Source organism: Rattus rattus, chromosome 11 (assembly GCF_011064425.1).
Source record: "Rattus rattus isolate New Zealand chromosome 11, Rrattus_CSIRO_v1, whole genome shotgun sequence".
Classification (NCBI taxonomy): domain Eukaryota; kingdom Metazoa; phylum Chordata; class Mammalia; order Rodentia; family Muridae; genus Rattus; species Rattus rattus.
Window position 1 is genome coordinate 93,060,335 of NC_046164.1, and position 72,089 is coordinate 93,132,423.

General features: G+C 43.8%; 1 protein-coding gene and 1 pseudogene across 1 annotated transcript; one reads left to right on the plus strand and one right to left on the minus strand.

Moving 5' to 3' along the window:
* Window positions 1–8,993: 8,993 nt before the first annotated feature.
* Window positions 8,994–40,785, plus strand: Papolg (poly(A) polymerase gamma). Its single transcript, XM_032916261.1, has 22 exons — window positions 8,994–9,243; window positions 12,399–12,560; window positions 14,828–14,894; window positions 18,256–18,337; window positions 18,564–18,673; window positions 19,842–19,895; window positions 21,671–21,782; window positions 24,144–24,233; window positions 26,623–26,761; window positions 28,595–28,667; window positions 29,221–29,341; window positions 29,669–29,753; window positions 30,577–30,630; window positions 33,071–33,190; window positions 33,593–33,702; window positions 35,571–35,692; window positions 35,917–36,086; window positions 36,457–36,545; window positions 36,625–36,845; window positions 37,353–37,418; window positions 37,580–37,636; window positions 39,420–40,785. Exons 1-22 carry the CDS (start codon window positions 9,227–9,229, stop codon window positions 39,516–39,518), a joined length of 2,220 nt encoding a protein of 739 aa, XP_032772152.1. The 5' UTR covers window positions 8,994–9,226; the 3' UTR covers window positions 39,519–40,785.
* Window positions 40,786–43,833: 3,048 nt separating this feature from the next.
* Window positions 43,834–44,387, minus strand: LOC116912553 (annotated as a pseudogene).
* Window positions 44,388–72,089: the final 27,702 nt, after the last annotated feature.

Consider the following 72,089-nt stretch of genomic DNA (forward strand, 5'->3'; position numbering starts at 1 on the left):
GGATATGCTAAAGCTGATAAAAGAGAAAGCAGGGAATAGGAGTGCTTGAAACACACTGCAATGGCCGCTCTCGGCTGTCAGCTTGACTACATCTGGGATGAACTGCGATTCAGAAACGGAGGGCACACCTGGGACGGGGATCCTGAGGCTGGAAGACACAAGCTTTTGATCCAGATCTTGAGTGGGGTGACACATGCTCTTAATCCAGACCGACACACACCTTTAACCCAAATCTTGAGGCACACCTTTAATCTGGACCGGACCTTCTGCTGGAGGCCTGTGTAAGGACAATAGCTGAAGGAAGCCCATCCGTCGAAACCTACGTTTTCAGGATTCCCGTTCATACAGAAGACCAGCTAAAACACCTCGTAGGGCTGAACAACGACTCGATCCTTAACCTTTCCATTCTCAGCTGGTACAGTTGGACTGCAGCCTGTAAGTCATTCTAATAAATTCCATATACATATGTATATATGTATATGGAAAATATATGGGGGCTGGAGAGATGGCTCAGTGGTTAAGAGCACTGACTGCTCTTCCAGAGGTCATGAGTTCAAATCCCAGCAACCACATGGTGGCTCACAACCATCTGTAACGAGATCTGATGCCCTCTTCTGGTGTGTCTGAAGACAGTGACAGTGTACTCATATAAAATGAATAAATAAAATCTTAAAAAAAAAAAAAGAAAATATATATATGGAAGATATATATATGGAAAATATATATATATTTGGGAAATTCAACTGTGTTTTTGACTACAGTCAATATATATATAATGGAATGTGTATGTATATATGTATATATATATATGTATATATATATATGTATACACATTCATTCCATAAAATTCCGTGACTCTCTACAGTTACTATAAAGAATTGAAGCATATAACAACTCAGGCAGTCTACGGTTTTATAAAATTCTTTCTCTGGGTTTTAAAGTTATAATCTAGGAGAGGGACAAGTCTTTTGAGACAGTCAACTAGTCCACATATTACCTGAGAGGGAGAAGTCCATAAGTAAAATTCTGAACATTTAAGATTCCTGCCTTTTTGTTCTACTCGTCACGATCCGATTGAAAACGTCTTTCAGTGGATGAGAGTCCTGGAAGCTCTTGCAGAGGGCCCAGGATTGAATCTCAGTTTCCCACATGATGGCTCACGGCCGCCTATAATTCCAATTCCAGGGGATCTGAAGCTGTCATTCAGGTGATCCACACACATGTATGCAGGCCAAACGGGCGTACGCATAAAAAAGTGTTTGTTTGTTTACTTACCTGTTTGTTTTTCAAGACAGAGTTTCTCTGAATAGCCCTGGTTGTCCTGGAACTCATTCTATAGACCGAATTGGCCCCAGAATTCAGAAATCCACTCCTCCCTGCCTCCCAAGTGCTGGGATTAAAGATGCGCCCCTCTACCTCCTGGCTTACACATTTTTTTAAAAATGAGCTAATGTTTTCTGTCTTTGAACTATATGCAAATGTATGCAACACATTTTCTTTCCTTTGTATCTTGCTCAATGCTATTTGGGAAATTCAACTGTGCTTTTGACTACAGTTAAAAAATAATTAATTTTTTTTATTGCTACTAATGTTCAATTATATGACTATGCCCCAGGATTTGTGTGTGTGTGTGTGTGTGTGTGTGTGTGTGTGTGTGTGTGTGTGTGTGTGTGTGTTTTAAAAAGTAATTTTATCCTTCCTATTTTGGACTTGTATCTAGTCTGGGGAGATTGTGGAGAATACCGCTGTGTGACTTTTGGCATTTATGAGCATCCAGTCTTTAGGCCACATCGGTGGTGGTGGTGGTGAAGTGGCTGGCTTGGGGGTGTGGTGGTGAAGTGGCTGGCTTGAGGGTGTGTTTAATTGGGTGTCGACAGTTCCCATTCCCTAATCCGTTATGGATGAAGTTAACACTCACATGATTCAATCATTTCTTAGCATTACCACTAGCTGAGAACCCAGTTAACAAGACATAAACCCTACTGAGGGAAATACTTCATAACCAAACTAACTACAGGTTTCCCAAAATGTCTGGGAAAAATCAGCTTGAAGAAACAAACATGTCCTTTCAGTGTGTGGTTACTTGGTTTTCTTGTTTCTGGACCTGTGGAAGGAGGCTATGAGAGAGGAAAAGTGTTCACCTCAAGACAGCTAGAGCACAGAGAAAGCAAGAGGCAACAAGGTGAGGTCAGGGCAAAGATGAATTTTTTCCAGGCATGCCCACAGGAACTTACTTTCTCCAGTGAGGTCTCAGCTCACACAGTTTCTACCATCTCTCAATAATCAGTCCAATTTTGAGACCCTTATTGGGTTAATCCACTGATGGGATTAAAGCCCTCTCTGGGCCTGCTGCTCTCCCAGCACCCTCATATGTTTAATGAACCAGAAGCTCATCAAATCTGAAGAGTTTTTATAATGCATGGTCTCCTATCCTAGCCCCTTTCCAGAGGTTGTTAGATGTGGCTGAGATATCCAACACCTCACCCTCTAATCACCTGGTCTACCCAGTAAGGATGCCTGATAGCACCCCAAGTCACCTATTTAGCATAAAATCATGTATTATATCTGAAATGAGGCATCGCTACTAACAAAAGATAATGCCTACCACTCAGGAAAGTTTGGAATATTTTAGGAGTTCTATGGTAGAAACGATAGAAAAGGCAAATACATTTTGTATTATTCCAGATCATGTCCATTTGGCTTTCTTCAATCTAGAATAGTTGTCTTGTCTTGACATTTATTAAAAATGGAGTCAGTTATGAAAAAGAACATCCTTGATGTACTAGTCTTATATTCTCTTACACTTAAATCTAGGTTGTGCATTTTCAGAATGAAGAAACATTATGTTTTTCTTGGTGCATGATATCATAAGACACATATGTCAGCTTTTCCCTTTACACTTGAGGCCAAATATTTTTTCCAGACCTTGCTATCCTAGCTTCCGACTCTCATTGCCCCGTCTCAGCCTCTCAAGTGGCAGGATTATAAGGTATATGTCACTATACTTGGCTAGTAAGATTAATTTTAATGATTTAGTTAAGGCGGCAGGATCATTCAGGAGTCTCAGCTACAAAGATATTTGTCTTGGATATGTTCTGAGGTTGGTTTTACCTTTTAGGCAAAGTCTAATTCTATGTGCCAGGCTAGGTCTGAAACTGTTGTGATCTCCTGTGGGGATTACAGGCATGATGTGCTGTCGTGACTCATCTTGTTTGTCCACTTGACTATATCCACTAAAAAGTAAAACACAAACGAGTAGGCGCTCCTGTGAGGGAATTTCTTATCCAATCATTTGAAGACTGAAGACCCATTCTAAATGTGGGCAGTGCTTCCCACAGCAATGCAGATAAAAGGAGAAGCAAACTTCACACTTTGCCTCCTTGCTCTCTTGCTACCGACTTCCCTCACAGATATTAGAAGCAAGCTCTCTGAGATTCCAATGGAGTCTGGAGACTGACTCTCCAAGCATCCTAGGTCTTGAGCACCAAATCTGGATGGCAGATACACCCAGCTCTGTGGCCTCTTCAGTGTGAAACAGACGTCATTGGACTGCCCAGATTGCATCCTGTAAGCCAATATAGTAAATCTCCATTTATTACCCTTCCATTTATTCTACATTCCTGTTTCTTTAGAGCCCTCTGACTAACACAGAGGCACTACGCCTAGTGAAGGCCCTTTAATGCCACGTTAATGATAGTTTTCCTTACCAAACTTAGTAGTATGCTTTAAGTTTCATTTTTGGTTATTAATCCCATGTAGAAATTAGATTGGTTATAATATACTAACATGGTAGGATAGATGTTTTAATTATTATTTTAGTTATTGTTTAAGCATTTTGATTATTTTAAAATATTTGCATTCTTTTTATTCCTTTCTGTTTCAAGTCTTAGATGTTTTATTTTGTTTTCTGGTCTCTTGTACTTGCTGGGTTACTATTAAATACTCATGACAACAGTAGATGTCCTTGTCTCATTCCCAGCTTTACAGAGGAAGGTTTTGATAATTTACCATTTAATATATTCTCTACAGATTTATTTTTTAGAATTGATTTTAGTGGAAAATATTTTTGTGCCTGGATATTGGCTATTTTCAGTATCATGGCTGCATGTCAATCATTCTGAACACTTCCTATTCTGAGTCTACTTTTATTACTACAGATACTAATTATATTTATAAACTCTTCAATATTGATCCAATCTTGGACTTCTCGGGTAAGCGTTGTTCAGTCATGTATAACTGCTAGAGGAGTTGTCTTACCTCTTGCCTTGGAAGCTTCTAGGCTCTGTACAAGCTGGTCTTCTGCAAGGCCAAATCTTGAAGGCTTCAGCTTCCAGACTCTGTCTGCTAACCCAGGCCTAGAATTTTTCAACCTTCTAGATTAACTCTTGAATACACTTAATTTTTCTAGCTCTTTCTGAACTCTGGCTGGCTGATTCAGCTCAGCTGTTCCGGTTCAAACTCCTCTCCAAGCTGACTGATTCAAATTGGCTTCTCTTGGCTTCTGACTGGATTGTCCTGCTTGGAAAAAAACTGCCCCTGAAATCCACAAACTGAACTGCACTGACTGCACAATCTGAACAGAACTGCACAAACCCGGCTGAACTCAACTCCACTTCTCTCTCTGCACTGCTCTTAAGTAGCCTCTCTTTCCCGTGTGTTCTCATGAGAGCTGGGTATATCCTATCTCTGACTCATTCTGTCAAATCTTTCTCTGATTTGTCACTTTGTCTGCCCCTCAGTTAGATGTCAATGTTTGGGATTAAAGGTGTCATTGTTTGGGATTAAGGCTGTGTGCTGGGGGTGGTGGTGTCAATATTCCAACCAGAATATTAAAGGTATGTACTAAGGTTGTGTCAGTATTTCATCCAGTCCACATAGACCAAGGTGTGGCCTTTGTCAGAGTTGGTATGGCCTTGTTAGACTAAGTGGGTACTGAGAACAGAGTTTGAGATCACAGATGCTTAATTAAGCCTCACCCAAGTGGGCATAGCAATAGTCTTTGTAAAACCCTTTAGAAATGTCTGATTTGTTCAAAATGTAAAGTCTGACAAAGGTGTATTTTCACAATAGCTTTTGTTGGATCCGGTGTGGCAACTGAAGCTCTTTGGAGGCTTGTCTTCCTAATATAGATTATATTAGAAAAAGCAACTGTACACCTGATCGGCTCAGGAAATCAGAGTGCTGGAACTGCCAGAGACAATGCCGTCAAGAAGGAGGCTGGTTGACATTTTAAATCCCCTTTTAATCTCCAACTAAAGACAAACAAAAAGCAAAATCAACATGATTGTAAACCAAGTACTGTGTCCTGCACTGGCCTGCTGAGATCAGAGTAAGTTGATCAGAGCTGGTGAGTTTGCTTAGAACCGAGGGCCAAGGCCACCTCAGGAAGCACACAGCCAGGGTCTATTAGGCTACCTGTTTCAGGAACAGGTGAATCCCATAATTAACCTTGGCTTCTATTTGACAAGAAGCAAGACTTCTACCTCCCTACCCTTTGGGTTTATATGTTAATCCCCTGAGCTCTGGAGGGGATCTGCTTTTTAAGTGATGGAAAGACAAAGACGTTTTCAGTTTTTCCAAACACACGGAGGGGAAAACAAACAGCTGAGAGGGGATGCTGAGTTCCCTAAATGAAGGCTGCTTAGATGACTGGAAAGCTTATGATTGCTACCTTGCTTGGTTTGGTGCCTCTCACATCTCAACACACAGAGCAAAGCCTCTGCTAATGAAACGAGGTTTTGTTTTGGATTTTGGTTTTTGGTTTTTGTTTCTTTTAAATGCTGTCATGTATTCTGCTCTGGCCTTAAATATAATGGAAATAAGGAAGACATAGAACTCCTGGTCCTCCTTACTCCTTTTCCCAAGTATTAGAATTACAGGCATGTACCATTATGACTAAACGCTAGCAAGATTTTTTTAAATCAAGAAACATTACTCAGAGATGCCTGGAACCTACCTCACAAGCACAGACCAGGAAAACCCAGAGATTTGACATTGGAAATCTTTTAAACAGCAGACTTTTGAGGGCTGCCAAGATGACAGAGCAGGTGAGTGTTTGACCTGAGTTCTATTCCTGGGACCCACACAAAGGTGGCAGGAGAGGTTCCACTCCACAAAATTATCCTCTGACCCCCACACACAGACACACACAAATAATAAAGATTTTTCCTTTTAGTTTTTCATATTTGCATCATTTTCTATAAATGTATTTTTTTTTAAATCAATATAGGCTAGAGGAGTGTTTTAAAGCATGGAGGGGGGGCTGGGGATTTAGCTCAGTGGTAGAGCGCTTACCTAGGAAGCGCAAGGCCCTGGGTTCGGTCCCCAGCTCCGAAAAAAAGAACAAAAAAAAAAAATAAATAAATAAAGCATGGAGGGGTCAGAAAGGAATTCCTAGCTGTGACTTCTGGCAGCTTACAACCACCTGAAACTCCAGGGTGCCCTTTGTTCTCTTCTCCATGGGCTCCTGCCACATACAGGTGTATATCCATCCTCACACAGACGCACATGGATACACATAAACCGAGCAGAACACAATAGGCTCGTCAGTTGTTCCAACTGTGTGTCTCGTTTTACATGTTCTAGGCACAGGAAAGTAAATGGACTCCTGTCCTCCTTCCTCTGTACCAGCTTGACTTTTTAAAAAGTGGCAAATTGTGTGAACACAGTCATCCCTTGGTATTGAGGAGCTGGTTTGAGGACCTCTTACTGGTTCCAACACTAACACAAAGAGGTGTTCAAGTCCCCTCTATAAAACGGCATCGTATTTGCATATAACCTATAAACATCATCCCACATACCTATAGATTAATTATAAAGCTAAATGCAATGTACAATGCTATGTAAATAGGGAATAATGCCAAAAAACTAACATAATACATATAACCTATGAATATTCCCCTCCTGTACATTTCGAATAATGTCTAGATTATTTATAATACCCCAAACAATAGAAATGGCTCAGGGGAGCAGGACGCAGTTGCATACACTTTTCGTCCCAGCACTTAGAAGGGAAAAACCGGCAAATCTCTGTGAGTTTGAGGCCAATCTGGTCTACATAATGAGCTCTGGACTACAGAGTGAGACATGTCTTTTGAAAAAACTACTTTCGAGAATGACAAGAAAAAGGTGTGTACATGTTCAGTGTGGATAGAATTTTGATCTTGAACAATCAAAATACAAGGTTGGTTGAATCTGAGGTATGGTTTGCGGATCTGGAAAATCGACTAGCACTCTACCAGCAATGGGGACTTTACATTAGAAACCAGAGACACACGCTAAAATTCAGTGCTGAATGGACTGGGTAGTAAAATAAAACTAAACCCCAGAAGGTGATCTTTCCTCTTGGAGGAGACGGCGTGTCGGGTGAAAGCCGAAGACACTGGAAGGCATCCTCCAAAAATCACAGTGAAGGGTAAGGGTGAAAGTGAGACAAGGGGCTTCCGAGAACTGCAAGGCTTGTGTGTCCCTCCTCCTGATACTGACAATGGTGCCTGAGGGTAGTAATATTATGGTTGCATTGCAAAGCATTCTTATTAGGTATGCATATTAACATATTCTAAAAGATTAAAATTGGGTCTGTGAATAAGGCCCTGCAGATAAAGATGTTTGCTGCCAAACCCGAGGAACTGATTTTGATCCCTGAGACTCAAATGATGAAAAGGGAGAACAGACTCCTAGAAGTTATCCTCTGACTTCCCCTGCAGGCTGAATGTAAATGTAAATGTAGAACTTTTCTTAAAGAAAAAGTTCAAGGTTAACCTAAGATTTTATTTGAACATTCTAGAGGTCACAACACTGGCAAATAACAAACTCGGGTCTACTTTGAATGAAATCCCGTTCTAGCTCCTACTCTATACCTCTTGGACTCGATTTATTTCCTTCTCCTACCATAATCTCTGCTGACAAATCCTGCTAACATAGAGAATCCCGTCTTTTAGGAAGCTATTAGTGGCATTCCATCATGTTTAGATGTTCTTCTTTTAGTCCCCCAATGACAACTGGACCCCATCCGTGTTTAAATAGTCTGTATATATATGTTCTCATTCACTAGACAATAAACTCTTGAGGGTACGAATCTAGTTCTACAGTGTATGATACATACTTCTGCAGCAGACCATCACTCATATCTGAAGTTTTTCTCCACCTTTCAATGGGGAAACTCTGAACTTACTGAGCTCAAACAACAGACCTGCTTTTATGCATCAGAAAGAACATGCAGCAGAAACAAACTGATGGACCAGATTTTCAATAAATACTTTGAGTGAATAAATGAATAATTCAGTAAGTAACCTCCTTTCCTGTGACCGAGTTACATTCCCTAAACAAGTGTGCTAGACTTCGTCGGGGGCAGGGAAAGACATGATTTGAAATTACTTTTATCCTTTAACCTTTAAATATTGGTCACTTTCTCTCTCATTTTCACCGTCATAATTGCACAGGACATGATTTTCACTATTAGAAAATGTTTGATTGGGTGGGGGGAGAGAAGGGATAAACCTACAACTAACTGGTAGCAGTTATGTTCAGCTAAACGCCACAAAGTCACAAATCGGGGCTTGGAGATGGCACTGCGAGGAAGAAGGATTCGAGTTAGGCTGATTTATTTATAAGCTTTCTTCCCTGGAATGGTTGTGTTAAAGTCGCACCTTCTTGGGTGTGACGCTAAGCGAGGAAAACCTTCTCAATGTGTACTGATTACGTCTATGACTTTAAGATGTGGTATAACGGGAAGAGTTAAAAACGGTGTTAGGGAAAGCGGTGGTCTTTTCTAGATGCTTTTATTGCAGACACAAGGGGAAATTGACAAATTACCTTCCCAGAGGTTTGCCTGAATTGACAATCCCACAGACGGCGGGCGACCTGACACACTCTGACAGATGCGTTTGCTGCAAGCGTGCCACTTGAGGTGGGCGGGCCCCAGGAGCTCAAGGCTGGGGGGTGTGGCCGAGGGCGGGCCCAGGGTTCCAGGGGCGGGGCCGCGGAGGGCGAGAGGCAGCCTGGGAAGCAGCGCCATATTGGCGGCGGCCGAGCTGTATTGTCATAAATAGAGCCGGTTTTTGTGGTGTTTTCACTACTCGGTTGAATGCCTCGGCTGTAGAGAGTGGGGAAGTGAGCGAGCAAGCGAGCTATAAGCGAGCGAAAGGAAGTGGACAGAGGAAGGAAGAGAGGGCAAGAACAGGACCCCAAAGCGAAAGACACTGGCTGGAGAGAGACGCAGGAAGCGATGAAAGAGATGTCTGCGTAAGTGGGGGCGGCGGTTGAGGGCGAGGTGGAGAGAGGTGTGCTGAGGTGGGCAGCCCCGCGGCTTCCAGCCCCTGCGCCTCGCACCCTGCGCAGCCGGCGGGGACCTCTGCTTTCCGCTGCCCGCCACTCCGCAAGGGCACCTCCCCTACCCGCGGCTCACCTGGCCGCCCTGCGGGGTTCGGGAGTCGCCGTCAGCTCCCCGCCGCCCGCCTTTGAGGACGCCCCCAGACTAGGATGAGGGGGAAAGGCGCGTGTGGCTGAAGAGAAAAACGGTCGGTCACTCTCCTGCCTCCGCCGTGTCTGAGCCGGTCTGCTCGTGTCTGCATTGGCGCAAATACCATCCCCCTGCCTCCCCTCCTCCCGGCCGGACCCGCTGTCTTTCAGGTCTTTCGGAGAGGGACTGACCTAGCGGAGCCCGTGGTTTGCGGTTGCTCTATGAGAAAGGCTAATCCCCCTACCCCATTCCTTCCCACCGACCCCACAGTATCTACCGGGCTGTATCTATCCCCTGCTCACACTTTCCTAAGTCAGAAGCAGTTTCTGTACTTGCCAAGAATTTATTAGATTTCTTACCTTTCACGTTATCCGGAAATAATTTAAACGTACAAAAAGATGCACAGAAAAACAAAAACACTACGTAGTCACCACCCATTTTTTTTTTTTTACAAAGACTAACATGGGGTGTGTTCTTACCATTTTAATCTTTCTTCTTTCTTTAAAAGAAGTCAAGCATTCCAATACATCTGAAGCCTCGCCTATCCTTTCTCCGGTTCCATTCACGGGGCTCTTCCAAGGCCCCAGAGTACTGAATTTGGTGTTTCTTGTTGCTGCATTTTTAATGTTGATACTACATATTCCTGTGTTCATAACCCATTGTACCTGTTTTAAACTTTATAGGCTATTATCAACTGCTACTCTCCAGACTGGTTCTTTAGAACATGTTCTTTCTCACCTTTTCTATGTTAATATTTTCATTTCTAATTATTTTCTATTAACTAGTGTATTCCATTTATAAACACAGCCCAGTGTAGTACTTTTAATGACTATTTTGGGTTATTTAAAAGTATTTTTTTTTAATAGAATGCCAGTGAACATTCTACTTACCTATCTTTGTACCTGCAGTACATTTCTGTAAGGTATTTTTCCTTGTAAGTGGAATTCATAGCACTTTTTGAAACCTACTTCTCAAGAGTTCCTGTTAGGATTGATTATGGGAAAATCTGTCTATGCCATGTATTTATCCCACACAGACCTGCCAGACAACCTTATCTCTTTAAGATAGATGGATGGATGGGTGGGTGGGTGGATGGATGGATGGAAGGAAGGAAGGAAGGAAGGATGGGAAGGATAGATGGATGGATGGAGAAATACAACTTGAAATAATTGAAGTTTTGTTTGTTCTGCAGCGAGATAAAAATGGGAGAGAAATTAAAGTTGTTTTTTAATACTCCCCTATATTTCATTAAGTCATTTCAAAGGTATATAGGCTGTTTGTTGAGATGAGGGTTCACATGGCCCAGACTGACCATGAGCTTGCTTCTGCCTCTACCTCCAGACTTCCAGGGTTAGACCTTGGGCCACCAAACCTGTCTTAGCTATCTTATCTTCTGTGTTATCATTTCTTTCTCCCTATCCCATAAAACCTCCAGCTGAAAAACACGTTTTAGTTTGTGGACTGACTAGTAATAAGCTGCTGTTGTTTTGTTAGTTCTGTTTGGTTCAGGGGTGGAACTCAGGGCCTTACACATGAAACAGTCTGTCACTGAGGAATGTCTCCAACCCCAAGCCAATTTTTAAGCAGTTAAAATGCAAAAAGAATTAACCATTGTTGTATTTTTGTGATGTTTAAAATTTAAATTGATACACTTGTACATAATGTATACAATGATTAGTTTAAAGTAACTGGCTTGTCTATTGAATTTACTGATTACTTATATAAATATATACACTGTAATTATTTATCACAGTTGCCTTACTGTGTTATAGAACATTTGAATTAATCATAAAGCCAGGCTCAGTGATAACACAAGGCCAGCCTGTTAAGTTCCAGGACAGAGTTACATAGTGAGACCCTGTCTCAAGAAGAAAGAAGGAAATCCTAGTGTCCAATTACACCTTTCTCTGGAGAGAAGGTGTTGCTGTGTAGCCCAGGCTTGGAGCTCAGATCCTTCTACTTTAGCCTCCTGAATGAAGGAATAGAGAGGCACGGGCCACTATGCCAGTCCCATTTAACCTCCCTCTTTTCTTCCTCTGTTACTACTTTCAAGAGCTAATTTACTCATTAAAAGACTGCTTTTTTATTTTGAGATTATACTCTTACTGTTTTGAACAGTTCTTTATGCAAATATAAAGAGAGGTGGTTAGGTTGAGAGTATATACTCATTTTTACTTTTGCAACGAAATTTACCCCACATCCTTTAGTCATAGATGTAGTTAGAAATTCTGTGGTGCTTTATTCAAGATTGTAATTTTATACTGGCTAAAGGCAATTAAGGGTCACTTATCTCCTTCAGAATTTGGTGTTGAATGTAAGGAATGTGACAGTTACTCAGTGTGAAAGTGGTATGAGTACCAGGCTAAAATGAAGAGAATACTAAGTACAGTCACAACAGGCTGCAGCTGTAAACTCTGGTTCCAGGAAAAGATGGCTGGGAGTGTAGGTTTCCCAAGGACGAACTGAGGTTTCTTTTTAAGGCTAGATTATCTCCTAAGGACCTTGTGATGGGATGTTTTGTTCCCTTACTGAAGGAAGACCATTGTCTGACTGATAGTGTCTTTCAAGTGTTTGACTGCTTTTCAAAGATTCCATAGCCTAGATGGTACTTGACTCAGCCTGGGGGAGGGAGGTGGCTAGTAGGAGGAGCCCTGGCTTAGAGCCCATTCAAGCTTTTCGCGTTTGAACTGAGTGGTCTTGACGCCAATACATACTGCTCTGGGCTTGAAAAGATGTCCTGACCATGGAAGCTGGAAGCTGTATGAAAAACACTTCATAAAGACAGAATACCCACCTTTCCTCTTTTCTTTTCTTTTTTAATGACTTCTTTGGTAATGTTCCACAAACTTTTAAGGTGGCTTAAATAACTTAAGAGGTTCAGTGTGTCCATATGACATGATACTTTACATTTTTTCACTGTTTCTTTTTTCTTGAATAGAAACACTATGCTGGACAGCCAGCGTCAACAAAAGCATTATGGAATTACCTCTCCAATTAGTTTGGCGTGTCCTAAAGAAATTGATCATATTTATACACAGAAATTAATTGATGCCATGAAACCATTTGGAGTATTTGAAGATGAGGAAGAATTGAACCACAGGTATGTCATGGAAACTCTAAAATATTTTTACAGTATACTATTTAATCATTAACTCATACATATTGAATGCCCAGTGATCACTGCTTAGGTAAATAAAAATGCTCTCCCAAAGAAAAATCTTAGCTCTCTTGGAACATAAATTTTTAATATGCATTAGAAAAGGAAACTAACAGTCAAATGCCTACAATGTTAACCCTGACCAAATACTGGTGGGAAACATAAACTTGAGGATAGAAGTCTTTAGAGAAGACCTCACTGAAAGGAAGGGAGCCACACGGATCTTTGAAAGGAGTGTGTTCTGGGCAGAAAGTCTTGGGTATGCATTGGTACGTTTGATGGGTAGGAAGGAGGGCACCTCGTAAGGCACTATAAAACTTTTGGAACTTGAACTCGTTAGGGTTTTGAGAAGGAGATTGGCACCATCTGACCCGTGTTTTAGCGGGTACTCTGGCCATTGTGTTGGGAATAGTGTAAAGGAAGAGGGGTCAGAGGACAGAACAGTGTAAAGGAAGAGGGGTCAGAGGACAGAATAGTGTAAAGGAAGAGGGGTCAGAGGACAGAATAGTGTAAAGAAAGAGGGGTCAGAGGACAGAATAGTGTAAAGGAAGAGGGGTCAGAGGACAGAATAGTGTAAAGGAAGAGGGGTCAGAGGACAGAACAGTGTAAAGGAAGAGGGGTCAGAGGACAGAATAGTGTAAAGGAAGAGGGGTCAGAGGACAGAACAGTGTAAGGGAAGAGGGGTCAGAGGACAGAATAGTGTAAGGGAAGAGGGGTCAGAGGACAGAACAGTGTAAAGGAAGAGGGGTCAGAGGACAGAATAGTGTAAAGGAAGAGGGGTCAGAGGACAGAATAGTGTAAGGGAAGAGGGGTCAGAGGACAGAATAGTGTAAAGGAAGAGGGGTCAGAGGACAGAACAGTGTAAGGGAAGAGGGGTCAGAGGACAGAACAGTGTAAAGGAAGAGGGGTCAGAGGACAGAACAGTGTAAGGGAAGAGGGGTCAGAGGACAGAATAGTGTAAGGGAAGAGGGGTCAGAGGACAGAATAGTGTAAAGGAAGAGGGGTCAGAGGACAGAATAGTGTAAAGGAAGAGGGGTCAGAGGACAGAACAGTGTAAAGGAAGAGGGGTCAGAGGACAGAACAGTGTAAAGGAAGAGGGGTCAGAGGACAGAACAGTGTAAAGGAAGAGGGGTCAGAGGACAGAACAGTGTAAAGGAAGAGGGGTCAGAGGACAGAATAGTGTAAAGGAAGAGGGGTCAGAGGACAGAATAGTGTAAAGGAAGAGGGGTCAGAGGACAGAACAGTGTAAAAGGAAGAGGAGTCAGAGGACAGAACAGTGTAAAGGAAGAGGGGTCAGAGGACAGAATAGTGTAAGGGAAGAGGGGTCAGAGGACAGAATAGTGTAAGGGAAGAGGGGTCAGAGGACAGAACAGTGTAAAGGAAGAGGGGTCAGAGGACAGAATAGTGTAAAGGAAGAGGGGTCAGAGGACAGAATAGTGTAAGGGAAGAGGGGTCAGAGGACAGGTTGGAAGTAACGGTGCCTAAAACCCAAGGATGGCAGTAGGAATAAGTCATGTGGTCTAGATGTGTCAAAGGGAGAGTTCTTTTATGACAACTAGAGGCAGTTTCCAAAGATGAGTCCAAGGTTTTCAGTGCCTGCATCTCACTGGATGGAATTTCACTTTCTGAGGAAGACTGAGATGGAAGCAAGTTTGGAAGAGTCAGGAGATAGTTGTCCATTTATAGGATGCCTAAACTCATCTCTTTTTTATTGTCATTTTTTAAATGTGAGTGTTTATGCCATTGGTTTTAAGTTTAATAACAATAAGTTTAATAATTTTAAACTGCATTAGTTAAGTACTATTTCATAAAAATTAGCCAGTAATTAACTTACCTACTTTAATTATACAAAACACCATGAGTGTCAGAGAGATTGCTAGTCTCTAGTATCACAGTGAATTGATGTAATTCTGTTGTAAAGCAGAGTTGACAATTCAGTTTGCCTCTGTAGCCTGATTGAAGGTAACTTGGAGGTTTATATTAGGTTTTTAGTTTTTGAGGACAATTCAAAAACCAAACTATTATCAAATGTGATCATGTCTGGCACTCTTAGGTCTCTCAGATGTGCTGTATATCAACAGATGTGATTACATGAGCATAAATATAATACAGATTTAACGTAGCGTCAACGTTAGGTTTCTACATTATTTCTTTAATGTTTAGTTTTTGTTTTTGTCTTAAAAGTTTAAAGTTCTCATCTTTTATTATAGGCTGGTTGTTCTTGGTAAATTGAACAATTTAGTAAAAGAATGGATTTCTGACATCAGTGAAAGTAAGGTAAGATTGAAACTGTATAGATTTAATTTACTGTTTCATATTTCAGTCATTCACCCTAGCAATGACATGTAAGAGTCAAATTATCTGAAATACTTTAAAATAGACTCTGCATTTCTGAATAATATAACTTACACAGTATATAACTGTCTACTTTCGTGTCTTTGGAAGGGTGCTTTTTGCTTTGCTTGCAAAGGGCAGTTTTCTTTTCCTTCGTTGTGATTGTCTTTTGCAGAATGGTATCATGTCCCAGGTTGTGAGCGAATGGAATACAAGTTCAATCTAGTAGTTTTGACTTTCATATCTTATAGTTATATCAAAATCTTTACAGAAATATTTCATTTTAAGTAGGTATTATAATTTTGTAGCTCTCCATTTTGGTTTACAAGAAGTTAGCCACTGACTTCCAAACTGAATCAACACCAGTAACAACCAAAAACAGGCTCCCTGACACATTAGAAATAAAGCGATCTAGACAACTGGACTTGTAAGTAAATGGGGCTTTAACCCAGAGATAGCCAATTGTAGCAGCAAGTCTATAAAATGTTTAGTTTGAGTCATACTTACCAGCCAGGGTTCTCAGTCTAAGGAGATTTTTTTTTTTTTTTTTTTTTTTTGGTTCTTTTTTTCAGGGCTGGGGACCGAACCCAGGGCCTTGCGCTTCCTAGGCAAGGGCTCTACCACTGAGCTAAATCCCCAACCCCGTCTAAGGAGATTTGACTTAAAAGCCAGACGTTAGATTACAGCGTACCCCATCTGACACTGAACTTGCTTTTGAGCACAGCACAAAGAGGCTAAAATGAGGTCAGGATCCTGTTCTCCAGGCCTCACAGCCCCCAGGACCTCTGTTTTCTGTGACACGGTGACTGCCTTTTATTTGTGTTTCCCATGTGGAAATCTCTTAATTGCACTTGCTTGGCCCCTCAGACATAGCAGTTTTCAGGTCCTAGTTCATATTTAGGCAGGATTTTCCTTATGAACTTACCTAGCTTTCTGCTTTTTTGAGTTTTGGATTGTGAGTTTCTTTATTGTTGCTTGAGTATTTTACTCACTGTACTAAGATGAGATTGGGCATGTTCAACTAGGTGGTAAAGGTCAGTACTCAGCTTCTTACCCCAAACTAACTCCCGAGATAGACTAGGAAGAAAAGACCTAGCTAGCATACAGCATTGCCGGTTCAGGTCCACGTTCAGACAGCTCTGAAGTTTTGAGCTAGGGTGGCAGTGAGAGGCAGGGGCAACAGAGGGCTAGGCAGGCATGAGGGAGGGTCAGAGCAAGTGTTGTACTCCATCTAGGAAATAACCAGTTGAGTCCGACAGCATCCCTTTGAGGACTCTCCCCTGTGACCTAAGATCTCCTACCTCCTAGTCCTAGTCACCTAGCCTCTTAAGGTCCATACTGCCATCCTGGGACCAAGCCTGTTACCATGGGACCTTGAGGAAACACGACTCATATTAAACCATTTGTCCATCCTCCGAGTGTTCCTAACTTGCAGTTTACGCGGTTTTGTTTGTTCATACAGTATACGTATCTCTCCCCGTAACAGTGCTCAGTTTAAAGTATCTCAGTGTTTTCTATGAGAATTTTCAGTTAGATTTCTCTTTTTAGTTACGATGAATTTGTAAGATTGCTTCTTTTGACTTAGAATCAGATAATGAGCCACTAAAGACTTAGACTTTAGTCATTACATTTAATCCAATCTTTATGTTATTCACTTTTGCTGCCAAAAGGATATCTGGCTCATTTCTGATCTGTCAGGAAGGGTTTTATCAGTAGCTAAGGTTGTTGGATACAGCAGATTTTGGAGGCAAAATGCTAGTTGTGAGTAATCAAAACTTCAATTATAACAGCTGTCAATATGTCAATATTATACTATCATCCATGAATATATTCTACTTTGGGGAATAGATAACTAAAGGATTTAAGATAAGTCAAAGATCATTTGATAACTGTTGAGATACTCTAGTATTTTTCACAGATAAAATAATAATTAAATTCCGTAGCTGTATAAAAAATACTATGTCCTATAATATCACTTCTCATAAAAAATGCAGGGTCATACTTTTTTTTTTTTTTTAAGGCAGGGTCTCACGCTGTTAGTCCAGCCGTTACAGAACTCTATTGTAGACTATGCTGGCTATAAACTCAGACATCTGCATGCGACTGACACCCTTCCAAGTGCTAAGATTAAAGACATTCACCACCACCACACCCAGCAAGGATTTTTTTTTTCAACATAGAAAGTAAAATGATACTTATCTTTTTTATTAATACGAGTCTTAATAATTTCATTGGCTCCTTCCTAGCTAAAATTGTGAGACTCTTGAAACATTACTATGCATTAAACAGAGGAAATAACTGTGTCTTGTTGTACAGGTCATTTTATTCAGGCTAGTCACCAGGAATCTGGAACTGTGGAGGGGGAGATGAGTAGTAGGTAGTCTCACCTCTGATAAGTTTAAGTATAGTTGAAGAGCCGAGAGGTACACATTCGAAAGATATCTCTGGAAAGAGAGCTCAGTTGATAGAGTGCTTGCCACACTAGCATGAGGACCTGGGTTCAAATCCGCAGACCCTGATCAAAAACAAGTGGGGAAGGCTGGGAGCATGGGGGCGCATGTGGTTAATCCCGGGATTGGGGAGGCAGAGGCAAGTGAAGCTCTGTAACTCAAGGCTGGCCTGGTCTACAGAGCCACAGAGGACAGCCAGGACGCAGAAACCTTACCTCAAGTAAAAACAGACAAGACAGGTAGACAGGTAGGCAGACAGAATAGATAGGTGGGTGGAAAGGAAGAAAGGAGGATAGAGAGAAACAGAGACAGACAGACAGACATCTGAGTATGGCACCATACTCCTTAACCTCAGCTGCAGTGTCAGTGAGAGACCCTGGTCTATGATCCCAGCACTTGGGAAATGGAGACTGGAATGTCAGACGTTTGTTTAAAGCCAGTCCGGGCTACAGGGAACCCTGTCTCAGACACAGGAAACTCACCTGTGGAAGAGTAGTGATGATTGGAACAAAAACAATGAATTAGAAGGACTGTCTGGCTTTTACCATAGAAGAATGTTTAAAGCATGGGTATTAAGTAAATCAGAACACAAGAAGGCTGAAAAGCTAAAATCAAATAATTAAACATGCCTGTGACAAAACTAAAAAGAAGACTGGGATTGGCTGAGACTTGTACTGGAAGAGCTGCAGTTTATTAATTTGATTTCCTTAAAGGAGACTTAAAGTGCTTTTACCCATCTCTTAAACAGGATTGACAAATGTACAGTGTATCACTTGTGCAGTGAAAGACTGCAAACTTTTAGGCGCTCTTTATGCAAAATAACTTGTGATTGCATGCCTTTTGCTTTATTCTAGAATCTCCCACCTTCTGTTGTGGCTACTGTTGGTGGTAAAATTTTCACATTTGGATCTTACAGGCTTGGAGTACACACCAAAGGTAAGTGCTTTTTAGTTATATTCTACTGATGAGAATTTTTAGGAAATTGTTTTACTTGTTCACAGTTAGCAAGTACTCAACAGAACAGTTCCTGTATCTTATCAGCATTGATAAGTATTGTTAGCGTTATCTTATACTCATCTTCCATACCTGGTTCTGTGTTTATGTTTATGTGAACGTTAATGAAATACAATATATTATTCTTAACAAGAAATTATTTTTGTAGGAGCTGATATTGATGCACTTTGTGTAGCCCCAAGACATGTGGAGAGATCAGATTTTTTTCAGTCCTTTTTTGAAAAATTGAAACATCAAGATGGCGTCAGAAACTTAAGAGTAAGTATCCTTTGGTATCTAATACTTTGAACTTAGAAACAAGTATAAAGGCAAGGACTTAGAATCACTGACATATCTCTTAAATTGCTGTATCTTGTTAATAACATGCATGGAAATCGGAGCATGGGTTTATAGCTCTGCAGACACACCTGTAGCTCTGAGGCCTCAGTCAGGCAGCCATCTGTCTGAGCTTGGTTCCCATCAGTAAACGAGAGAATTGGTGAGAATGTTCATAAGTTATCACTTACTGTAATATCTGATATGTGTGATATATAGCCAATTGTGGGTGATATGTGTGAGGTTCCCTTAATACTACATGTATATCTAGCCTTTCATTTCACAAGTAACATTTCCATTCTAGCAAATAATAAAACTGGCCTCAGTTCTAACAGCATAATTTTGTGTGTACATATTTGTAAGTGTGTGGGGGTTATCATACGCTTGGGGGTGTCACAGGACAATTCTAGGTATCATCCTCAAAACATTGTCTGTCTTCTGTCAGACAGGGCCTGACATGGCCTAGAATCACCAACAGGGTAGACTTACTGGTCAGTAAGTCCCCAGATCCTCCTGCTTCCTCCCTCATGCACCATTTTCTCCAGCATTAGGATCTGTGGATTGAACTCTGGTCTCATGTCTGCAGGCCAAGTACTGAGCTAGCCCCTACCATTTGTTTGATAAATATTTTTCAAAAATTTTACACTAATGCTTTTTGTAAAAACTGTTCAGGGGCCTCATGCATCCCAGGCTCAGACTCAGTGGATCGTCAACAATGACCTTGACCCTTTGAGCCATCCCTGAGCACCAGGGCTACAGGAGGGGCTCACCATACACTTTTACACTTAATACTTTTTGTAAATAATCAGTTTTCAATTTAGACTCCAGGGGTTGGGGATTTAGCTCAGTGGTAGAGTGCTTGCCTAGCAACCAGTTCTGTCCCCAGGTCTGGAAAAAAAAAAAAAAGAAAAAAAAAAAAAAGACTAAGATTCTTAGATCTCAATTTAGACTCCAGAAATAATATTAAGATAACAATAGATCTGCTTTCCAGTTTCTGACAGATATTCTTAACAGGATAAGTTAAATGGCAGGCAACGAGACTTTTGTATGAGACCTAAATAAAAGTAAATAAGTAACCTCTGTGTTACTTTTTTGTCTTCCTCTTTTATAGGCTGTAGAAGATGCTTTTGTACCTGTCATAAAATTTGAATTTGATGGTATCGAAGTAAGTGTTTTTACAATTGACATTTTTAACCTGTAAGTTTTGTTTCAAAATCTGACTTAGCATGGGCATGTTTTATTTGGTTTGGTTTTGGTTTTGGGCTTGGGTTTTGAAATAATCTCACTATGTGACTATAGCCAGCCTCCTGAGTGCTTGCCTGGTACTCACCACAGTTTAAGGAATAGTAGTCTTTCACCTACTTCTTGTTTCTCTTGACCACTCGTCGTGGAAAATTTAGGAACCTTCATTTCTTTCCTCATGCTTTTTGTACACAACCTTTCTCATTTCTCTAATCATCTAAAATAGTTGCACTGTTATAATTTTGTTTAGAGCAGTGTTCCATTTACATTATTATCTCAGAAACAGTTTTCAGAGCTCAGGACTGAGTATACCGACCTACTGCAATTCCTTGCTCTGTAACAGGTTTGCCCTCAGGAGTTAATGACTGTTCAGTTCGGTTGGTCATTATACTTAGTCTGATTTCAACCCAGTCTTCTATGGTTGTCATAATGTTTAAGCTAAGAGCCGTTAGCATCTTGAGGAAGAGTCAGTCCACTGGGCCTTGGCCCTGTTCTCAGCTGAGTGTGGCCCATGGTCTGTGCACAGCTGTCATCCTGTCCATCTCACTGTGATCTTCATGGAGCTTTCCCTCCGTACTCTAGAATGTCCTTCTTTCTAATATACTACTGTTTTACTGGAGCTCAACCATTGGATGCCTAAATAAGAATTTGTTTTCTTTTTATCTTGCATGCTTAAAAAACACAGAATTCATAATTTTGCTGAGTACATCATTCTAGGTAGGAAACGATTTTTTATGTCCTCTAAGGCCCGCATTGTCTTGTGGCCTCTGTGCTGTAGAAAAGCATATTACTATTTTCACTCTCTCTGTATGTATGGTCAGTTTGTCCCTTGTTTTATTTAGTTGTTTTGTTTTTATTTTGTCTTCATACTCGTAGAATTCATGATGATAATATGCTTTGGTTTGTGTTTCTAACTGATGTGCTTGGCGTGCAGTAGTCTTTAGAGTGGAAAGGCCTTCAGTTCTTGGACCTCTTATTGTGGGGTTTTTTGGGGCTTTTTGGATTTCTTGCCTTTGTTTACACACAGGTCTTTTCCCATAAAGCCCTAACATTTGTGAGTTGAGTCTCCAGAGAACAGCTTTCTTTAAAAATAAATAAATAGCACACACAATTCTCATTTTTAATTAACCACATCTTAATATTTTTATTATTCTTCTTGTTTTTTTTCTTGTCTTTCAAGTTTTGTGATAATATCCACTGCCCTGTTTTTAATTTCTAAAAATACTAATTATATTTTCTAAATGTTCTTTTAAATTTATTTATGTATTTATTCATAGCTACCTGTTTTCATTTTCCAAATAGAATGCTTAAATCTGTTTTCTTAGGTCACTGGGTGTGTTAGCATCTGCCCCCCTGCTCTCCAGCCTCCATGACTTTTGCTGATGTTTCTCTGATCTCAGTTTCCTAGTGGGTTAAGCCATAAACTCTGAAAACTAAACCAAAACCGAAACCAAAACACTTCTCAGTGCCTCAGTGGAGTTTCACGAGGGAGTAAAAGTAAATGTGTGTTGGATCTTCCCATGTTTCTCTCAAGATGTGCAGTGATTGTCCCACATAAGGCCACCCACATAGGCCTCCTGTGCTTTAGCAGACTGTCCAGACCGATAACTATGACTCCTCATGGTTGGAGTTGGGGTTGGGGAGAATGGACCAGGAGAAGTAAAATCAGTCTCTTTTCTGTTTTATCTCTTTCCAAAGATTGATCTAGTCTTTGCAAGACTGGCAATACAAACCATATCAGATAATTTAGATCTAAGAGATGACTCTCGCCTGAGAAGCCTCGATATACGGTGCATTCGAAGTTTAAATGGTAAGTTTCTATAAAGAAATCTTAGATACCTGCTTGAAAACAATTTGGTAAATAGAGCCTATAGTTGTAGACGGTTAATTAATTAATGTACTCTAAAGATTGCCCTGGCAGTGGCAGCTTCAGGTGTTCCTCTTACCCGCCCCAGTGTTCTGGATTCACGAATGAGACCCAGACACACACACACACACACACACACACACACACACACACACAGCTCTATATTGTAATATGCCCTGAGCAGCTCAATGGCCGGACCACTCCCAAAGCTTCACGCCACTAGCACACTCTCCCCTCTGATATTCCTGAATTATTACATACTAAACCCTGCATTCCATCCTGGCCTGCAGCCCTCCAGGGCCACGATCTATGAGTCTTACATGTTGGCTGTCTCTCTGTCCTGCACTTCTCAGGCCTGATCTTTCTGCTTTCCTGGCAATGACAGTTCTATCCTTTCTTCTCTCTCTATCCTAAAGTCCCACCTCTGTCTCCTTGCCCAGCCATTGGCCACCTGTAATTTTATTTACCAATCAGAACCAACTGGGGGCAGAGACCCTCAGTGCCTTACCTGCGCACAATTCCCATGCAATTTTGGGAACTCAATAAACGTAATACAAGCATTAAACCAAGTCCACAGCAAGAGGCCTTTTGTAGAATTGTCAGTGGACTACTTTAAGACTTGAGCAAACTAAAATCTGAGCACATCATGGAACACAGGCTTAGTGTGAGAGACTTTGCATTCCATCACCAACACCAGGAATTTGAAAGTCAAGGTTTTCTTTATAGAATAGTGTAATTAGTTATTTTTTAAATATTCTAAAAAGCACAATTTATTTGAAAGGTTGTGTTTAGAATTGTGGTTCATAAACATATTGGTCTCAGAAGTCCTGTAAACCTTAAGATTCATTGAGAACTCCAAAATATTTTTTATCTGCATCGTATGTCAATGTTTACCATAATATAAATAAAAATGTTCAGAATATTTATAGTTCACTAGAAATAAAAAGCAATTGTAAATTAATAATTTTACATATAAAATGGGCTTTTTTTCCATATTACCATATCTGCTTCTACAGTTAATGTATTATCTGATATCTTGGTTTTGTTAAAATATAAAAAGAAACAGAACTATTCTGTCACATTAATACCTTGTGATCTCTCTTGTCCTTTGAATGTACCTTTTTGCCTTTGCCTGGTTTGTTGTTGTTGTTGTTTTGGGTTTTAGGGTATTTGTTTGTTTGTTTGTTTTAACTATCATACTCTGGCTATTTGGAAAATGTTAGTTTACAAAGTTATTTTTATTTTCCAGCTGTTAACACATATTTCATTGTAAAGTGGGTTTTAAATTACATTGATTAATATTAGCACCAGTTCTGTCATGAGAGTCTTTTAAGTATTTCAAGCTGTCAGGTTTACAATAGTAGATAAAAGTGATTTATAACTAATTTAACGTGAAAACTTACCTCTTCTCCATAGTAAATAGTATCATTGTTTTTCTTGAGGCAAGGAATTTGGTTTATTTTTCAGACTGCCTACTGATCGCCCACTTGTATAACCTTTTATATCTTTAGTCATAATTTCAAGCAGCCTGGTATTCCTTGAAAATAAGGCTGTTTTAGCATATAGCTGAAGTGCTGGCACACCGCTTTCCTTTTGGTTGCTTTTGTTTAACTGGGAGCTTGTGAGAGTAGTGAAGTATACTGAACACTTGCGGACTCTGTGGCCACCATCTTGTGTGACCCCTGAACACTGTGGTTGCCAGTGCTCCATCAGTGCAGATGTCAGCACACATGAAAATGGTAAGGGAAGGTGGAGGCCTCTTAGAAAAGGAGGCTCAACCTCACAGGTGCTTCACGTTTTAGAGCCACTGATTACATTCTCCTTCCTTTCACACGTTTGTTTGTTTGTTTGTTTGTAAGTAACATGGTTTTTCTGTGTACTCTTGGCTGTTCTGGAACTCACTCTTAAACCAAGCTGACCTCAAACTCAGAGACCTACCTGCCTCTCCCTGGAGAGTGCAAGATTAAAGTCAAGCACCACCATGCCCAGTCTCTTTTGTTTGATTTAATGTGATGGTAAATTACACTTCTTTGTGGAAGGACTTCTAATAAGAAAGTTTTATAACTTGGAGACACCGTGATTAAGTCAGATGTAGGAACCCAGACCTGTCTGTTCTTCAGCATTGGATTTTACCCAAATTCTTTCATTTCCTCAAAAGTAAAAGATATTTTCACATGTGTTTCGAAATTTTAAATTTATCCTGACGTAGCATTCAAATTTTAACATTTGAGACTCTGAAGGTTAGGAGACTATTTGAACTGAGTTTTACTCCTTAGTGAAAAATTAATGTTTTATCTTTTTCAGGATGTAGAGTTACTGATGAAATTTTGCACTTAGTGCCAAATAAAGAAACTTTTAGACTTACTCTAAGAGCAGTCAAATTATGGGCAAAGCGTAAGTATCCCAAGGCTTTGTATGTCTTTATAAAGTTCTACTTTTCTGTTGCCAGCAGTTGGAACACATATGAGAGGTCTGACCTCATTGATGATGTTGAGGGTTGATGGTCATCTTAGCAAAACTGTTCCTCAGTTTCTTAGGTGTGGTGTCTGTGTCTCTGAGTGTGAGTGTGTGTGTACGTAGACAGAGTGCGAGTGTGCTTGTATATAACTCATCAAATGCCCTCCGCTTGCTCTGGTGTGATAGAGGACATTCTGTATTATGTATAGCTGTAGTCAGACACTGCTTAAGAATGGGGACAGAGGACTGAGGGGAGGTGACACTGAAGCAGTGGCTCAATGGTGTCTTCCATACAGAAGATACCTCGAAAGCATACAGCAGAAACACACAGTGTGCTCTAGGTGACATACGTGCGGTAAGTGCAAAGTGCTGCACCCAGAGTTAATCGAGCGAGTCAGTGAGAGATTGCAGGTGCCTGGGACATTAACATCCACTATCACAAACTTGGTGACTTGCTGGCTTATACGAAGTTTTTTCTTTCTTCAGTAATATATTTAACTTACTATAAATAAGTTTTTTTTAAACTTAAGTTTTTTAATTCCTTTGTAATAACACAAATTGGGCATGGTGGCATGCCAGTAATTCCAGTATCCAGGAGGCTGAAGTTGGAGGGTTACATATTCAAGGCCAGGAAACTTTGTCTTAAAGAACAAAAGCCATTATGCAGGCAGGAACGATGGCTCCCACCATTGTTCAGGGACTGAAATGCTGGGGATGATCACCAGAATAGCTCATGGGTTAGAGGCCAGCTTCCTTCCCAGTCCACATTGCTCTCAATTTTCTTGATTTTTTTTTTTCTGGTGTTTGCTTTTCTCTTCCCTCCTCTTCAGCTATACATTTTTTTCATCTCATTATCATTAGTGTTAAGTGACCGCCATTATGTATATGGTTGTTCCTTGGCTGACAGCATTCAGTACCAGGTTTCACATACCTTAAACAGACCTCTCCATAAAAGTCTGATTATGGAAATGTTTATATGTTATCGTCCACTCCAGTTAACTCTGTGAGTAATTAGATACTTGAAATGTCCAACTAAGGAACTGGATTTTTAAATTTGTGCTTTGTGTCATTGACAGTAAAATTAAATGATTCCCAAGAAAGGTAAAATAATGTTCATTTAAAAATCTTGTCATGTTATATCTTCTTAGCATTCCTAACAGCCAAAGAGCAAACACAAGTCACATATTCATACTCTGATGAATGAATATAAAAACATGGTATATCCTTACTGTCAGATACTATTTTGCAATAAAATGGAACACAGTACTGGTAAATGATGCAACAGAAATGAATGTTGACACCACTTTAAGTGTGACAGAAGTTACTCAAAAGCTAACATATATATGCTTTGATTTATATGCTCAGGTCTCCAGGTCCAGAGGAGGGAGTAGTGTGACTGGCTAGGTTTCTTTGGAGTTGATAAATTGTCCTAGACACGATTGTGGGGTTGCCCAATTCTGACTATACCAAAAGGTGTTGAATTGTATAGTTTAAATGAGTCAGTCTTACGGCATGGGAAGTTTGCGGGCAAGGAGAGCCATGTTGCTAGTGGCCACCATATTAGGGGCACTTACATGAGTTTAAGCAGGTGAGTTTTGCCTGTGGCCTTAAATAGGCAGGACAGTGTGATATGGAGGGGTAACATGAACAGTTTGTCTCTCCTCACAAACCAGACGAAACGCTGTATTTTTCAATGTTTACATGCATACTTTTTATATTTAACATGTCTAAACTGATATTTTTGTAGGATTTTCCCCCCTCTCTGTGTGGGACATAGAATAGTAGCACTTGTATAATAAGGGCATATTAATATTAGACTTAGTGAGATATGGTAACAGTTTCCATGGGTTTCTATAAAAATATCATTTCACAGGTGAGTCTGATATCATTGGTATATTCTTCACAATGGAGACTTACCCAGATACTATGAAATACTGATGTTTATTGCCAATTTATGCTTGGCTTTTAAAGACTCCACATGTGTATGACTCTTAGTGAAATGTTCTTAACTGCTTACCTCCAGATATCTTTCCTTCTGTTGATCTCTCTAACTGAAGACATCTCTGGGGTGGGGAGGAGGACTGGGGATAATCTCAGGAGAACTGTTGAGAGGTGGCAGTGGAGCGGTAAAGGAACTGAGGTCCTCAGACCTGGGCAGCAAAGCAGAGAGCCCGAGGTAGAGACCGAGGTTTGCTGGCTGTGTCTGAGTCTAGTGTTGGGTTGTGCTTATCATCTTGGTTCCTGTTCAGTCCCATGAGTGAAGTTATCCTGTTGGTATTTTGAGCAAATAGATCTGAATAATAACTACCACTGTTCATTTTCCTAGGCCGTGGTATTTATTCCAATATGCTGGGGTTCCTTGGTGGCGTCTCCTGGGCAATGCTGGTAGCCAGAACTTGCCAACTGTACCCAAACGCAGCAGCTTCAACCTTAGTCCACAAGTTCTTCTTAGTTTTCTCCAAATGGTAAGCATATGTACTTTGACAAATTGTTAACATCTATGAATGTGTAAACAATTATTTGAACTTTTAAGAAGTATATCCAGGCATAGTGTTTTCTGCCTGTGATCCTAGAACTTGAGGGTTTGGGTGGGACTGTTGCCATGAGTTTGAGGACAGCCTAGGCTCCGTGGTCTGCTTTAGCCCTGGCTGTAGAGCAACTGTAAGGAGAACAAACCTATACATGGATATTTGTGTTTTACATTCGTTAAAAGCTTTAAAATGTGTTTATCTGAGAATGGGACATCCAGATGACACTCTTTCCTGTTATAACCGACACATAAAAATCGTATATACTTACTGTGTGCCCACAATATTTTGGTAGTGTACATTACACAGTCAGATCAAGGTTACCACGTGTGTCTCTTCAGACCTTTATCATTTTTTATGGTGAACACAGTCTCTTAGCTTGTTGAAGCGCATTACTAACATTGCTTGTAGTCCTCCTGAGCATCAGAACTTACCTAACGTAATGTCCATCGCCTGGCATTGTCCTGTCCTTCTCTCTACCCTGCTCTCCTAGTCTCTGATAGCCACTATTTTCCGTCCACCTTCTGAGGCCAACATTTCAGAATCCCCTAATGAGTGAAGGAGAATCCTGTGCCTTGTTTATTTCAGTTAGTGCAATGGCCTCCAATACCATCCATGTTGTCACAAAGGAGATAATTTGTTGTGGCTTCCTTGGCTGCCCCTCTCCTTCCTCCCCCTTCACTCTGCACCATTGTTTTGGGAAAAAAGCTTAACTTTGTAACCCATGCTTATATACAACTTGAACTCCTCCTGCTTCAACCTTCCAAGGATTGGGATCACAGATGTGTATCACAACACCTAGTTTTGCCTCTTTTTCCCCTTTTTGATTTCATTTTCTGTAAATGGGTGTATTGTTTTGTCTAAGTGTGTGTCTGTTCACCACGTGTGTGCCTGGTCCCTGTAGAGGTCAGACGAGGACATTAACCCCCTGGAGCAGGAGATAGAATTGTGAGCCTTCCATACGGGTGCTGAAATTGAGCCCGGGACAAGCAGTCAGTGCTCTGGCTTGTTTTGTTGTTGTTGTTTTGTTTTGAGTCTTATTTTTTGTTATTTATTTACAGCCTGATCTCAGCCTCCCTCTCCTCCTAATTCCTCCCTCTTACCACCCATCTATCCCATTCACCCCTCCTCCCTTTCTCCTCAGAAATGGGGAGGCCTCCCATGGATACAGGCAGCCTTGGCAATGTCAGGTTGCAGCAGGTCTAGGCACATCTCCTCCTAGTGTGGCCAGACAAGGCAGCCCAGTTAGGGAAAAGGGATCCAAAGGCAGGCAACAGGGTCAGAGACAGCCCTGCTCCTGCTGTTGTGAGTCCTACACGGAGACCCAGCTGCACATCTGCTACATAGGTGCAGAGAGCCTAGGTCTGTCCCATGATGCTCTCTGGCAATCAATGCTCATAACCCCTGTACCTCTCCTAAGTTACTCAGTAAGGCGGCAGGTAGGTTTGTGAATGTGAGCCTTATCTTAAGAGAGTAGCATCCCCATGTATTTGAGCTCTGAATGGCGATGATGACCATAGCTGCCTCATTCATCATAGTATCCTCCGTACGTGTCAGTTACTGCTGTCACTGCACCCTCAGAGTCAGATCTGCGAGAGCAGATGAGAAGGGAGGTGCTCTAACAGGAATTGGAGTTTCTGAGGAAGCACAAACAGACTCTTCCTCGTACATTGTACGTTGTCATGGAAGATGGGGAAGTTCAGACTTGTAATTTTTATATGGCATCTGAAGGGAGAGTGTACGTGAATTAATGTCCTTCATTCATGTTAGGGAATGGCCAAATCCTGTGCTGCTGAAGCAACCAGAAGAAAGCAACTTGAATTTGCCTGTCTGGGACCCTCGGGTATGGAATTTATTATGGAATTTTATCCAGTCATTTGGGAGTAGGGCCTTTCTCTAAATGACAGTTCAAATGTAATATCATTAAAAAATGTCCATATACGACCAGTGGTTATATCAAAACAGTATCATAACCCATTGTAAAAATCTAACAAGTAGTTGCTTATAATAAAGTATTGAAATATATAAAAGTAATACTTTGTAGTACAGCTTAAAGCAGACTCATAATTCTCACATAGCTGCTAATTTAATAAGAGTAGGCAATCATTTCTATATAATGTCTCTGTGGTTATTATACTTCAACATTTCTGAAAAACTATTGCTTCTAAGATGCATCATTTTATAGCCTTATTGAGGAGAAATTAACTTCTGCAGAATTCTGACAAACAAATATATCTGACTTCAGAAAAAAATGCACTTCAGAAGACAGATATACTTCCTAGAATTGAGAGAGTTTAGTATTAAATGTATTTTTCATATTTTTCATAATTTGGGGAAGATAAAGTGAGGACTACTGAGTAATAGTATAGGTAATTATTCTGCTTCTCATTTCACAGGTAAATCCATCAGACAGGTATCATCTTATGCCAATAATTACCCCTGCCTACCCACAACAGAATTCTACGTATAATGTGTCTACATCAACTCGAACAGTAATGGTAGAAGAATTTAAACAAGGTAAATATGCTTGGCCCTGTTGCCCCTTACATGTTCCCAACATTTTAGCAGACAGCTTTATTCTATATTGGTAGCTATTGACTGTCAGTTAAATTCTTTGTAAAACATCAAATGCTTCCCAAAATATATAATATTAAGGCCAAAATTTGAACCAGTCCAATATGGTGGAATTTAACCTTTATGTTCTCAGAAACAACATAGTGTATTTACATTCCCTAAGTCAGGCATTTGTTGCATTAGATGGTTTGGGTAAAAAGACCAAAAGCTGGGCACTTTTCGAAATTAGACCTAGTTTCTAAAAACCCTTTGGTTTTTGTTTTTGTTTAGGTCTTGCAGTTACAGATGAAATTCTTCAAGGGAAATCAGATTGGTCCAAACTATTAGAACCACCAAATTTCTTTCAAAAATACAGGTATTTAAACTTTCATAATCTTTGTGTATATGTATGGAGGGGGGATCTTCTTGTCGTGTTTATGGTTTTTTGTTTGTTTTATATTCTTTATTTTTAAGGGGGTTAGGTTGTATATACCTGTGGGCGTGTATGCCGTAGTACTCATGTGGAGGACTGAGGACAGCTTGCAAGAGTTAGATCTGCCTTCCATAGCCTGTGTGGGTCTTAGGGAACAAACTCGGGTCATCAGGCCTGGTAACCAGTGCCTTTCTTTACCTACTAACCCACTTTGCCGGACCCTTGCTTTGTTTTGAGACAGAGCCTCACTCTACTCCAGGCTGACCTCAAACTTACTTTATAACCTAGGTTGGCCTGGAACTTAGGATGATTCTCCTGCCTCAGCCTCATGAGTGTAGGATTTGAGGTGTTAGCCAGCACTTGTACAATAGGGCTTCAAATGTAGAAAATGAATTATGACAGATGACAGTGTAACTCACATTTCTTAAGCCAGGTAGAGAATAGGCAGTGGAAATCCTCAGGGCTCGGGGCTCTCATTCTAGCATCAGTGACAGTTGCTAAACGGAACTGCTTTTAAATTGTGGAGTCTGTAGTGTTGTAAAAGTAATCTGTGGGGGTTGGGGATTTAGCTCAGTGGAAGGCCCTGGGTTCAGTCCCCAGCTCCGAAAAAAAAGAAAAAAAAAAAAAGTAGTCTGTGACTTTCAGAAACTGTGTAGTTATATTGTTTAGTTCTTTGTGAAGAAGAAAGAAAATAGATAAAAAACCTCAGACTAACAGATGTTTCTGGCCGTTTTCTTCCTTGATCATTGCTGCCAATGCTGCGTAGACATTATATAGTGCTGACTGCCAGTGCATCGACAGAGGAGAATCATCTGGAATGGTAAGACTTACATCTCACGTTCTGCTACCTATGTCTGATGTAACAGCGGTCACATGGTGCCACACCAACTGTAAAACTGTGTTGCTTGGCTTCCAAAGGCAGTGTATTTTAGTGACTGAGGTCCATGATGGAGCACCGGGGATAAGAAATGCCAGTAAGTTCAGCGTCGGCAGGATAGGAGCCAGATTTAAGCAAACCTTTGCAGTAGCCTGCAGCTTACTATTACTGTCCCCCATCCAACGCAGAAGGGAAGAAGACACTTTCTGTACCTTCTTAACCGAGGTGGTGCTGGTACACGTGTCTGAATTTTAAATCTTCTAACAATAGACAGTAGAACGGCCAAGCTACACTACAGCTTTGAGTGCATGCAAATTCATGCTCTCTGCCATCCGTGTATTCCTGTTCCTGGGCCCAGTGGGCAGGAGGTGTGCTGCCATAATTTCCTCCAGTCTGACCTGCTTTTTCAAGGGTCTTTATTTCTCTGGTTACTTAATTTTTTTATTGATGAAGTTTTTGTCTAGGTGAGGAGTCAGGAAACTACAGCCTATGACAGATTCCAGCTGCCACTTGTAGTGAGCTGTTGTAGTGAGCTGTTGTAGTGAGATGCTGTAGTGAGATGCTGTAGTGAGATGCTGTAGTGAGATGTTGTAGTGAGATGTTGTAGTGAGATGCTGTAGTGAGCTGCTGTAGTGAGCTGTTGTAGTGAGCTGCTGTAGTGAGCTGCTGTAGTGAGCTGTTGTAGTGAGCTGTTGTAGTGAGATGCTGTAGTGAGATGCTGTAGTAAGATGCTGTAGTGAGCTGTTGTAGTGAGCTGCTGTAGTGAGATGTTGTAGTGAGGTGTTGTAGTGAGGTGTTGTAGTGAGATGCTGTAGTGAGATGCTGTAGTGAGCTGTTGTAGTGAGATGTTGTAGTGAGATGCTGTAGTGAGATGCTGTAGTGAGCTGTTGTAGTGAGATGTAGTGAGATGCTGTAGTGAGATGCTGTAGTGAGATGTTGTAGTGAGATGCTGTAGTGAGATGCTGTAGTGAGATGTTGTAGTGAGCTGTTGTAGTGAGGTGTTGTAGTGAGGTGTTGTAGTGAGATGCTGTAGTGAGATGCTGTAGTGAGATGTTGTAGTGAGATGTTGTAGTGAGATGCTGTAGTGAGGTGCTGTAGTGAGATGCTGTAGTGAGATGCTGTAGTGAGCTGTTGTAGTGAGATGCTGTAGTGAGCTGTTGTAGTGAGCTGTTGTAGTGAGGTGTTGTAGTGAGGTGTTGTAGTGAGCTGCTGTAGTGAGCTGCTGTAGTGAGCTGCTGTAGTGAGATGCTGTAGTAAGATGCTGTAGTGAGCTGTTGTAGTGAGCTGCTGTAGTGAGATGTTGTAGTGAGGTGTTGTAGTGAGCTGCTGTAGTGAGATGCTGTAGTGAGCTGTTGTAGTGAGCTGCTGTAGTGAGCTGCTGTAGTGAGATGTTGTAGTGAGCTGTCGTAGTGAGCTGTTGTAGTGAGCTGTTGTAGTGAGCTGTTGCTAGTACAGGGCAATCCTCATGACTGTGTGGCTGAGTGTTACTCTCTGCTGTGCAGACACGGAGACTACCACTCAACCCACTGCACATCATAGAAAAGCCAACTCATTTACGTAGCAACACTGCACTAACTCAGTTTCCATGCATCTCCTCTTGGAACAGTTATATCAGCTTTCATAAGTGGAAATATTTAAAAGTATTCTTGAAAATTTTCTGACTCATGGTTACTAATACATAGCTCACAGTACATATTTTTACACTCGATCTTAGCCAAAAGGCTGAGAAGCCATGACAGTTTAATGAGAGAAAATTAAGTTGTAGAAATCTTGCTGACCCTGTATGTTTTTGTAATAGCTGGTTTAAGTTTAGTGACTTTTTGAAATGCAAAATCCAGTATTTTGTGAAAGTCAGTCTGCTTCTTTCAGGAATTATGTGCCTACATTAGCTGTTCCTGTTCATATTATTTAAAGGTAGCTTAGCCTTAGTGTAAAGATATGAAAGTAGAAAGGATTAAAGACCACATAACTAAGTCCCGACTATTAGAGCCTTAACCAAGACTGGGTATTGTTAGAGTCAGAAATGCATAGAGTTAGATCAGTCTTTTGTAAGCAGAAAGTCACTGAGGTTTGACATTTGCCTGCTTGATGTCTTACGTTGTTGTTGTTGTCGTTGTCACTGTCACTCTTACTGTGTGTGCTCATGCCCCAGCATGCATATGGGTATCACAAGTCGGCCTTTAGAAGTGGCTCTTCCCTTCCTCTGTGACTGCTTTGACCTTAGGAGCACACTGCTGCCCCTTGTTATGTTAAAGACCCCTGCTTTAATTAGACTCTTCCTTAAGAGAGTGTACGAGCTTCACAGTTCGCGTCTCACTTGGTTTACTTCAGTATAGTTGTCAAACTTCCTATGACTTCATTGAAATCCTGCTGTTTATCTCAGGGTTGGATTAGTAGAATCTAAAATCCGTGTACTTGTTGGAAACTTGGAACGGAATGAATTTATTACTCTCGCCCATGTGAATCCCCAGTCATTCCCAGGAAATAAGGAACATCATAAAGCGTAAGTTGTCCCTAAATAAAATTTTTAAATATTATTTGACATATGCCTTGTTTCAAATGAGTTTTAAGACTGTCCTTAACAGCCATTGGTGGGAGAATGATGTATGTTTTAGATATGTGTGGTCATGTATTCATTATTATATAAGTATACACTGTAGTACTCAGCAAAACTCCATGTTAGTCTTCAGAACCTTCTAACTGTTTAACAACTCATTCTCCAATGCAACTTAGTCTTTTAAAACAGTATTAAGCAGCTACGCCAGTGCTCCGGGTGTAGCTTAAGAATTTGGTCACATCTCTGAAATCTGTTAATAAGGTAGAAAAATAGAAGCCAAGTTTGATTGTCCAGTAGCATTTGTTAGATTGAAAAAATTAATGGAAATTTTTAAATTTTACTTTATAGCAACAATTACGTATCAATGTGGTTCCTCGGGATAATTTTTCGGAGAGTAGAAAATGCAGAAAGTGTTAACATAGACTTGACATATGATATACAGTCATTTACTGATACAGGTAAGACTTTGTAATCATGGGGCTATGATTCTCAACCATGACTGTAACTCAGTTCCATCTGTTTAGGGTCAGCTAGAGATGCTCTCTCATTCCCCATCTGCTTAAATTAAATGGTCCCCTGCTGGAGGAGTGGATGCGCTGTTTAGGGAAGGACAGAAATGATGGAGCAGTCTTCAGCACAGAGTGCAGAGTAATGGTCTGACAGAGGAGTCATACAGAAGAGTCACACTTCACAAACTCACAAATGCAGAGCAGGGCTCTGGCAGGAGTTTTCTTTTTATTTTAAAACACTGCGGGCTGCTTAGTCTAGGAGCCAGCCAGTGTGCGTAGGGGACAGGAGTGGGAAGACCCTAGGCACTCCTAAATCAGTTGCTTGTGGTACCATCTTCATGTGTTTTCTATTTTAAAATAGAACTAAACTCCTCAGGTGACTTTCTTATTTGTTCAGCCAAAGTTTATCATTGCAGTCCGTAAAAATGAATTTTGTTTTTTTTTTTTAAAGATTTTATTTATTTTATTTATATGTGAGTACACTGTAGGTGTCTTCAGACACCAGAAGAGGGCATCAGATCCCATTACAGATGGTTGTGAGCCACCATGTGGTTGCTGGGACTCGAATTCAGGACCTCTGGAAGAGCAGTCAGTGCTCTTAGCCACTGAGCCATCTCTCCAGCCCTTCGTTTTTTACCTTAAATAATCATCAGGAGAAACAGATTTGCTGAAAATGTTTCAAGATTAATTGGAAAAAAGTTGCCCTTTATAACTAGCCCCAGCCTCAGTCTCTGGAATATGCGTTATAATTGGGCTGGTATTGATCCGAGGTGTATGATGTTCGTGTGATCTCTTCTTGGCAGAGACGAGTTTTCTGAGTTCTTTGCTGCTAGTCCTAGTGTTCATCATGGTAATGTGGATTTCTCTGCTTCACCTTCAAATTAACTAATTAACTAATTAACATTCTCAGGAAGGGACGGAGAATCTGCAGTTTGATATCATGAATATAAACTAGGGATCAGATGTCTTAAAAAGGAGAAAGTAGAGATACTCTGTTAATAAGATTTTTCAAATATTCTTTTCCACGTGTGCACACTCATGCCACATGTCATAGTATTTGCATGGAGAAACAGCCCTTCTCTCCCTGTCTTCAGTGGACTAAAAAGTCCAATGGGCTAGACACAAACTACCTTAATTTTGGCAATACAACTGGTCTTTACCAATAATGAAAAGCACTAGAACAGACATCTAGAGCCATATGTCTTGGATGCAGTCAGGTTGTTCCAGGCTTTCTAAGACAAACGTTCCACCTGTACACAGGGTAGAGTTGCAGGTGACGCTGAGCCCCCGTGTTCTATATCTCTGTGCGCTACAGTGAACAAACAGGTTCAGGATAGTGGGAGACCTTGAATTGCGTTTGTATATTTGGTAGAGAATTATCATAAGTAGTTGGCTGTAGAGACAGTGCAGAGATTCAGAGTTCTGGCTGCTCTCCCAAGAGCCTAAGGCTTGGTTCCCCAGCACCCATGTGTGTGTGTGTGCTTGTGTGTGTGTAAAAGAAAATTATCTTAGATTCAGACAAGTAATTATATAGAAAGATTACCATTTTGAAAATAGCAAAGATTTGGGGGGGAAATATGCCTGCATATTTATTTTGTTAATAAGGATTGTCTATAAGAAAGCTTTTAGACTGTATGTACATAGAACCAATCCACTCTTAAATAGTATTGTGGCACAATGGAAGTATTTTAGAAAGATTTGTTCCCATAAGAGGGTGTGGTTTTATTGGGGCATAGGTATTCTAGACATTTCAGAAAAGGGAAACAGCTTGTGGTTCATAGAGAGATTTCTCATCTATCGTGTTAACATGTTTACAGTGTACAGGCAGGCAAACAACATCAATATGCTGAAGGACGGGATGAAGATTGAGGCCACTCACGTAAAGAAAAAGCAGCTTCACCATTACCTACCCGCGGAGATTCTTCAGAAGAAGAAAAAGGTGGGTCTGCTAGCCTAACTCCAGGGTGCTGCCATTGAGGCAGTTGATCCTGAGACCAAACTGGAACTTTACATCTCTTCTAAACCTCTTTGGAAAGAAGATGTAGACAGCAGGTCTGAAATCTCATTGATCACAGATATTTGCATTTGTGTGCTTCGGAACTAAAGGTAGTCTCTGTGTTCTCATTTGTTTTGAAACCCTGAACAGCCTTTTTCTCTTGGCAGAGTCTTTCTGATGTGAGTCGGAGTTCAGGGGGCCTTCAGTCCAAAAGATCGTCTCTGGATAGCAATTGTCTGGACAGCTCCCGAGACACTGACAGTGGAACTCCCTTTAACTCTCCGGGGTCTGCACATAAGCCTTCCAACCCAGACAGCCCCACAGGAGACGCAGAGAGGTAAGGGTCAGAACTGTCCTTTCCGTCTGTGTACCGAAGGATGAGGAGAATGTTCTGTGCCTCTCCTAAAAGGCCTGTCCTCATCATCCAGGGGTTTCTGCTAGCGACCAGCTTCTTGCTTAGGAATGCGGACAGTTTGTAGCTGTGGGAGTTGCTCCACAGTTAAGGACTTAGTGGAATCGCGCTGTATAGGTGGATGTACAGATTTTCCGCTTAGACTTTTCTCTTGATTTTCACCACCTCTAACTTTCTCTGTTCTTCTAGTGAGTAAGTGAAATACTAAAAGGAAGTGATGTTAAAATGTTAAATGAGAGAGCTTGAAGTCCATAATAGGAAATAAACTAATACTTACACTTTACACTTTTACTAGGAGTAACGCGGAGCCCATGGCTGTGATTGTGGAGAAGCTGCCAAGTGTTCCCCCCGCTCAGGGGCTGTCCATTCCAGTCATTGGTGCAAGTAGGTACCTCATCAGTCCCTGTGGCCGACAGCCCCACCACATACGTGCTCAATTACTAGGCTGTGTCTTTCTTTCTAGAGGGTGACGCTGCAGTCAAAGCCGTGTCCTCCCCAGCCGTGTGCACCATTCCTACTGTAGTAGGACGGAACGTCATTCCTAGAGTCACTACACCCCACAACCCTGTCCAGGGACAACCACATCTAAATGGAATATCAAATATTACTAAGAATGTTACACCCAAAAGATCCCACTCACCACCTACAGATGGGACTGCTAAGAGGTTGAAAGACATAGAAAAGGTAACATTATGCCCTCAGTGGTGGCCGTGCCTTTTGTTTTGTTTTGTTTTTTTCTAAGTTAAAATAATAGTAAAGAAGCCGACAACTTGTTGTATTTAAAAGAATATTTTAAACCCTTAGGAAACAATAATTGTTGTTCATCTCAAATTCTAGTCACTGAGGTCTGAAAGTTGCTTGATTGGTTTACATTTCTTGATTACACAAACGCTGAGGAGATGAGTGGTGGCCGTACTGTTCATACGGTTTCTTCTGTTCTGTGATCTTCTCTGCTTGCTCCCAGTAGGTGGTAATAAAGTGTATCTGTTAGAATCTGTTTGAAAGATCACTTCAGCTGCAGAATTAAGGGTAGCAGCTGAACTTGGTCTCAATTTAGTTGTAGTTAATTGAAGGCTTTAATTGTAATTATTGTAGTTTCGGAGGGTAGACTAGTGAGTTTCCTGATTTATATAGAATGTATGATCTTTGCAGATACATAATAGCAACTCATCCTTATTGTTTCTATTTTAGTTCATTCGACTTGAGTCAGCATTTAAGGAGTCCCGTGCTGCGGAGGACAGGAAAAGAAAGCCAATGGTAAATGAGTTGGTGTTGTCTCAGAGTGTGGTCTTAAAGAGCTGTAGTATGAGAAGTACCAGACGAAGTATTTCAGTTTCAGGCGCTGGGTGTTAAGTAGGAAGAATTGTTGTACACAAAAAGAAAATTTAAACTGGTGTGTTTAACTCTTCTGTTTTTAGGATGCGATTGGTGGAGAATCTATGCCCATTCCAACTATTGATACATCACGCAAAAAGGTAATAGATGATAGATAGTATCGCCATAGGAAACACGAGTACAAAAATTATTAAGAAACTAAAACTAAATCCAAGCATTTAGAAGTCTGAGGCATGAGGAGTGCTTCGTTTAAGTCTAGCCTGAGCTACAGAGTAAAACCCTATCTCACAGAAGCAAAAACCTAAGATCAGAAAGGCAGTGGTTATGTCCTTGTTCTCAGAAACAGGCAAGTGGTTGGTTAGGACTGCAGATGACAGAAAGCTTACAGTTCTCAGTGGGCATTCCTCAAAGTCAAGAAAAGATGTCCTTAGATGTAAATCTGTCTTATTTATCCATGAATAGTTGTTCACTCAGCACAGGAGTTTCTTACTAATACCAGAGATAGCTTTTGTTATATACATGGATGGCTTTCAAAATTTGTTATTAAAAATCAAATATTTTGGGGCTGGAGAGATGGCTCAGTGGTTAAGAACACTGACTGCTCTTCCAGAGGTCCTGAGTTCAAATCCCAGCAACCACATGGTGGCTCACAACCATCTGTAATGGAACCCAATGCCCTCTTTTTGACAGTATACTCATATACATAAAACAAATAAAATCTTTTAAAAAAAGAAATTAAACATATTTGTATTTTAAAGGAGCCAAATATAGCACTGTATGTGGAGAACACCTTTAGAACACGAGCTAAATAGATTCTAACATTGAATTTTAGAATTTACTCTGAAGACTTACCCTTAAACTAATAAATAGAATATTATTAAGCATGGGAAGCTGAGAAAGGAGCTTTGTACAGAACACGGGAAGCCCTTCTCTGAGAGTGTATTTTCACGCCTCCAGAGAGGGAAGTGCACTTCCTTATAATCAACTTTTACCCTGTCAGACCCTTTGAAAACACAGCAATATCTCTACGGGCAGTCTCAATTATGCAACTCACGCTGTAAGATGTTACAGAAATATATACTAAACATGACAGTCCAAGAAAGTAGTGGAGTGGATGCTAAAATACAGAACAGTGAACGGCGCGGTTGTGCTCTAAAGTGTTTCAAGCCCAGCCAGAGGTGGTGCATGCTTTTACCCCAGCTCTGAGTTCCAGCCAGCCCGAGCTAGCTCCATAGACCAACCTGTTTCAAACAAAACAAAAGGAAATTCAAGGATGAAGTTTAAGTGAGAATTGTAGGTTTTGGTTATGTTACAGTTTATCACCCTGCTCTTATTTTTTTATACACCTGAACTTTTTACCGTTTGTTTGTTTGTTTGTTTGTTTATTGTGCTGGGGATTAACCCCAGAACTTCATGCATGCCACACGAGTGGTCTACCACCGACTACATCCTCTGCAAATTAACTATAGACAAGGTTTACATTGTTTCTGTTATCCAATCCAAAAGCTAACTGAGGGAGCAGCCCTTCCTGCTCATCCTCACTTTTACTTCAGGTGCTCCAGGCTCTCCTCGGCAGTCACCGTCACTTGCCCAGCTGTGAGAGGGGCTGAGTAGGCTATGCATTTCTCACTGGAGCGTGAGCTAGCAGAGCCCTCCTCTCCAGCGTCCTCACACTGCTGCACTTCCACACTTCCCTACCCCTCTGCGTCTCAGTTCCAACTGTCTAAAAAGTGCCCAAGAGCAAACCTACTTAGAATGAATAGGGGAAGAAGGAGGAGAGGTCAAGCACACATGGGAATGGTAGGATGGTAGGAGCCATTACGGGAAGGAGGGTGTATGTGTGCCTGCGTGTGCATGTGTGTGCTCTTGCGCTCTGGAGTGCACGGGTATGCACACACTTTTTTTTCTCTTTCTTCCTAACAGCGACTACCCAGTAAAGAACTGCCAGACTCATCATCTCCAGTTCCAGCAAGCAACATCCGAGTCATCAAGAACTCCATCCGCCTGACCCTTAATCGGTAATAGCAGTGCCTCTTCCCTGAGGTGAGCATGCGGTCATGAGGTGCACCGAGGGCAGCCAGTCTTCAACGGAGAGCCAGCTGCCGTGCAGATAGGTGGCGGGGACAGTCGTCAGCCTACTCACCTCGGAGTGAGGTGACGGAGCTGCTCTCACTGATTGCTGGGCACACTGAGGACACCTGCTAGTGAACGTCACCTACAATATTATGGCTTTGCATTTTGAGGTTTTACTGCCTTAACTTTTGATGTTTGTTTCTGTTATGGGAACCAGTTCTTGGCCACTTGGACTCTGATAAAAACAAGTCCTGAACTGTTTTTTTTTTTTTTTTTTTTTTTTTTTTTTTTTAAGTCTTGTGTTGTAATCATTGTATAGAGCTGAAAAAGTTAAAAACAAAAAAAAAAAAAAAAAACCTGTCTTGTAATTTTCTAAATGTTTGTGTGTTTACTTTAGATTGAAGTCACTTTGTGAAGCCCGAGGTTGGTGAATGTGAGGTGTCTCTTCTGCTCCTTCGTTTGTGTAGATGTCTATTTTGTTTATTTAAATTATTTTTTCCAAACTGGCACATCAATATTTAAACTATTTTTTGTGCTTTTGTCCAAATGTTGCATAGTTACCGGGAGGCTTAGTCCAGTGACGACACAGGAACTGGGCACCGTAAATGTTTTGCCTCCCATGGAGGCCTTCAAAATGCATCTTTATTAAAAATCAAACCAACCAGGATACTGAAAGTCAGTATATGAATGGTGAAATTGTTACATATCGTACTATCTCATGACATTCTTGTTAGTTGATTGTCTTTTCTACAGAGGAAGAATTCATTCCACCATCAATGATAAGATCCCTTCAAGTATAGCAGACTTGTATTTTTGAAGTATAAAAGTAACTCAGCATGACAGCCCCTCACCATAATTCCCACAGTTGCCAACAGTTTCTTCATGGATTAGGCATGCAGAAATAAGCAGTGGATTTCATGGAAACCTCAAGGCATTTTTTGGATGACATTGTTACCAACCGTTAATTGGCTCAGGACCTTTGTAGTTTTTATTTAACTATATGAGTTGTCTTTTTTTACACTGCTTTTTTCAGTGCATTTCTTAATATTTTTTTAAGTTTCATGAATGCATGCTCAGTTTATTAAAAATCCACAACCATGTAATTCTTGTAATCTGTTGACTCCGTGTTTTGTAAATGAAGTCGTATGTATTTTCAGAGTATTTTTGTATGTACTGTAAGATATCATCTTTTCAAAGAGAAACTTTAAAACCTTTACTGTGTCTTTAATTTTTTAAACACACCTAATTAATATATCTAAAATGGAACACAGAAGATAGCCAGGAATGCTGTGCCCCACCATTGGCTCTCACTCAGTGCTCAGCAGGTGCAGAGGCAGAGGCGGGAGCAGGGTGTCACCGAGTATGCAGGAGAAATAGCCTGGCTGTGCGTTCCTTAGGACACATGGGAGCCACAGTCAGTGGAGAAATAGCCCATGTTCACTTGCAAACCTTGACCACCATTTTAAATTCTTAACTTTAGATTGTCAAGAGTGCTACATCCTCCCTCTCCTGATCTGTGGCTGCCCGAAAGGCAGATTCTAGTGTTTAATGTACACAAAAGAAAAGTGGAAAAAACTTACTGAAAGTAAACGGCAAGAGCTGAAAAAGAAGGGCTGTTCTACTCACATTCTCTACCAACCACCGCTCACACTCACTGCCAACCACCGTGCACATTCACTACCAACCACTGCTCATACTCACTACCAACCACAGCTCACATTCACTACCAACCACCGCTCACACTCACACCAACCACCGCTCACACTCACTACCAACCACCGCTCACACTTACTACCAACCACTGCTCACACTCACTACCAACCACAGCTCACACTCACTACCAACCACTGCTCATACTCACTACCAACCACTGCTCATACTCACTACCAACCACTACTCACACTCACTACCAACCACAGCTCACACTCACTACCAACCACTGCTCACACTCACTACCAACCACTCCTCACACTCACTACCAACCACTACTCATACTACCAACCACCGCTCACATTCACTACCAACCACCCCTCACACTCACTACCAACCACCGCTCTACCACTACACTCACACTACCAACCACAGCTCACACTCACTACCAACCACTGCTCACACTCACTACCAACCACTGCTCACACTCACTACCAACCACTACTCATACTACCAACCACCGCTCACATTCACTACCAACCACCGCTCACACTCACTACCAACCACCGCTCACACTTACTACCAACCACAGCTCACACTCACTACCAACCACTGCTCACACTCACTACCAACCACTGCTCACACTCACTACCAACCACCGCTCACACTCACTACCAACCACCGCTCACACTCAACCACAGCTCACACTCACTACCAACCACTGCTCACACTCACTACCAACCACTGCTCACACTCACTACCAACCACAGCACACATTCACTACCAACCACTACTCACATTCACTACCAACCACTGCTCACACTCACTACCAACCACTGCTCACACTCACTACCAACCACAGCTCACACCTCACACTCACTACCAACCACTGCTCACACTCACTACCAACCACAGCTCACATTCACTACCAACCACTACTCACATTCACTACCAACCACTGCTCATACTCACTACCAACCACTACTCACATTCACTACCAACCACAGCTCACACCTCACACTCACTACCAACCACTGCTCACACTCACTACCAACCACAGCTCACATTCACTACCAACCACTACTCACATTCACTACCAACCACTGCTCACACTCACTACCAACCACTGCTCACACTCACTACCAACCACAGCTCACATTCACTACCAACCACCGCTCACATTCACTACCAACCACTGCTCACACTCATTACCAACCACTCACATTCACTACCAACCACTGCTCACACTCTACCAACCACTACTCACACTCACTACCAACCACTGCTTACACTCTCCCAACCACCGCTCACATTCACTACCAACCACTACTCACATTCACTACCAATCACTGCTCACACTCACCAACCACTGTGCACACTCGCTACCAACCACTGCTCACACTCACTACCAACCACTGTGCACACTCACTACCAATCACCGCTCACATTCTCTGCCAACCATTACTCAGATTCACTACCAACCACCGCTCACACTCACTACCAAGCACCGCTCACATTCACTACCAACCACTGCTCACACTCACTACCAACCACCGCTCATATACACTATCAAAGACCCATGGGGAGCTGCAGCTTCCTTAGCAAAGCCATTTTCAAAGTTAAACTTTCCTTGGATCTAAATGTTTGCGATTTTCCTTTACATACTCTTGAGTGTGAAACTGGGTGATGATGAGAGGACTGTTACCTGACCATGAACCTGCGAAGATGACCTGGTGGGGAACCTAGTTAAATCTTAGGTCTGAGAAAGGAGCCTTGCCCAGGACTATAGTCGCTTTGTTCTGAGACCAAGAGTCCATTCAGCATGGTCAGTAGCTCAGCACCAGCATATACCAAGAGGGACTTACTCCATCAACTGGCCTGGCAGCTGAGGAAATGGATGGGTTTGACACAGTGGGCTGTCAAAATGAGAGCTTCCTGCCCTGACTGGAAGGGGAGGCTTCATACATTTCATTACCACTGTAGGAGTGCTTGGACCGGTCCCAAGTAAGTAAAAAGGTGTGGGACTCTGTTCTGTTTGCTGGCTGTTTTCAAGTGTGTAACTATAGCTAGAAATGTATTCTACAAAGCCACGTAACCTGCAGCATTTAGACAAATGTTCGTTTTCCTAAGGTCTCTGTGACCGTGCTCTGGAGACTAACAAAGGGAAGTATACCTGGAAACTTCTGCTTTGAGAACTTAACCAATGTGAGGCAGAAAGTCCTGTTTTAACAGCTTAGAAAACTGGGAGAAGAATTCAATTTAATTTTACTGATGCTTAAAATAAGACTAATTTAGTCTGAAATTCAGTAGTGTTAGTAAAATGCTTACTAACTTAGCAATTAAGTGAAAACGGGCACTGTCTAACGAGCCAACGTTTTTTCCCACTGCATCCCCCGAGTTTTCACTTTGAAGCCCTGGCTGGTCTGAAACTCGCTATATAGATCAGGCTGGCTTACAGCTTTGGGTAATATTCCTTCCTCAGCTCCTGGCTTGACTCTTAGTTTTTGGGGTGTTTGTTTGTTTGTTTTTTTGGGTTTTTTTTGGGTTTGGTTGGGGTTTTTTTTTGTTTTGTTTTATTTTGTTTTACTCTATCTGCATTTATTTTGTGCTGAATTTAATCCCGTGCCATGAGTTTTTGTTTCTTCAGTTTCTTCTGGGATATCTTTTTCTTCTGTGTAACCTCCTCTTCCGGCTTTGGAATAATCTGTTCCTTCTCAGTGAGGATCAACTCAGTGTGGCAGGGGGAGCTCATGGATGGGTTAATCCGGCCATGAGCTCTGTAGGTTCGTTGGCATGTCTTAGGTGCCATGTTCACCTGGATGTGTTCAATGACAGAGAATCTACATCCAAACCCTTCAGTTCGGCATCACTCTCTGCATTTTTAAGCATGTGCAGCAGAAATTCAGCACTCTTTTTTGGCCACCGTCCCTGTGTCCAGCCCCACTGTTTGGCCTGGTCTCACCTACTGACTCCACCATTATACCACCGGAATGGCACACATTGCTTCTTTAAAGTGACATCCTTCGGATACTTGGTGGCTTTGCGGGTATGAATACCTTTGATTGCCTGGGCAGTTTCCCTGGTGTTCTTAAAGTACACACGAAGGTTTGAACCTCTTGATTTGCATGATTTCGTGAGGTTTTCGGGGTCAAGGGAGTAGCGAAGCATCTTCACAGGTCACCTCTGGCTGCTTACAGGAAGGGCGTCTCTTAGTTTTAAAATGAGAATTTCTAGCTTGAGGGTCATGAGGAGCAGAGAATCCTTTGGAATTGTGTATAAGGTGGGTTTTGTGCATTTTTCCAGTCATGGGAAGTTAGCTTTCATCCATTTCTCAAACTCGTCTATGCTCTCAAAAAGGAGGCTGAGGATGGAAACCACCAGGATCCTAGAATATCCATAATTTACTCGATTTGATTTTGCTGCAGCAGATTTCTAAATGCAATGTGGCTCTTTAACAAGGTGGGCCATGAGGGGCATCCAATACTGTATCCATTAGGTACTTTATATACTCTGGGCAAAACTTAATGTGGTTGATATTTAGAAAATTTTACCATCAACTTTCCTATGCTAACAGATTCATTATCAAGGTCCCTCAGAATAGAGTAGCTTAGAATAATCCTTAATGGTGAGAGAAGAATGAAGATCTGAACCCTTGAGGTCCTTGCACTAAAGGTCTCACTTGCTCCTCCAACTTTGTAGTTCAGGCCAGAACACACTACACATATGGATAACATACATGCTTTAGTTCTTTACCTATATGTTTTCTATAAACAAATGTATGTTCAAATCAATAACTACCTAGTAAGTCATACAAAGCTTGGGATTTGTGCAGTCGATTGGAGGAAATCAGCCCCAATAACGACAACTTCTCCTTAGGACTTTCTAGGGGAATTATATGAGGTCCTTTCCAAGTTTTCTATTTCTGGAAATAATCTAATGATTTTGTACTTGAAGCTAATTGAGCACAAGATTATCAAATTTGTTGGACTTACTTTCCATTCTGATTGTGATTGTGTGTGTGTGTGTGTGTGTGTGTGTGTGTGTGTGTGTGTGTGTGTGTGTGTGTGTGTAGTGTGAGTGCGGTGCCCACAGAGGCCAGAAGAGGACACATGTCAAACCCCTGAAGCTGAAGTTGAAGTAATGGGCTGTTGTAAGCTGCCCAACACGGGCGCTGGGGACCAAACTTAGGTCCTCTGGAAGACCAGAACTCTCCACTGCTGAGTCGCCTCTCCAGCCTTCACATTTCTTACAGTTTTAAACTAGCACTGAATTTTCGAAAAGGCCCATAGAATATCTTTGATGTACAGCATACCACAGTGATCTGTAGAGTGACTGCAGCTGCTGCTCTCTCGTTTCTCCACAGTTGTGTTGTACAGGTTAGTTTTGGCTTATTTCATAATGGCACACGTGAGCTTCATTTGTCTGGAACACGTAATCCAATCAGCTTCCTCTGATAAATAGATGATGTCTGGGTGCTATTGTTCGGGAATATTTCAGACCTGCCAGAAGACCTTACCCTTACTTCTCAAACTGACCTCAATCGAGTCATTTACGACTCAGGTTGTTTATGGTAGAAAATGGTATCTCCTAATTACTTAAAAGAAAAGCAGAGCTCAGACTCAATTTGTTTCACACACAGTCACTTAGTAGCAAGATTTAGTAGCAAGCTGTAACAATTTGCAAATATGATCTAAATTTAAAGAAGTGCCAGCCTCCTGTCCTTTTGGGTGGCCTTGTGCATACTTTGATCAAGGGGGTCCCTGAGGTGTCTGTCAAGTTTTGAAGATGCTGTCACTCTGAGAATCAGATGCCTCCAGTTGGAAACAGAAGAGTCAGTAATCAGCCTTGGGTACCAGACCTAGAATCACAAGTTGCATAAGGACTTCCTGTGTTCTTACATCTCCCTTGGTAAAAACTCAGGGCATGCCTATCTCTATTGTACCTCTTAACACTTCACATGATTCAAAATACGTAACCTCAGTTCACATGTTTGTTTACCCTGACCCGATGGTTATGGCGTTCATCACTACATAGAAAGCGAACTCACACAGGCCTTTATTCACAAATCTTTCTACAGAGGTTGGCTGGGAGTGTGCCCAGTTGATGACGTGCGTGCGTATGCAGGAAGCCTTGAGCTTGTTCCTCGGCACATAAAGCAGGCAGGCCTGGTGCCACACACCTACTGTCCTATCCCTAGGAAGGTAGAGGCTGGAGGATCACAAGTTGAGAATCATCCTTGGCTGTCCAGTATCCTTGGGCTACATCCTTGTCTCATGGGAAAAACAATTGCCCTCCCTTAGAGGACACTTAGAGGACAGTGAGAAGAAAGCACATGTATCTTTGGTGTTGCAGGGAAGCGGAGTTTGCCTAATTTTAATATGCTTACTTTCAAGAAAGACTTAATGGACTAGGATGCAAAAAAAAGTAAACAAAACAGAGGCCATTAGAATGTGATTCCCTAAGAGTAAAAACCCTCAGAAGTACGTTTCGTATTGTAAGTTAGTGGCCGTGTACACACATAGGTCTGCATTTAAAATGTCTGTACATACCTAAGAACGCCTTAGGTTGGAGGTTTCCCACTATTGAGACAGCAGTTATTTATTTCCTATATTTTGAAAAGTCCTAGTGTGCCGGTGGTGGCACACACCTGCGGGTTTGCAGAGTGACTTCCGGGACAGCCAAGGCTGCACAGAGAAACTGTCTCAAAACAAAAGCCAACACACAAATAATATTGGTCACAGTGCATCAGTGCTCAGAGTGGGTGGATGCTAAGCCGAAGAACCATGGTGTGTTAAGATTTGCTCAAGGGGTCTGGAGAGGTGGCTCAGTGGGTAAGGGGCACTTGCTGCTTTTCCAGAGGACCCTGGTTCAATCCCCAGAACCCACACGGCAGTTCACAACTCCCTGTAACTCCAGAGGATCTAACATTCTCACGCAGACAACAGAACAGGCAAAGCACAAATGTACATCAATATTAAAGATTTGCTCATGGGAGAGGCGCAGTCCAGCCAGTAAGAATTATTATGTAGTATTAGTTCTAGGCTTTGATTATAACTGTCATTGACTAAGCATTTACCATGGGCCCTTTATAACAATGACACATTGTTTACAACAGTGATATTTACAACGATGACATAAGATCCTATGGGGCAACAAGCACAACTGTGTTACAAATGAGGAGACCAAGGCCCAGCGGGATAGTTTGTATCTCTGAAGGTCTAAGTGTTCTGATACACACGCCAGAAGTGTCTCCAAGTTAGGAAGGAAGCTACAAGCATCTGTCCAATCCCAATGACACTGCCCTGCTCCCACAGGGCCCTGGTCAGGACCAACGATGGCATGCTGTGCCTGCTCTGCCATTAAAAGCTGTGTGACTTTGATGCTCGATCCTCCGATCCTTCCAGATAGACACGCATCTGTGTTTGTGTGGGGCCCCGGGATAGAACTTCAGGCTTTCTTCAGGCTTACCGGCTTGGCCATGTTGACAATCTTAATGTAAATAAAATACTGAGCTCACACCCCCGCCAGCAAGACACCATGTGAGTGAACACCTCATCTGTGGTAATACGTAGGAGATCAGAACATACCTAAAACCACACAGTCATGTAGAAGGGTCCACCTGTGCTCACACTCAGAGGACAGCCACGAAGGCTACAGAGCAAGACCCTGTGTCATATTTATGAAAGCCTATAAAGTAAGGACACAAGTAGAGTATTTACTGATAATCACAAATGTATTTTTAAACAGCTCTTGATACACACATATAATTTTACCGTTTACTAAAGATGAAGACAAATTTGCATGCTACTGGGATAGATATGCCTGTGTATGTTCTCCATGGTGAACTAGGTTCTGAAGGTGGTAGGAGGGCTCAGTGGGTAAAGCACTTGCTGCACGAGCGTGAGGGCCTGAGTTCGAATCCCAAGGCCTGCCTCACACCAGTTGCGGCAGCATCACGCGTCTGTAATACCAGCACATGGGTGCGTTTGATATGGCTGTGGTTTACTAAACTGTACAGAGGGAACGCTAGTACCTTTCTTGACAGGAGAGCGGTATAAAGACTCTAGGAGGCCTTTGTAGCCACCCTGCCTTGGCCCAGATCCAGCCCCGGGTCTCAGATCCAGATGCACGTGTTTACCGTGAAGTACTGTGCAAGCTACTTCATCTCTGTGCCTGTCGTTTCTTCTAAAAATGGTGGTTATAATAAAAGACCCTACTTCAAAAAGTAGCTCAAATCAAAAGAATCAAAAGAAGAAAACCACAGTTCCTGGCACAGAGCAGAACTCGAGAATCACTCCAGAGACATCTGAAATGACATAACACTTGACTGACAGTGGACAACTCCTCTCCGAGAAATCCAGCCCAAAAATCAAGGACCAAGGCCAACGTCGGTCTCCTCGGCCAGCCGGATAGAGTGCCACCTCCCACTGCCACCTCCCACGAGAACCTCTTGCCTTGGGAGAATTTTCCCTGGGAAGTCAGACGTGGGGGACTGGCCAACATCGTTTTCTCCCCTCCTCACAAGGTCCCAATGATTCACTGCCAAGATTCACTCTGGGGGAACTGACCATGTATTAGGCTTACAGAGTAAGGCATTACAGCAGGAGAGTAGGTGACTTTAAGATAGCCATACTGGAATCCTTGCAGGAAGTGTGCACGGCTCTCATGCCCTGCTGCAGACTCGAAGCCCCTCTCTCTAGTCCTTCCCAGCACCTCCCTGAGGCCACATGTAATTGGGGAGTAATTGCAAACAATTGGTTGGTTAAGGACACACACACACGTGCACACACACACACACACACACACACACACACACACGCGCACACACATGTGCATGCACGCACACCACCTCCCAATCTTCTGCGTAGGAATGACAATCAACAGGCCCAGCTGTGAGGATCTTTGGCCAAGTGGGCAGAGCGGAACCAGGCAGATACCAGCATTCAGCCTGGAGGATACTCCTGAACGCCTTGTCACCAAGCCTTGCAAAAGTCAGCTGCTGTATTTGCAGGGGGGAAAGGTAGAACTCATGAGTTATTATGAGGGTCACATATATATATTATTACAGCAGGTTAGAGAACTTAGCAAGCCCACCTGTGCCAGCCAACAGCACCAGAGCGTACGTCTGCCTGAGCCAACGCTCCCCCAGAGTTTAACATTCTACAGCGTAAACATCTGTATGTTGACACCGTCACTTCTGATCCAACTAGATCTGTAAGCAGAGCTCTCCATGGGGCGGGTGTCACAGCCTAAAGCTACACCCATACCAGCTGCACCTGACTTTCCCTCCTCCCACCTCTCCTGGGCATGGGGCAAGACTGTCTAACCCTGTTTCCAACTCACTTCCTGCCAGAGCTTCATAGCAGTTCAAAGAACTAAGGGCAGGTTCTTTCCAAATAGGTTGGTTTCTTGAAACTCACCAAGTCAAACATCAGAAAAGTGGGGATTTCTGAACGCCACCCACTTGGATGGCGACTGGTATTTGGTAGTTTCAAATATTAAGAAAAGAAAAAAAAATCGACCTTGATTAGGCAGTATCTAATCTCCCAGAGCACAGGAAACGAAGGCGATCAAGTCTGATTTGCAGGAGGCCCTGAGCTTGCACAAAGCAGAGGCTCCCCTAGCAAGGCCCACTCATGGCCTGCCGCCGGCTGAACCCCCAGAGGGAAAGCACCATTAAACTCCCTATCAATTCAACAACCAATCAGTTGCACCAGGGTCAACAGGTGAGGGGGTGGGGAGAGGGAAGAAGGGAAGAGAGGATATCATAGGTTTGAGAAGGCTGCGCTGTTGGGGCCAGCGGGATTCAGTAGTCCACCAAGCGCACTCATTCTACATATATATTTAGGATGAATGTTCTGGAAACTAGATGGTATCGGAAGGACCAGTTGAGAAAGTACCGGATGTGTTTGGCTGGAAAAGTAATCAGAGCTCCACTTTCCATGGATGCTGTGGGTAAAGCGAGGCCCAGAGATGTTATGATCCACCCAAGAGATAGAAGAGAAAAACCAAGCTGGCAAAACGAGTTTTAAGAGGTTTTTGAGGGCGGAAAAGGACGGGCTCGGCCAACAAAATACATGAGGGAAGAGTGGAAGATGATGCGCGCTTTTCCAGGGCATGTACTGGTATCACTAGGCAACTCTGGGAACACCAGAGGAGGCTGGGAAGAGAGGCTCCTGACTTCAGATGGGTGGTGCTTTATCTGCGCTGCCTGGCGCCCCCTTGTGGTAATACGTGACAGATCAGGAGAAACGCTTGTTCGGAGCCTCTAGATTTCACCGCCATCCCTCCAGATCACTGTGGGGGTTGGGGGGATGGTTTCCCAGCTCCAGGAAAAGGGTTCTGCTGAAAAAAAAAAAAAAAAAAACCTTTTGGCTGGTTAAACCCTCACTACAACCCACAACCAAAGTGGGTTTTACCTGATTGAACAGTTTGGGGATGAAAGTGGAGCATGCGCAGACCTGACCCCGGCCTTTCTCTTTGGGTCCTTCTGGCCATGCCCTCAGTACCTTCTCCGGACTGTGGAGCAAGCCTATTTGAAGCTGACCCAAGATCACGTCTGCGATCAAGTCGTGTCAGTAACTGAATGTGAATCTTTGCCTCCTGAAACTGAGGGGCAGAAAAGAAAAAGTTAATGTATTGATCCCCCGATCGCTAGCCTCCCACACTAGCATATATTAATTTGCTGTACTTTCTCCCTCCTCTGCATTCTGAGCAGGTGGCTAGGCCTGTGCTGTCCTCTCTGAGGTGGTTATAACACAAGGTCAAAGCGGTGGCTACGATTCCTGGGGTGGATGCTGTGAGGGGAGAACGAGAGACTTGACCCTGGGGCTGAGAGAGAAAATATCAGCTTGTCCCCAGGGGCTGGGATCTGCTACTGTGTCACTGCAGCCTTAAAGGGCACAGCAGTAGATGCAGTTAGGAGGGCTGACCCAGGGTCAAGAACACACGCTCTGCAGAAAATTCCTTTGCTCTAATCATCAAGGTTATTGACCGGTGAACCTGGACTCAGCTGGACCAGGGAAGGTCTCCACAGCTGTTAGTGAGAACCAAAGCTCAGTGGATTTGATACCTAGCAGGGATCCCAGGGGGAGATAGCCTTGGCACGCTTCTGGCCAAAGTAGGAAAATGGCTAAAATTTGTGGGCTAGCCTTGGCACACTTCTGGCCAAAGTAGGAAAATGGCTAATATTTGTGGGCCAGCCTTGGCAAACTTCTGGCCGAAGTAGGAAAATGGCTAATATTTGTGGGCCAGCCTTGGCACGCTTCTGGCCGAAGTAGGAAAATGGCTAATATTTGTGGGCTAGCCTTGGCACGCTTCTGGCCAAAGTAGGAAAATGGCTAATATTTGTGATCAGCTCGATGGGATTTAGCATCACCATGGAAGCACACCCCCGAGTGTGACTGTAAGCATTCTTCCAAAAAGTTTAACTGAAAAGGGGAGACCCACCCTGAATGTGGGTAGCATTAACCCCAGGGATTGAGTGAGGAGAGCCCTAGGTGAGCACCAGGGTCATTGCTCTGCTTCCTGACCGACTGATGAGGCAACTGTACCAGCCGTCCCAAACTCCTGCTTGTCTGCTCAGAAGTCAAAATAAACGTGTCCTGAGGTGGTTTGGGTTTGGTTTGTTTGTTTGTTTGTCTTGTTTTTGGTCAGACATTTAATCTCAGCAACAAGAAAAGAAACAGTACGGGAGGATATTCAACAATTACTGAGATTAATTTCCTGCCAGCTCAGTGTCAGACTGAAGTTGCCTTACAGTCAAGAGGACCATTATTTCCTTCACACCGGAGTTGCTGCAGTAACAATTATAAAACACAGACTTGCTGGGGTGGCGCAGGGGAGGGCACGGGCTAGCCAGCAGTGCCTGGGCAATCTCGGACTCGAGGTAGGTAAAGAAAGAACACGACCGTCCTGGTAGAGATAGAAACTCTGAGGAGGCATTGTGCTCTACTGTAGAATCCCTGTGATCACCGATGGTCCCCAAACGACTGGAATTTCTCCCAGGAATCCCATGCTGCCGAAGGAGGAAGACACTTCACTCAGCCCTCACAACTCACCACCTTCGGGAGAGACAGCCTGAAACCCAGACAGCCATGGGCAGTACGGCCCTTCAGCAGGACAGTCTGTCTCAGGCTAAGCATAAATCCGTGCATCGGGACCCAGAAAACGGATGCTGGGATTTCCTAGCCCTTGTTGTTTGCTCCTCTTCCCAATGTGTCTACATTGAAAAAAAAAAAAAATCCCTTTTCTGTGCTTCTCCATCACCTGTCTGATTGGCCCTTTGCCAAGCCTCGCCCATTAGAGCTGCCAGAGACGCAGCTCTGACCCTACAGCTCCAGTGACTGGGGAGATTGAAAACATGAAGCTAACACTGCCGAGACTAAAGCATGGGCTGCCCCTGCATGCTACAGAGCGGGGGCGGGGTGCAGTGAGCATTGGCTGCCCCTGCAGGCTGTAGAGAGGGCGGGGTGCGGTGAGCATAGGCTGCCCCTGCAGGCTGTAGAGAGGGCGGGGTGCGGTGAGCATCGGCTGCACCTGCATGCTGTACTGCGAAAAGAAGAAGGAAATGCTGCAGAGGTCAACTTGAAGAAAGCAGCAGCCCCATGACCTGGCATTTAGGAGGTCGCTGGTGACTGAAGCAGAACCCGCTGTGGAGGAGGAAGCCGCGCTAGGAATAAAGGTCACATTCTCAAGAAGAACAGGGAGGGAGGAAAAGAGAGATCAAAGGTCACACAGATCGAGGTGGAAGATGTATTTTTAAATTAGTAGGTTTTTGGACGTGCCTTGGAGCTGAGGCGGGGGCCTCAAAGGCTGAGTAACGGCAGGCGCTTCGGGAACACACGTGTGGAGGGGCCAGGTTGGAAGAGAAGCAGCGATATGAGGAGAGAGAAAACGCGTGGACAGTTTCCAAGACTTGGGCAATGATCTCCTGGTGCTCGTGTTCTGTATAATCCCCTGGAAGTGTTACACTTGCTGACTCACTCCTAACAGCATCGCACAGGCAGCGGCTCGCCACCGCTGATACTGGATTACAGGGACGCAGCCTCCAGCCTTGGCCCTGCTCTCGCGCTTGGGTCACTCACCCTGAAGAAGCAGTCGTCCTGCTGAGAGACACTTAGAGAAGCAGTGACTCCATGAGTCTTTCTATAAAGGAGGTGACTGCACTCTTACGGCCCCGAAGGCAAGGAAAGGCGCTCCTCTGGAAAGCAGGACCTGGGAGCCAGATCTTTTGTAGGAATCTGATCTTCCTGGCAAAAATAGCCGGTTTGTAACCCGTGTTCAGGACAGGGCAAAGCCAAAAATGCTGAGATCGGGTGTGCTGAGCACAACATGTAAAGAAGTCTGCGCGGAGATTCAGGAGGAGCGCTCTGCGTCTGCTGCTGCTGACACTCCGTTGTGCAAGTTCCTTGGCTTGGAAACCCCGAGGTTCAAAGGGCCAGACCCTAGGCCCTAACTTGGATCTGTATTCTCATGGTCTCATCCAGTCAGCCTCAAGACTGGACCGCGTGAATACGCCGGTGACCTCAGATTTCATCTCTAACCACCCTGCTTTCTAGACAACTACCACTGGCCTAGGAGACTATCCCCAGGCCTCACAAGCGTCACGTATCAAAACAAGCCGTCAGCTTCAACTCCAAATGATTTACTCTCACAGTCTTCTCCGGCCTGGTAAATAGAGGCTGTACCATTTAGTACCAAAAATCACCCGTCTGCTCCCCTCCACACACACACACTGCATACCCTGCAGAACCCCCAAAATAGTATACACGTGTAAACAACCATGTAGCTTCCGAGCATTCGCAGGGCTGGGCAGCCACTGTCGCAGGGAACTGTGGAACATTCTCATCCCTTCGGGCGGAACTCTCTCTCCCCAGGCTCACCCATTTACCCAATCCTGGGCAACCTTCTTTTCTGCCTGCAGATCCACCCGCTTTGGATTTCCTACATAAAATTCCATGTCTTTGTCTCCCCTGAGCACACTCTCCCCGTGGGCCAGAAAAACCTCCCAGCACACCTTCCGCTCGGTCTGGAGCCCTTACTCTCAGGTCTCTGCTTGGCTAGAGGTTCCCCCCTTCATGTTCACACGGCCTGGCTTCCTGCTGTGCTGGTCCCCCACACGAGGATGGCAGTACAGAGGATGAGGTAGCATAGACCACCCTCTGTTGTGTTTGCCTTTTCTGCTGAGCCTGAACCCAGGCCTCCTACAAGCTACTGGGGCACTCTTGCTACTTGACTGCACTTCTTAGCAGTACGGTTTTGTTTTTACTTGCCAGTGTCCTTTCCACTCGAGTCAACTCCCATGGCAGAAGTTTGAGGGTTTTTTTCCCTTACTGTACGGTCATACCTCTGTGCTTTGAACGGCACCTGAAACATGGGTTGCCAGCCTTCAAAGACGAACAGCAGACTGCCAAAACCCGGCACTGGTTTAGCCACAGGACCTTGGAGAATAAAAGAATACATAGAAGGAGGGAGAGGAAGAAGGGACCCAAAGCTCAGCTCCAGGGCACTGGAGCTCACCCCCCGCTGCCAGATGGTGTGGCTGCTGCAGCTTGCAGTCACAGCCTCTGTAGAATTTGCCCCAACTTGAGAGCCACCGCCAGGGCAGGCACTATCTGGCAACGTGTACAGGACTAGAGGTTGGCTCTGTGCTTTCTTCCTGGTGGTCATGGGCTCCAGGGCTTCTAGTATTGCCTTTGTGACGACCTAAGCTGGAGCTTGGCTTCTCCGGTCTATCCCAGGTCCTTCCTGCAAGGTCCTCACCCTGAGCAGCCCCCACTGAAGGTCCGATGCATGGAGAAAGACTAGGGGCGGGGGAGGAGATTCAGAATCACACACCCCATGGCTTTCCACAAAGATGGAAGGATCTTTCGGAAACTGGAAACAAGACAAAATTAGCCAGGCCTCTGAAAGCCACACCTACAACCAGAAGAGCCAATGCCACCTGCATTTGTATGACCTGGGAACAGAAAGGGGACCATGGTTTCTGGGCCCCTGTCTGGCCCCAGGTGGAAATAGCTTCATTCCATGGCCAAAAGACTCCAGTCTGGGCTCTCTGTCTAAGCATGAGCAGCTCCTGAGTCATCAGGGGCTCCATCGAATTGTCCTCTCCACCCCACCCTACCCCAAGGATAGTGCTCGCTTCCACTTCCTTTCAGGAGCATTGCTGTGTGGAGGGGGAAAAAAAAAACGGACAAGGAGACGCGCAAAGCAAGAAATCACAGCCCTGTGGGGCAGTCATATTCTTGGTTGAGATTTGATATCAGTCTTTCACGTAACTATTAAACGATAAGGTGGTGTTCTCCCCGCAGGAACAGCTTGAGGGGCAGGTGTCAGCTGCAGAAATCAAAACCAGCGTGCGCACGTAGGGAGACTTTGTACTACGCTTTGTTCTGACTGTATTCTACATCCTCACTAACTTACACACCATTGTTAGCACTCCCGCTTCTCAGTGAAGCAGACCCGGGGCACAGGAAGCTACGAAGGGATATGAGACTTGCTGGGGTCTCTCTGATTATAAGTTAAGTTTGGCCAGAGCACCACATTGTGTGTAATTTAGCGCTGAAGGCAGTACCTGCCCTGTGGCCCTCCTCACAGATGACCGCTCAGGAGTCGAGAGGCCTGTCAGAAGCTCAGGCTACAGAGAATTTGGGTTAGCACCGCAGGGGCCCCTCAGGAAGCCCCGTTTTCCAGCCTGACCAGGGCTCAGTGTGCGCCTCTGGCTAGGCTCCTGGTATCTGCTCTCTTTGCTGCATTCATTCTTTCCAGATTTTTTTTTTTAAAGCCAGCTTTCCACTTGTCACAAGGGAATGTCTGCCGGGGCGGAAACATCGCACATGAGCTAAAGGAGAGAGAGCACGGGGTGCGAGGCGCTTAGCGAGCCTCCAGTGTGGTGGCTGTCTTGTGGTTCCTGAGTTTCCTCCATGGGAGATCTGATCTGCCGTGGCAGGGGTGGCAGAGACATTCATCACTTCCTCCCTCAACAAAAGGTGAGAATAAGATACTCTTTTCCTCTTCGGGGCCATTGGGTCCCTGTGCTGACTCCAACAAGGGCTCCTTTGAGTCTTTCTGAGTACCCGTCCCAGTCCTTGCAGGCCACCCCGACCACCACATGCAGGGACGAGGCTGTCTTATTCCCCCTAACCTCTGCATGGTTACTCTTTAGGGTTCGCAATTCACCACTGCTATGCTGGAAAGGTCTGATCATACCCCAGACAGACCCATTCTGGAGGCTAGGCACTAAGCATATGAATGTTAAGCGGTATTTCTAAGACATAGGGTGCCTATTGCTTGTTGGAAAGGAAGTGGTCCACTGAGGGCTCTGAACTATTTGGTAGCTTTCCGGAGAGTGCTACTACGTGACAGGGAGCCCCACCTTTGAAGTGTTCACTGGCTTTCATCTTGCCACGTGATTTCTCCTTCTCTCATGTGTTCATGACGTGCTGCCCTCACTATCACGGGGTGGAGGTGTCCAGGGTGGAACAGGATGTTGTCAGAGTTGGTGTCCTGCTATTTGTGCTTTCAGTCTCCCAAATCGTAAACCAGAGTACCCAACCTCGGGCATTTTATCACCGTCAACGAATTGGTTGTGAGAGTTGCAGTGTCTTGATAAGGACTAGACACAGATCTTTAAGATAAACAGTTTTTTAATCACGGAACCCGTGCGTTCTAGCTCCAACCTTCCCAGATGGCCCCTCGAAGTGTTATCAGATGTGCGACGCTCCTTAGGACACCTCACTAATGCAGTCTTCAGTGTCTCCCCTGTGCAGTGATAGGGGAAGGCAGAGCTGGAAGGGAAAGGGATCAATGGCAATGCCTAGAGGAGGAAGTCTTTTCCCTTCTACCTCTTAAGTTTTCCTGTCTAGGTTGGCAAAAGACAGAACCACAAGAGCACTCCATGCTGAGTGACTGAGGTGGGAGACAGCCTGGCTTCCCCAGCGTCTTAACAGAGAGAGACTCGGTAACTCAGCGGAGAAGCCATGGACCGTACTTCCTCGAACCACAAGCCAGAATAAACCCTTCCTTCTAGAAAATGCTTCTGTGGGATATTCGGTCCTAGCAACACCAAACGTTCAATTAATACTAGACCTAGAGGGGGAAAGTTGTAGAAGACAGACGAGGCACTGGGGAAGCCAGGGCTCGAGAGAGAGAAAGTTGCATTATATATATGGGTTTCTCTGCTCTCACAGTTTGCCTCTGCGAAATGACTTCTCTCCTGCTTTGTAGGAGGATAAGGGAGCATCTTTAAAAGTTGCCTGCGTTGAGGCAAAGATGGGGACAGAGAGCTTTCCTTAAGTCTGTTCCTCCTTAGTTTCCTGCTGCTGAAAATTATTACCCGTATGCCAATGTGCTGCACTTGGGGGTGAGGTCTGCAGCCCATCACAGGGTCACCTAAGCAAGGAGCTCGTTAAGTGTGGCTTTCTCCAGTCTCTCGGAATTTATACTCTTTGTTCTAGTGTCGCACATTACATCTTAGGTAGGAACCTATCCTATGCCTAACACTGGACCAGGGACTGGGCTGACGGGCATCTACAGTGGGTAAGGTGAGCACAAGACCTTTGGAGAACAAAGGAAGTGCCACACCCTTCCAGTCTTGGGGCTTTGGGGAAAATTCTCCATGCCCGAGCTGAGCGTATTAGGGTAAATAGGAAATTCCAGAAAGAAAAGCTACGAAGTAGAAACTGGGGTGAGGATGAGATCGAGCTGGGTAGACTTTCTGGGTTCTCTTTCATGGGTTCAATCAACTCAGAAGCCAACCTGCTCTGAAGTGAGAGAGACTGACTGTGAATTAGGTGCCAAGCCTGATTCTACAAGCTACAGAGATGACTAAAATAGCTCTCTGAAGCACCGGAGTGACTCAAGCAGGACGTGGGGAGTATGCGTGGCCTTAGTGCCTGTCCTCTCTTGCCAATCAATTACTACTCAGGGGAGAAGGCTGAGGTCCTGGGCGTGCAGAGGTTACCCATTACCCAGAACCTGGCAATAGGAGGTGATCATGAAGGGGATCAGCCAGCAGCAATGACTGACCAAGCCCACCTTATACGCCCTAAACCCAGTCTCCAGAGAGCATTTCCTATGAGGGGGAGAGCAGAGGTGGGTCAGCAAAATCTCTTTTTGTGGTTGCCTCAGGCAGGGTAATCATGGCACCCTGTCACATTGTCAAGCTTTTCAAGGGGACTTGTGCTGTTTGAAGATATAGAACATCTCTGTAAGCAGCAGAGGTGGCCCATGCTCAGTGAGTGGCATGTTGGTAAACATTTAACCACGACACTCTCCCGGGAGAAATGTCCCAGCGCGATGGCATTGAGTTCTCAGCTGGTGAAGTGAGCTCTAGAGGGTCCTGCTCCAACACACAATGAGTTCGGTTCTACTTGGACTCTGAAATATAACTTTCTACAATGGTCTACATTGGGTGTCGGGTGGACAACAGTCTTTCTCTCCTTAGAGCCCCAAAAGCCTTGTTTGAAACACCTGTGGGAAGAAGTTAGTTGCACGTAGAGACCAGGACTCTATGACTCTTTGAGCCAGGCCAGATTCCACTGGGTTTTAACCTTTCTGTGACCTCTTATACCCTCCCCTTATTGCCCACAGGACACTCTCTCTTTCTCTCTCTCTCTATCTCTCTCTCTGTCTCTGTCTCTGTCTCTCTCTCTCTCTTTCTCTCTCCTCCTCCTTCTCCTCCTTCTTCTCTCACACACACACTTGCACACACTCATGCACACACACATGCATACACACATGCATACACACACATAAACACACAGTCACATGCACACACGAATATACACATACACATATAACACACACTCATACATATACACACATACACACATAGTCTCACACATTCACACACACACACACTCATGCATATACACACATACACACACTCATGCACATACATTATGCATGCACACACACATGTCACACACACTCACACATATACACACACATGTGCATACACACACTCATGCACACACAAACTCATGTACATACACACAACACTCACACACACATACACACATAGTCACACACACACTCATGCACACACAAACTCATGCACATACACACAACACTCACACACACACATACACTCATGCACACTCACACATATATACACACTCACACATATACACACTGTCACACACACACACTGTCACACACACACACACTCACACACTCATGCATATACACACATACACACATAGTCTCACACATTCACACATACACACATACACACACTCATGCACATACATTATGCATGCACACACACTCACACATAGTCACACACACTCACACATGCACACACAATCACACACATATACACACACTCATGCACATACACACAACACTCACACACACATACACTCATGCACACACACACTGTCACACACACTCACACATACATACACACTCACACATATACACACACACTAATACACACACACACACACACTCACACACACACACACACTGTCACACACACTCCTACTACACTAAGAGTTCTCAGAACCCCATCCACCTCCCTTCCTGGCCCTGTCACTGTGTGACCATTTCATGCTAGGATGCTCATTGGATTTCCATCTTCCCCTAGGCCATCAACTCCCTGAATTCAGAATCTTCCTCACAAGACAATGAAGTGCTTGGTGTCAAGAAGGAACTGAACCAAAAGAATCTGGGACAGGCAACGCCCAGAGTCATTCTACCTCAGTCAGATGTGCTGACTGGATTGACCCTTGCTTGAGTTAGCCACAGGCTTATCAGCTGCAGAGAAGAAACCCTTCCAGCTGAGAAGGAGGCTCTCTACCCTGGACCACCGCTCACTTTCTGTGGTGCATGAAAATAGCTAAAGATGGCCCAAAGGTGCCATCCTTTGACCCTGCCACCTCTGGTGAAGAAACATGTGCTTCTTCTTTAAGGCCTGTGAAACAGAGGACGGCACTTTGAATTTTAGGCTTTGAACATGCAGTCCATGACCTTTACAGTACATAAACCGGAGACATGTCTATAGCAACCCTGCTGGCTTCATGGACAGCCTTACCGAGATCTGAGGAGATCGGGGCAGAAGAGAACAGTGGTACAAAGCCTCCGAGGCAGGGCTGCATTTAGGGTGGGAGAATAGGATGCTAATGTTATAGCCTGGGCTACAACATGAGCTCTAGATTAACCTGACTTACAATGTAAGATCCTATCTCAAAAAAAGGAGGAGGGAGAGGCAGAGGAGGAGGGGGAGAGAGACAGAGAGACAAAAAGAAAAGAAACTGGTGAGAGGAACACACGTTGAGTCCAGATATGACACAAATAAAAATGTAAAATTCCTGTAAAGATGGCTATGACAGAGGAGAGGCTTTGGGAGCCTATACCAGGGCTAATGAGCCCAGGAAACAGATCAGGGGAGAGGTGACTGGGATCCAGGCATTGGAAATGGTGTGTGGGAAGACTAAGCGGCAGGGGAAACAAAGTTAAGTTTTAAGGGACAAGAGTCAGTAAGTAGAGAGTGAGATGCCCGTAGAGAGGCTGGTACCAGATACAGCTAGAAGATTGGAAGAGGCCGTTCTCTCTGTCAGAAATTGTGATTAGCCAATAAGGACATGTAAGGAAGAGTAAGTAGGATATATATTTTAAGTTCTCACCGAAAGTTATCTAGAGATAGACAAACGGCTCTGTCTCCTCTCTGCTGCTTTCACACTGGTTCTTCTTTGGACTCTTTGCATAGTCTCAAGACGATCAGTGTCCACATTCCAAACAGAAGGGAGAGCAAAGAGGCGAAGATGGAAAAACTCAGCCTGCATCAGCCTTTTTAAAAAGACTTTCCCCAGGAGCCCGGCTTAATTACTTCCATTTACATCTCATTGTCCATCCATGGCTGCAAGGGAGGCTGGGAAACACAGGCCAATCTAGCGCCACACCTAACATGGGATCGACCATAAATATGTGATCAGCCTGGGTTACAGAGGAAAATTCTGGGCCATCTGGGCTACAGCATGAGATCCTGTCCAAAAGTGAGGTAGGGAGTGATACCAAGAGTAGATTCCAGGTAGGCATTTCTAGTTTGAGAGGCCGAGAAGAGTCCGTCTTGAAGAATTCGTTGGGAAACTCTGCAGACAGATGTAAGGAGTGAAGCTGTAAACACGGGCAATTCTAAGTGAGGAAGCAGCTCCAAGACGTACGCTCAAGAAGCTCTCACAACCATTGTGCGGGTCGGGGACTGAGGCTACGGCAGACACAGTAAGGGGAGAGAGAGGACGGGGTCTGTGTGTGTGAGGTGAGGACACCACCCGCCGTCCTAACAGAGAATGCTTCTGTCGAGTCATTTTGATTCAGTCTCTTGGAGTTTTACTATACAACCATCTGTCCACAGCTACGAAATTTACAACCACACATTCAACCAAGCTCAGATCAAACATGTTTGGCCAAATCTGCCCCTACTAGATACGTACAGACTTCTTTCTTGTCATTACTCTCTAAGTACACAGTATTGCAGCCATTTGTATGACATTAGGCCCTGTGAGTCAAAAAGATCATATAGCCATGGCTAGGAGGCTCTGCAGAGTGTATTAATTACAGCGTTGTGCGTAAGAGCCTTGGACACCCATAGATGCTCAAGAGTGTGGGAAGTAATGTCATCGATGGTGCTTGTGAGGAGAGAAAACCACCTCCTGGGTGTAGGGAAAGATCAGTGTTACAGTCGATGGGCCCACTTTTGAGGGAGTCTTAAACGGAACCTCTGAAAGGCAGACTTTCGTGTCTTCCTACTGGACGGTTCGTGACAGGTTCCATGTCCGAATGAACTCGTGGAGTGAGAACCACCAAGCAGGCCCATCCTGTCACATGCCTGCCCGAGGCGGGTTCATCCAGTAGCGTCCACGCCATCCTTCTCACTCGGTGACTCTCCCGATGACCCTCAGCCAGAGGCCAATCACGGGCTTTCTAGCTACTGTGATAAGTAGACAAGTAGCAACGTAGAGACAAACAAGAGTAAAGGATCAGTGCTAACTGCTCCGTTTCTCACCACAATTTGTGCCTAACGGGCAGAGACAACCTGTGTAAAAATGAAAAAGGATTCACCACTTTACAAAGTGACATTCCTGAATCTCCACGGTGCTGAGTCGACTGGACTATCAACACAGGAATTTAACGAGCTGGACGTATGCACCCAGCTCTCTGTCCGTTTGCCCGAGAGGAATCACATCCAGCAAGGCGGAAGGAGTCTAAGTATTAGGGAAAGAGCTGGTGGAACTACTGGCTAGTGTTTGGCGGCAGGGTGGGAACTCAAGCAAGGAGAGGTAGCTGATAAATAGAGTCTGATTTCCAGACAGCGTCAGACTTCCTAACTTTAAGTATGAACAAGGATAAGAAACACAAGCTCTGGGACCTTAGCATCCAGGGGGATCCTGGGCTCAGCCTCCTGGACACAGGGATGATTGTACTTCAACATATCTTCAAATGGTTCATGACATATAACAGAATGCAAGTGCAATGTGAACAGTTACTATGTACTGTTCACCCAATAATGACGGCAAAATGTCTGCACATTCAGTACAACTATAATGTCTGTCCAAATATTTTTGACCTAGAATGGGTTGAATCCATTGACAATGGGATTTTAAAAAGCCATAAATTTATCCAATCTGTGTGTGTGTGTGTGTGCGCGCGCGCGCGTGTGTACACGTGCGTGCATGTGTGTGTGTTCTCTAAACTATCAACTGTACTAGTATTGGGCATAAACATGTTTCCATCCATGTTACCACAAGATGTTTAGAAATGGACATTTGAGTCTAGCCAGTCTCGGCAGATAAGATAGTATTTTTGTCCAACTGGAAAGACAGTGGAAAAGTGAGCATGTGATTCAGGAAGGGTAACACGTGGTCTTTCTCAAATTTAAATATTTTATTCTAGGAAAAAAAAACCCATTGTTTCTGATTGACTCAAGGTTTCTGTTGCGGGAAATATTAAAAAGACAATCTATGATTCCGCCGACGTGGCACCAGCGGATAGGCTGGCCTGGCGGACCTCTGACTCCGAGCTCTGAATTCTCTCCACCTGGCTCGCTAAGTTCCCATGGTGGGTCACTGCCAGGCCAGCCCCACGCTTCCAAATTCCCACGGCTAGTTGGGGTGAACTTCCCACAAACCCATGCTTTGTCGCTGTCCCTTTCTCTCTGGAATCCAGTTGAGTCGTTGCGTGAAGGACACCACCACACAATCTTAGTTTAGAATCAACAGGTAGCACAATCAATCGCTGGGCGCAGCAACTAGCGTCCTAACCTGTAAGCCATTCTAAGTTATAAATCCTCCAGTAACGGATCCCAGCGGATCCGCCACCTGAACCGGGACCTCTGCTACCTACATTCTGGCTTCCATGCTCTCTCCCATCCCAAAGGTGCTTATCCTTCTCCGCCTCCCTCTTCTGCTCTCTGACCCGGAAGTCCCAGCTACTCGCCCAGTGATTGGTTCCTTGAAATCTTTATTCATTAGGGGAAGGTTCTGCCACGGGTTTCACTGAACCAGGGGAATTACCCTGAGAGAATGTCTAGTAATGAGAAGTCACCAGCATGTCTCATGCCTAAGCAAATTGTCCACACACTTCACCCACCTCTTAGAAGACTTTGCTTACAAATTTTATAGCATCCAGCCCTGCCCCACAGCACACATACATGCGGGGGTCTCTCCTTCACTCTAAGACAGTCTCTATCTCTCATCAGACTGAGTGCCTCTGAAGAAGCTGTGGCTCCCTGAGTCGCCTTGAGTAATTTCTCTTATGTCATCAGTGACTGAAAGGAGGACCTTCTAGTGCCTAGCTTGGAGCTAAGTCATTCCTGATATAAAATAAAGAGATTCCATAAATCCTTGCAGGCAAAAAAAAAAAAAAAAAAAAAAAAAAAAAAAAAAAAAAGCCTGAGTATATGGCTGGCTGGTCCCTTCCATGTTATTCGTTCTTCTTGTTGGGACACAGTCTGGACCCTCCAAAAGTCTCCCTCTGTGTCACCTTGTCAGTCAGTACTCCTCAAAATTCTTTGTATGACTGTCCCTCTGGAAAGAGCAATCGTTTTATTTCAAAATCTGACAGAAGATAGCAGGTAGAGGAGAGAGGTATCCTGCCGTTGGCGTTTCCACCCAGACTTCCCAAGGAACATTAAAAAGGTGATGCTTCCATTTTGTTCTCAGGGGCTGCAGACTCTGGGGAAGGGAGCTTTTGAAATACTGAGATACGTACTGACAGACAATATTCTGTCTGTTGTGGGTACAGGTTGAGATGAACCCTACTCCAGAGGACCTGAGTACTAATTAATCAACTGGTTATAATTTACTGTTCTAGCTACTATAAGTATGTCTACTAACATGGGAAATGGTAGTTCTGTGCCAATTATCTGTGACTGAACCTCTTGGCACTTCAGTTGCAATATCTGTAAATGAAGACAGTAATGGCCTCCCACATACACTCGGTGATGTAGTTCAGTTGTAGAGCACTTGTGTGGCTTGCACAAAGCGCCGGGTTTGACTTCCTGCAGGGAAGAAAATGACACTGAAGTGTCTGTTCGTTATGAGAACAATCCCTCTCTATCCTCTTCCTCCCTGCTTCCCCACCCCGAGACCTCATTCTTCTCTGATGTGGAACAACCTCTCCCTGCACTTGAATCATGCCTTAAATGATATGTTTCTAGAACAATCTCTGTTCAGGTCCCAAGATAAAGGCCTGTCTTATCCAGCTTTATATCATAGAATTGTAGATATCAGATTAAACAGCACTCCCTGAGCACAGAGTTTGTGTGTATTGTCCAATCACAGGGCTCACAGTTTTGATAAGCATCGATCGAATTAAAGAATGAGCTGATGAATGAAAGACATAAGCTTACTGATGCCAACTGGTGGGAATTCCTTCAACCGTATCAGTGGGGAAGGTATGAGACTACACTTACCCTCGAAAGGCTATCTGCCTCTAGAAACATAGATATATATATAGGGCCCAGCTGTTAATACTTCTCCTTTAAAAATAATGTCCTTTAATGACAACTGCTCAAACCGCTTGTTTCATTTCACTTAGTCTCTATATACACAGTAGTAACTTGTATGAAGATAATAATACCAAGAAGTTTCTTTAGGTGTCTTTTTTTCTTCTTCTTTTGCTTTAACTGAGAACAAACAGGAAGGGAAAACAGGAATCGAATCCCCCAGCACACAGTCATGTGCTTCTGTTTCTCAGAGCCTTGGTTACAGCGAAGAGGTAAATGACATTTAGATATAAAGTTAGTGACTTCAAGTCTCAGTCCCTGGTGAAATAGGGTATTTCCATGAGGTGATCACTGCTCTACATATGTCAATAATGCGTCGTCCTTCTGCTGAACAGAGAGTTCCAGCGCAAAGGACTTTCCCTAGGAGTCCTGGCCCAGCCATCTCCCGGCCCCTGGCTGGGGTTTAATGCCTGGTATTTGTGAGATGCCCACAATTACCTGTTCTCTGCAAGGCATCCTTCCAAGGCGTAATGTAAGAGTGCCGTGATATCCACCCAGAGGGACCAGGGCACCCAAGGCACACAGACAAATCCCACCAGAGGCAGAGTTACCTAAGGGAACTAACTAGACCACAGTCACCAAAGAGACTGAACAGGCCAGGAATAAGCAGAGAATGGAACAGGTAGGCAGAGCGAAATCCTCCTCTTTGCAGCAGGGAAGCCACGGAAAATGAGGCAGGAGAATGTCAGTGACCGAGGGTAGGGAGAAGACATTTGTAGGAAGGAACAGAGGCAAAAGGACAGGGACAGGCAATGTGGGGGAGGGGCGCCAGGAGAGGAGACAAGTTAGGATGGAGGGATAAACTCTGGAAAGAAATAAGTCTTTCCTCCGCGAGTGTGATGGATTTCAGGAGAAGTGTCAGGCGTTCCTCCTGGAGAAGGGCATGCTGAGACGATCGCCCACACTGAGGCTTAGAAGAAGTTAGAGGCTGTGTGGCGCTCTGGCTACAGCATCTGCAGAACACAGTTGATGGCACTGGCCTAGAAAATGAAGCGTGTATGTCACAGCAGCCTGGTCCTTAGGACTGCAGCATCGTTGACAGCAACGAGAACTACTGTTGTCACTCAGAAAAGCAAAAAACCAAGGGATCTACGGGAAGGAAATGAGGAGAAGATGGTTTAGGGGTCTGGAGGATGCGGGCTACCAAAGGACTGTGAGGGAAAGCATCACAAGGTGGCAAGAGGGACGCTAAGAAGGCAATGAAAGACTAGCGAGGGCCAGAGAGCAGGGAGTTAGGGCAGTGTTGCTGGTCACTCTGAACTGCACCCAGGGCTTAGCAACCTAGAGGTGGGACCAGAGCCTGAGAGAGAGAGCCATTCCACCAGCATCCCATCAGTACCCACACCTCTGAAGGGAATGGCCGATTGCTTTAGTTCTAGAGACGCTGACCGAGGACCCTGTTATTCAAACACTGTTGCCAAGCATAGGGACGTATGACTCGTGAAGGAAGAGCCAGCTCCGTGGCGACCGATGGTTTGTATGGGATTCTCCACGGCGGAATGCCTTGAGGCTGTCATCACGCCCTGCCTGCAGGTCCTTTCACTTGATGACCTGGGTGCTCAGCTGATCTGTGGTGAAAGGGAGTCTCTTAGAGCAAGGATACGCAACCCCAGTGCTTTGGCACAGAGGGCAAATAGCCACTTGCTAGAGGGCTGGTCCTGGATATTATGGGGTGTTTAACAGCATCTCTGACCTTTGTACACTAAATCCCAATGGCAGACCCATCTCTCCCATCCAGCTGTGACCCTGGACACTGCTCCAAGTGAGAGTCACTAATCTGGAGGAGCCGTACAATCCTTGGTGAGAAACACGGTGTCTACACGTCATCAGTACTTTCCCCGACCGTAACCATATCCCCTCCCACTAGCTCTCCAAGGACCTGCTTCCTCATTACCAACACCACAGTTTCATCGCCTCAACAGGCAAGGCAGATCAAAAGGGTTGCAGAAAGGAAAAGTCTTGAAGATAGAGCTGAGGAGTTGACGTGGCTCCCAAGTCATGTTTGCCTAAAATCCGCAAAACTTGGGAAGCCATTCTGATGACTACTAACACAGAATTACAAATACAAAACTTCTAAGACCCTCTGGAGCTATGGAGGGGGCTGGGGCTAAGTGAGGGGCTCCTACGGTGTCCTGCGATCTTGCTTCATGTACTCCTCTTGTGAACCTGGTTCTTAGTGCGTTTGTCCGGCCACACCTCAACTCCCCTGCCTCCCGGCACGGAAACTGGATGATCCCACAAAGGCAGCCAGTCCTGTGTGGTTTCTCCTGTCAGCGGCCCCTCTGTTTCTCTTTCCCACAGGTTGTTGACGATGAAACCATACCACTTTCTGGAAAAGAAATGAAGCTGGCCTGAGACTGTGTAAAAGAAACCGTCTCATCTGAATTTCTCAGGCCTTTTGGAAAATGAAATTGTTGAACTTGTTAAAATAGCCTTTCTTCATGTGCTTGTGACTTACTAAAATGACCACAAACATATTCTGATCCTTCCATTTTGGTTTTGGTCAGAGTTTCTTCTGAACTCAGTTTCACCGAGAACTTTGATGACATTTATTCCTCACTTCCTTTTTTTTCCCCTCTGACGACGCTTTCTGAACTGAGGCTAAGGGACATGCTACTATCCACCTAACAGCTTCTCTTTTTGACAGGATCAGTTAAGATTCGGTGAATAAATTAACATCAATTAATCATTAAATAATCATTAAATAATTAAATAATCATTATTAATCAATATTAGTGGTTTCTCTGTAATCATTAATGTGCTGTGAGTGTAACATGTCCAAGACTTAGGTAGAGAGACAGCAGTAAATATGGCCCTCTCTTCATCCCAAGGAGGCTTTTCCATGGGAAGGAAAGACACACCCACACACATCAATAACAGCAAGAATCACTGGGATGGGGACAATGACCATTACCATGTCACTACACTGTAAGTGCATACAGATGTGGACTCACCAAGTGTGGTTTCAGACTGTGATCTAAAGTGACAGATCACATACAATGTCATCCAAGACCACTGGATGCTATACCAATGCTAGTGTGGGCACAGCCAAGGTTTCACAAGCAGAAGGCATTTGAACTGAGCGCTTAGGACCACTATGCTTCAAATAGTCTGAGATGACTCACAGTGCATGCTCTGACATCGTTATTTTATCTCGGTCGGGGTGTGTGTGTGTGTGTGTGTGTGTGTGTCTGTGTGTCTGTGTGTCTGTGTGTGTATGTGCATATGTGTATGTGTCTGTGTGTATGTATGTGCACATGTGTGTGTATGCGCATGTGTGTGTTTGTGTATGTGTGTATGTGTGTGTGCATGTGTGTGTCTGTGTGTGTATGTGCACGTGTGTGTGTCTGTGTGTGTGTGTCTGTGTGTGTGTGTCTGTGTGTATGTGCATGTGTGTATGTGTCTGTGTGTGTGTATGTGCACGTGTGTGTGTCTGTGTGTCTGTGAGTCTGTGTGTGTGTCTGTGTGTGTTGGTGCACACTACATGCCAGTCTGTCTCTCTGTGTCTCTGTGTGTCTGATTGCAGGCACACACACATGTAGAGGTCAGAGGACAGATTTCAGGACTCAGTTCTCTCCTTCCATGTTGTTTTTAGTGCTGTTTCCCTTATTTCTGACAAGCTACATAATAGCTGACCTGTTATTCTCCTGTCTCCATCTCCAATCTTGCCATAAGAGTATTGGGATTACAGGATGGGGAGATGGCTCAGCAGTTAAGAGCTCTTCCGGAGGTCCTGAGTTCAATTCCCAGCAACCACATGGTGGCTCACAACTATCTGTAATGGGATCCTATCCTTTCTTCTGGTGTCTGAAGACAGCAACACTGTACTCACGTACATAAAATAAATAAATCTTAAAAATCTAAAAGAAACTTTAAAAAAAAAGAAAGTATTGAGATTTATACCACAGCATCCAGTTTTGGCTTGTTTGTTTGTTTGTTTATTTGTTGTTGTTGGTGGTGGTGGTGGTGGTGTGTGTGTGTGTATGCATGTGTGTGTGCAAGAGAGAGAGAGAGAGAGAGAGAGGTGTGGTTTTGGTTTTGGAATCATGGATTTCAGGGATCACACTTAGGTACTCAGGCTTTTACCCAGGGCAAAGCCTTTATTCCCAGAGATATCTTGTCCATCTCACTCATGTTCCCTTATTAGCCCTGACCAGGTTCAGGACCTGACCTTGGCATACTATCTCAAGCTAAAGGAACTCGAGACAGTAACAGAATCAGACAGATGACTCTCACCTGCCCTGAAGTAGGTCCTAGACCTTCACCACAGACTTAGCTCCTCACACCCAAAGGAAGGAAACAGAATTTTCCTGCAGATGCAGGTAAAGACTCAAGGCAAACGTGAGCTCTTGAGTTCCCCCAGTTCACTACGTTTAGATCATAAGCCATTTATTCAATTACATTTCTTCCTAGCTGTCCATTCTCCATCAATCATATCATAAAATATACACTTCCAACTGTTTCTTTGGTGTCCATTTTCTTTCTGAGGTTATAAAGTTATGACATAATAAGTAACTTTGGATGCTTTTCTATTGTGAACATGTTGACTAGAAGTACTTTTTAATACATCATTGACCATCCACCCATCCATCCATCCATCCATCCATCCATCCATCCATCCATCCATCCGTCTGTCCATCCATCCATCTATCCATCCATCTGTCCATCCATCTGTCCATCCATCTGTCCATCCATCTGTCCATCCATCCACCTGTCCGTCCATCCACCCATCCATCTGTCTGTCCATCCACCTGTCCGTCCATCCACCTATCCATCCATTCATCTATCCATCCGTCCATGTACATATGCCGATCACACTCCTTCCTCCTCTCTCTCCTATTCTCCACCCCGCCCTCTGACTCTCTTACCTCACAAGACCCCTCCTACTTTGATGTCTTCTTTTAGTCTTCTTTAGATGACCATGTGAGTTTAACCAGTGCTGTCACGTAAACCTGAGTGTGGAGTTAATATGGTGGAGCACGGGTACCTCAGCAACAGCCAAGTCACTGGGGAAGAACAACTTTACTCTGCTCAGTTCCATTAACTGCTGAGAGCTCCTCAGCTGGGGGCGGGCCTCATGGTCCCCTAACACACACACACACACACACACACACACACACACATTCACACACACTCACACACACTCACGCACACTCATGCACACGCGCACACACACACTCACACTCACACACACATGCACGCACACACACATACACATACACGCACACGCACACACTCCACACACACACTCACACACACATATACATACACACACATGCATGCACACACATATACACACACATACACACACATACACACATGCATGCACACACATATACACACATATACACACGCGCACACACACATACAAATACACACACATGCACACACACATATACATACACACACACTCACACACTCTCCCCCACACACACATGCACACACACACATACACACACACACTCACACACCCTCCGCACACACACACACACATACATGCACACACGCACACAGGCACACGCACACACACACACACACACACACACATCTGTTTTGTCTGACAGAGGTTATCTACCATGAACCAGCACTAACTAAGGAAAAGATGTCTCCTCTCTTACAATCCCTTATATTCCCTCACTGTGTTTTAGATTACTTACAATTTTGTAAAACAGCCACAAATAGATTGTCAAAACAAGAATTGAAATACTGAGGAGAAAGAAGGGAAGGCTGCAAGAGAAAATCCAGAATAAGAAAATTTCCTAGAGTACAGGTAAATCCTGAGAGTCATGGCAGCTTTAGGCATGAATGACTTCATAACTCCATCTTCTCTAGGAAAAGAAAAGATACAGGCGCTTAATCTAAATTCTAAGAAACTGGCCTGGCCAGTCTCTGTCCGGGGAGAAAGGCAGTACAACTGTCTTCCATGGATGCAAAAAGGTCTTTTGTATTCTTGGAAAAGCTATGATCTAAAGGCTCACTTTCAGGTACTCTACCGTAACTGCTCGTGGTGGGGCCAAACTGACCGTGCGTCCAAGTCACCTGGAGACATGATGCAGCTGGTCAGGGCTTTTCTAAGTCTCCTGAGAAACTAAGGGGCATGGGAACCGCACAGAGCCCTGTGAAAGCAACACCTTTGAAGTTCACATTATCATCGTGGGAGCTGGCCTAACTAACCAGATCTCAGGCAGCACTCTGACCACTGGCCACCCAACAACCACAGTTTAAAAGCCGCCATCTTAGAACATCCCTCATGAACACGAATAAGGGGTCCCTCTTGGGCTCTGCATAAGGACTGGGAACCACAGAGTTTAAGATGAAACAAGCCAAGACAGGTCTTCTGAGAGGGTAGGTAGCAAGCTAAAACAGAGGAGAGATCCATTGCTTCAGATGGCAAAGATAAGAGGCACTAACGGGTTTGACATTTTTCTCTGCACACTGAACCGAGGTGTAGCGCACATTATCTTAGTTGGTATCTCACTGGGCAACAGAGTCGGCGTTTGATGTGTAGTGCGGAAGGCGGCTCTGTGTGCGTGCCGAGAGGTAGCGTCGCGTCTTCTGCAGGCTGCTCTGGTTGGCAGAGATAACCTGCATGTGCGGCCAAAGTGTCTTGCAGGAAACAACCTTCTCTCTGGACAAGCAGTCACTAGAGACCAGAGTTCTGCCTCGCAGAACCTGCCGGAAACAACCCAGGGAATGAGAGGGGAGGTGCTAACCACGGTCTCTCAACCACAGAAGAACCTGCAGAGGAGGCCGTGTATGAGCCCAGGACACAGCGGCGCCCTGGACATCTGGGACCTAGTCCTGAGCAACAGATGACCATGATCTGGAGAGACATCGGGACAAAGGCATTTCTAAAGTGT

What these genes read in the sequence shown, in the direction of transcription:
- Papolg (XM_032916261.1), top strand. An exon ending in ATGGCGTCAGAAACTTAAGA is followed by an intron (nt 18,674 to 19,841) that starts GTAAGTATCCTT and finishes CCTCTTTTATAG; the next exon opens with GCTGTAGAAGATGCTTTTGT. An exon ending in TTCTTAGTTTTCTCCAAATG is followed by an intron (nt 26,762 to 28,594) that starts GTAAGCATATGT and finishes CATTCATGTTAG; the next exon opens with GGAATGGCCAAATCCTGTGC.